The sequence below is a fragment of the Solenopsis invicta genome, chromosome 8 (assembly GCF_016802725.1).
Source record: "Solenopsis invicta isolate M01_SB chromosome 8, UNIL_Sinv_3.0, whole genome shotgun sequence".
NCBI lineage: Eukaryota > Metazoa > Arthropoda > Insecta > Hymenoptera > Formicidae > Solenopsis > Solenopsis invicta.
Window position 1 is genome coordinate 16,932,838 of NC_052671.1, and position 72,089 is coordinate 17,004,926.

General features: G+C 35.3%; 1 protein-coding gene across 2 annotated transcripts; it reads right to left on the reverse strand.

The window, feature by feature from the left end:
* Nucleotides 1–3,471: 3,471 nt before the first annotated feature.
* On the reverse strand, nucleotides 3,472–48,119 carry LOC105202319 (fatty acid synthase). Of its 2 annotated transcripts, XM_039452668.1 has the most exons (16): nucleotides 47,813–48,119; nucleotides 28,103–28,353; nucleotides 27,772–28,003; nucleotides 26,943–27,361; nucleotides 17,486–17,776; nucleotides 16,719–16,923; nucleotides 16,472–16,632; nucleotides 14,959–15,279; nucleotides 14,313–14,812; nucleotides 10,206–10,510; nucleotides 8,264–8,674; nucleotides 6,005–7,023; nucleotides 5,611–5,858; nucleotides 4,848–5,541; nucleotides 3,905–4,736; nucleotides 3,472–3,761 (listed from the first exon to the last, which is right to left on the reverse strand). In XM_039452668.1, exons 1-16 carry the CDS (start codon nucleotides 47,976–47,978, stop codon nucleotides 3,523–3,525), a joined length of 6,294 nt encoding a protein of 2,097 aa, XP_039308602.1. In that variant the 5' UTR covers nucleotides 47,979–48,119; the 3' UTR covers nucleotides 3,472–3,522. The 2 variants fall into 2 exon arrangements, with proteins under 2 accessions (XP_039308602.1, XP_039308603.1); XM_039452669.1 differs by lacking the exons at nucleotides 26,943–27,361; nucleotides 27,772–28,003; nucleotides 28,103–28,353; nucleotides 47,813–48,119 and adding an exon at nucleotides 18,163–18,284.
* Nucleotides 48,120–72,089: the final 23,970 nt, after the last annotated feature.

A 72,089-nucleotide genomic window follows, 5' to 3' on the forward strand; every position in this document is an offset into this window, starting at 1 on the left:
CTGCACCACTACACTACTGCACTGAACTATTGCACTTTTCTTACAAAAAAATTCACGGGCTAGGAATTGTAATCCATGTGATTATTGTAATCCCGCACAAAAATACTACATTCGATGGACCACATGCGTATGGTTATTATAATACGAATATTACGGAGGCCAACTTATTACAGTAATAGGGTCAACTTACTACATTATACTACAATAAGCTTTTGTTATTAATCTCACCATATTGGAATTTAGGATGCAGCGCTGATACAAGTCTAATTTCGCATTCTCACTCATTGTCAGTGACCACATAGTTTGAATAGTTTTTTGTAGTATTTAGTTTTACGAGTATTCAATATATATGAGCAGCAAATTTTCCTCAAAGGTTAGTAAATAATTTATCATACTAATAGGTATAAGTTAGATTTTTCCGTGTATCTAATAAAAGTATTGTTAAAATTACATAAATCAAATTTTGAATATTATTATATTTGTTTTATAAATATTAGTCGTATCCTAATTGTTTCTATTAGTCCGCGTATGATTTAAACATTAATTTATAGAGATCTTATATATCATTCTTCCTTCCCTGCTGAAAATGTTCTATTAAAATTATTAGAAAGCTCTGTTCGGTCTAATAAGATTGAATGTGTTTTTGAACTTGCATTTTTTAATAAAACATAATACCTTTTAAATCAATTGTATAGTACAGTGCGTTGCATTACTCGCCAGATTGCTTTGAAATATGATTCAATTGCGAATACCGATTTTAGGCCCTTATTCAGAGTCATAAATAATTTTTGATCTTTGATTGAAAGAAAAATATGAATAAATCTGCAATTAATTACATTTTTGATCGAAGATTGAAAATTATTTACGACTATGAATACCGGTAAATTTGAGATTTTTGAATAGTTCATAGAGATTCAAAATTAAATAAGATTTGATACAAATCCGTACTTTTTCAAAAATCTCGAAAATCACGAATTATATATTGACTTACAAAATAATAATTTATGATCTCATTTTTTTCGTTAATAAGTAACACACTACAATTATGTTATTAAAGTGAGATATGTCTTACTAAGTTTAAACATAATTTAAATATATTTTATTAGTTTTATATTAAACATATATTTAAAGGGCTATAGAACTTTGAATTAAAAAATAAGGTTTTTTAAAATTAAAATTTAAACCTTTTATTTAACCTTTTTATTTAACCCTTTAACTATACATATACATATACGTTTACTCTGAATGACATATACAGGGGAAAGTAGGGTTATTGTACGCACTGGGTAATTGTACGCTTCGTGGTTTGGCACCTTCCCGATGAATAAAACTTATATCACGACGATATTTGTAGGCTGAAGGCATTTTTTAAATATATAACCATACGTTATATCATTTAAAAACGTAGTTAATTTAAAAAATAAGAAAAAGTAAAATCATGATTTTTCTTGCGATTTTGGCGTTCAGAAAATAAGGCAATAAGTCTGTATTTTTACTTTATTCGTTTAATTTTGTTATACCTAACAAAAGTACGTTTTTTCCTGCGTTCTTTGAGCTATTGTTTATTAAATTTAATTAAATAGTCATCCAGTAATTGTTTATTTATCAAATCAAGTCCGCCGTCGATAATTTTACGCATCCATCTTGAAAGGCGTGAGACCACGTGAGATCAACTATAGTGCCACTAGTACAGTGTAGTGCAGTGTAGTGTAGTTAAAAGAATGGGCTATAACCTCATTTTTCCTCCGCGTCCATTTATCCAACCGCACGTACAATTACCCAAGGCCCGAGAAATTTTTTCGTTTAACCACTTGCTTCTTTTTGCTGAATATAGCATTATCAAATAAAAAATTGTTCAATATGACAATACATAATGATAAAAAAATGTTTAAAGTTTCTATTTCTGTACTCGTATCGATTTCAACTTTAAAAATCACTTCACTGCGATAAATTTCCCTTAGGTGCGTGCAATTTACCTACTTTCCCCTACATACATTCATACATATTGTTGTGCCCGTTCGGCCGAGCTTGAGAAGATCTATCGATCAGACAGAAGAAGTGCGGCTGGCTTTTGTTCTGTTCTGTTTTGGGACGCGGAGCTGTCAAGCGATGTTTTAAAATAATTCCGCTACAAATTAATTGTACATAGTGATCTAATTAAAGTCAGTGTTCTTTTTTATAAAAGAGTGCCTGGTTATTTCGTGTTGTGCGTTCGCGCCTTTCTCCGCGAGAGTTTTGCGTGCTCGTTTCGTCGAGTACAACATTTTGGAGGCTCGTCCGATTTCGGACCACGAAATGGACATCTCGGAAGATTTTATGGCAGTGACTCTTGCGAGAGCGGAGGAACGTCCTCTTCGTAAGAGAATGCGTCTCCATACACCTGCGAAATCTCGACTCTCCACCAAAGCAAATTCTCTTCGGGCGGTCGCCGTGGAATTGCGTCAATTTCGTGCTGAGAGACAAAAGCAGCGGCAACGTGAGGACGAAATGCAGGCTCTGCTCCAGAAGCGCGACAAGAGACTTCAGCGTCTAGAGGAGCGGCTACAACACTTTTCAGGCCAGTCGTTACCTTTTTCTGTTCGTCTTCCAACCGCGGAAATTCCTCGGGATTCCGGAAACGCGGATCAATTTTAAATTAAAACCAGATATTTTCGACGGGAGTCTTCCGCTACAGGAATATTTTACACAATTTGAATTGATTGCGCAAGCGAGTAACTGGGAAGATTCTATAAAAGCGGTCGCGTTAGCCTCGAGTTTGCGGTGGAAAGCGCGTTCAGTTTTAGACGGAATAACGGAATTAGAAAATTTAAGTTATGGAGAAATTAAATCAAAGCTCGAATTACGTTTTGGAGAAGGTCATTTGTTTCAAACTTTTTACGCTCAATTTATAAATCGTGAACAAAAATTTGGAAAAAATTTTGCTTCGTTGGGAACCGAATTAGAACGACTTGCGCGTTTAGCTTATCCAGAGTGTTCTCAGGAAATGCGCGACAAGATTGCTTGTCAATTTATTATCGCAGTCTTTGATGGATTTTTGAGACGCACTCTCCAATTTGAGGGAATTACTTCCTTGCATTCTGTAATTGAAAGGGCGAAAGCAATTAAAACTATTCAAGAACACAGTTTTTCTCAGAAAGGGGAAAATAAAGAAGTAGGGAATGTTTAGGTTTTATAATTTAAAATAGAAAATGTGGGATAGAGTTACGATTTTAGGTTTAGGATTTCTTTTTTTATATATATTTTATATATATATATATATATATGTATATATGTAACGGGCACAATTTCGAAAAAAAATCCTAAACCTAAAATCGTAACTCTCTCCCACATCTTCTATTTTAAATTATATATATATGTATATGTATATGTAGTGAGGGTTCCAATAGCGCACATCCCAATAGCTGAACCAATCATCTTGACTTATCTAATCCAACCTACGGAAAATCTCTAGGCATCTGCCATTGTGAGTGGTTTGTGTGCTATCGGGATGTGCGCTATCGGAACCCGCCGGTACATGTATATCTACATATACATATGTTTTTCTGCATCAAGATTTTTTTTATCTTGCTTGTCATCGTCACTAAAGTTTGTATTGGACATCTTATTGAGTTTTGCAAAAGTAAGATTTCGTATCTCTTGCGCAGTGAGAAAAATGTCAAAAACTCGTTCCAGGATTTGCATGATTTCCACGGTCGTCATAGAATTCATACCTAATTCGGCCAAAGTTGTATTTTGACTTACAATTTTCATATTTTTTATACCTGTAATATAAACAAATTATTTTAAATTATAATGTAAAACTTGTATTATTTGTAATTGGTAATGAACTTTTAACTTTAAATCATAAACTAGTTTGATTTGGAAGATGTAGTTTGTATAGGCAGTCAAACAAATATAGACCTACCTAAAATACTGGCGATAGTATTTATTGGACTTCCATATCCAGAAAATCCCACTTCCTTTTCAGCTACCACCATGCTGCTCACAACCGGACGATTTTGAAGTAAAAACTTATCAAGTTCATCGAGACAGGAAGATATCTTTTGTTGTAAAATACCATTGATGATCAGTTCCTTATCATCCTCCTGCAGGTCTGCGACAAGACCCACGTCACCTACAACTCCCCACTGAATTGCCAATCCGGGTAATCCTTCTTCCGCCCTTTTTTCACACACTCTCTCCATGACGGAGTTTGCCATATTATAGTTAGTTTGTCCAGCGTTTCCTTTGCCGCAGGAAACGGAAGAGAACACTACAAAGTGTCGCAGTTTAGGGCAGAATTTTCTCGAAAGTTTGTCCAAAATTTGCGTTGCATGAGCCTTCGATTGAAAGGACTCAGCAAATGTCTCCGCCGTTTGATTCTTTAGAATACCATCTTTCAGTACTACAGCTAGATTGTATATCGCGTCCACAGGTGCTTCTCTTTCCGCGGTTCGCAAAAAATATTCGCAATCCTTGGGGTCAGCGACATCGATATTCTTGATGATTAGCACGTTTACGCCATATTTTTTCCACAGTCGCATCTTCATACGTTGGTAACCATTTTTTATTCCAGTACGAGAAATCAAAATGATGTTTCTGGCACCTCGATGTATTAGCCAATCGGTTAACTCCAAACCAAATCCACCCAGACCTCCTACTATAATGTAACTTTTGTCTTTCAGACAATAATAGCGACGATATGCAATAATAGGCTCGTCAGTAGGTTTACTCTTATCTTGGATATTTATAACAATCTGTGAACGTATTTATATATGAAGAATGGATACTATATGTGCATTGCTTACGTTATTATTAAAGAGAATAATTTTTTATGCTTCTATATTAGTCAAATTAATCAAATATACCTTGCCCATGTGTTTTCCACTTGCCATGTATCTAAAAGCTTGTTCAATTTCTGTTTTCAAAAAAATTTTTGCTTGAATTGGTTTAATGGTCCCATTTTTCAGATCATGGGTTATCATTTTAGACAATAGCGACTTATATTTATGATCGCTAGTACACATTTTATCAAATAGAATTGCATGAAAGCTAATACCTTTCTTAAATGCAAATATACTTAAAGGATTATTAGACAAAAGATCGAATTTGCCAATTTCTAGAAAACGACCGTTTTGTGCCAAACAACGAACGGATGCGATTAACTTTTCTTCGGCCAATGAATTCAACACGATGTCGACACCGCGACCGTTCGTTTGCCGCATTATCATCTGTTCGAAACTAGTATCTCGAGAATTACCAATATGATCATCCAAAATAGTAGGAAATATTTTCTTAATAAAGTTATGTTTGTCATTCGTCCCTACAGTAGTAAACACCTCGCATTCTTCCTTGAGAGCAAGTTGAATAGCTGCTTGTCCAACGCCACCAGTACCAGAATGTATAAGGATTTTATTGCCTTTCTTCATTTTGCCATAAATGTATAATGCCAAGTAGGCTGTGCTGTAAATGCATGGGACTGTCGCAGCCTCTTCGAATGTCCATGCGTCGGGTATTTTCCAACACAAATCTTTCTCTTTTACAACAATGTTTGCTATACAACTAAAATAATAATTTTAATTTATGATATTACACAACACACACAGAATTATATTTTAAAGCATTATTTACTCATTGTCACGACTAAGTCCCATTACACGATTTCCATTGTCATCGAATCCGACGTATTCCAAACCAAGATGAATATGTTGAAATAATCGTCCTCGTGAATCCGCCTCATTAGATTTTAATTTACCGGTGGCCAGCATTACGTCTTTGAAATTGAGAGGTGCATAAACAACACGTATTTGAGTCTCACGATGAAATTCGGCGGGAACATTGTTTTCTGTCCATTGAAATGTACTCAAATCACCACGTACCTGCAAAAATCATCAGCATCTTTATTCATTATATAAAAAAACAATATTTTAAAATAATTACTTTGGTATTGTATTTAGAATATAAAAATGCATAATATTATACATTTAACAGATTGCCAATAAACTTCGATCATATTTGTTTATACCATTTGGCAAATGTTAGCAGAAGGTACAAGTTTCGCTTCCGGTCGTGGCAGTCGTAAATGTCTGTACGATCCCCAGGTACTGTTAGATCGTAATACATTAATAGTCATATCTTTTTGCAACTGCTGCACATAAAAAGGATCTTGAAGAGAAAATTTAGAAGCATCTTTATCTTGAATAAGTACACCCCTAACAAGTTCTCCATCTGGTTCTTTCCTCAAACAGTTAATAAAACCCAACAAACCACATTCAAAATCTCCCTCTCCAACAAGTATTATTCTACTCTTCTTATCATTCTCACTGTTCACAAGCAGCTTTAAATTATCCAACCAGTTAAAGTTATCGTTATTTATGTAAACAACTATTTTTTTTTCTGTCTTAACTTCCTTCTTCATAAGAACAATCATTTCTTCATTAGTCCGTTTTTCAAGAATAACATTTAATTTGTACTGTTGCTGATATTTGCTATAATCATGTACGTTGCATTTTTCACGCGTCAATAGATAACCATTTTCTCTCAGGAATGGCAAAAGTCGTTCTAAAGAAGTTTTTTGTTTAGTTAGAAGATTAAATCCGGCAACTATTAAGACTTTGTCATTTACACATGGTTTATTTAAATCGTCGATTAAAATGTTTTCCGATAAATTTGCTGGACTGAAACGACCGGGTGTTGTTAACAGAGTGATATTCGCTTGTATTAATGGTATGTCATTAAAAGCTTCAAGCAACGTCGAAGATGAGAGATGTTCTAGTGCAACTTCATCAACATCTTCTATTAACTCTATAGCTTTCACTTTAGTAATTTGATGATCTTCCAATATAAGTTGCGCCGATATTCGAATTGCTTCATTTAAAGAAATCTTTGCGCGATCATGATGCGCTACAAATATGTGTTCCTCAATAACAGCTTCTTGGACTAATTTTCGGCTAGAGACTTGAGTGGCTTTAAGGCCTCGAATCTCTATTCCGCCAGATATAATCGTGTCGATCTCTCTATGTACTCGTATTGGTAATAAGGCATCTAAAATAATTCTCCTTATCATAAAATTTTCTTTACACATTGGTTATGTATCAAAACAGACTATTACTTATAAGGGGACGTTACTCATTCTGGGATTTCAAACCCAATTTTTTTAGTTATTTTGGAGATAAAAGAAAAGATACGTGTCTCGGCGTTTGATTGAATAGGCCTTAGTTTTGGAATAATAAATTTGTGAAAATTGGCAATTTGGTATACACTCGACAACAAAATAAGGGATCACCTGTTCTGAAAAGTAAGCATAATTTAAGAGATTGTAACCTTGTCAAAAATAATCGTAAAGAAATTTAAAAAAATGCATTTTAAAACTTGAAATTTCTAGTTTTGAGATTGATAAGTCAGTAAAGGATTTACAGATTATTTACAAAGTTACGAGGATTTAAATGGGGATGCGTCAAATCTCAAAATTTTTTGCAAACTTTACAAAGTTCCACGACGCAAAATAAAAATTGCATACAAATCCGGTTTACAGCATTCGAAAGCGTGGATCTTTACTTTTAATTTGCATACTTGCTGAGCGTTGTACGATTTTTTTCCACTGAGTTATTCAACATTGAAGCAAAAAAGGCCGTTATTGCTTCAGTGTTGTCTAATTCAGTAATAAAATCGTATAACGTTCAACAAGTACACAAATTAACGGTAAAAATTCACGCTTTTAAACGTTGTAAACCGCATTTGCGTGCAATTTTTATTTCGTGTCGTGGAGCTTTTAAAGTTTGTAAAAAATTTTGAGATTTGCCACATCGTCATTTGAATCCGCGTAACTTCGTAAACAATCTGTAATTCATTTAATAACTTATCAATCTTAAAACTAGAGATTTCAAGCTTTAAAAGGCTTTTTATAACATTTTATTTTTGACAAAGTTACACTCTCTTCAGTTACGCTTATTTTTCGGAGTCAAAATAGGTGATTCCTTATTTTTGCTGTCGTGTGCGTGTGCGTGCGCGCGCACACACACACACACACATACACACACACAACTGCATTGATTAGAAGTACACTTACTGGAAAAATTCAGATGGCGCGCCGCGATGCGTTTTGGATGTAGCCAATTTTGACAAATTTATTACTCTGAAACTAAGATCTATATTCAATCAAACGCCGGGACACGTATATTTTTTTTATTCATCTCCAGAATAATTAAAAAAAATTTGGGTCGAAATCCCAGAGTGAGTCACCTAGCCCTCCTCTTGTTAATAACTGAAAAATGTTTATCTTTACTTTCATTTGTTGTAGCGTTCTCGACATCTTTATTGTTCTGTAACTTCCAAGCATGAAGCTTGGGATTAATTATCAGTTTTTGTATACTTGTAGGGACATACAAATTTCTATCATCACTTCCTATAATATGCATTTGTAGCATTGTATCCATAAATGTTGTCCAATTACTTTTCCAAGCAACATGTCCTTTGTTTCCTGTAATAGATGCGCTATGTAATCCACGAAACAAGCCGCTATACTGATAACCGCGCAATTTTAACTTTTTGTAGATATCTGTAGCAGTCATATGTTCTTCTTCGTTATTATCCGACAATATATCTGTCGACGTCATTTTCTCTTCAGGATTTGATGTTTCGTATACTGTACCTGTCACTACAACACTTTCTCTTTCGGTGATTTCAAACCTTCCATCTGTAACATTTTTATGTATTTGACACATTATTATATGTAGCCTGTCTTTCAATATCATACTATTTTAAAAATTCACGCTTAAGAAAATTTGTTTTATAAGAAAAAATTTTTTTGTTTACGTTAATCATTCAAATAGTCCCTAACAGACATTTAATTGATTCTTAGAAACAATTTTATAGAAATCTTATATGTTCTTAGAAACAATGTATAGAAGAGAAGAGGCTAATATGGCATCCATTTTCATTTTAGTGAATAACTTTGTTTATAATTAATATTTTCTATTGAAATTTGAACGATTACATACGTTAGAGTATTGTTTAACAGATTCTGGACTCATAGTAATGAAATATTTATTATTTAGGACGTAATTTATAAAAATATAATGCACTGCATAATCGGTGGAAGAAAAAAGTGCTTGTAATATGCTTATCCATAAAAATAACTTTTTAAAAACTGGTTTAGTTTAAAAGAAACACGGTACCTTGTGACAAAGTTATATATTTTTAATTTTCTATTGTTTAGAATTTTTTTAATTTAGAATTTTTCTGCATTCAGAAACTTTAGAAATACCATTAGAAATTTTCTTAAAAATTTTGTTTTATCCCTGTTTAACGTTAAACAATAAGCATAATGATGTCTCTAATGTTTCTAAACACCGCTCTTTAGAATGACAATCGATTTATTGAAGAAATATTTCGATATAAAAATTTTGCTTAAAAAGCCATATTAACAAAATTCCATGTTGTTATTTTAACTTTGTATAATTCGAAATGTATACGGCCGAATAAAAAGTTAAATAACAAAAAGACACTCAAGTGTACCTTCGTGTGATAATACACTCAAATGTAAGAATAATGAGGAAGTGTATATAATTAAAGGTTAAAAGTGTACCTTAAAAATGTTTAGAAGTGTTCAAAAGTATTAATACCATATAATAATTGTCAGTCATTATGTATTGGCATATTAGCATCACTAAAAAATGGCGGGCTACTAAACGAATAACTCCATAAGCAATTGTTAGAATACGTCACCTAGTAACGGAAAAATAGGGGTAGCTATATTGTTAACAGTAGTCATAATACCCTCTTCTTCTCTATTGAAATATTTTTGGTAACCAAGAATTTATTTGTAAAAATAAATATATACTTTAAAAGAGAAGTAAGAAATAAGTAAGATGAAGAAAAATTTTTGTTTCTAAAGAGTACTTACATTTCTTGTAATAAAGAAAACATTTCTTACGAAAAATATTTAAATTCATGTTATAAATTAAATAAAAATTTTTACGTATTTTAAACTTAAAGTAATGGGATTTATTATTTACTATTTTAATAAATTGATTTTTTACTAACACGTAATTATGTTTTTGTTTCAATAAAACATTTTTTAAATAAATTGTTGGCTTTTAGCATAATATTGTATATTGTAGGAGCAAAAAGTATTTATTTTTAAAGTATTTCTTTTTCGATTTAGAAATTATTATTTTAAGTAGATATTATTTAAAACAAATAAACTCTTGTCCGTGCATTAATACCTTTCTGTATCGTAATTGTTAAGTTTGTAGGTTTATCTTTCAATAAATGTGTAGCACGAATAAAGCTTATATCTTGGAATATTATCGGCATTGTTACATATGTTTTCCTTTTCATCATGCCGATAGTTTGCCAAACGAGTTCAATATAACCGGTTGCTGGTAGCAAATTCCTACCATCTATTACATGTCCTTTCATAAAATTGTAGTCCTCTTCGTCGAGCACGATTTCAATGTATCTTTCTCTGGATTTAATGAACTTTTGCGTTTGATATTCTGGTGTAAACCAGGCTTCGGAATGATCCCATCTAATGTCATATTAAATATGTAATTATATGTATAGTTTAAGCTTCCACTTTTTGATGAACTTGACCTTGACATATATTGTCAAGTCATGACCCTGTCTAATCTTCAGCAGGTTTCAGACTGCTCTCATTGTTCGTTAAAATTATTAACAAATACAGTTGACAATGTAAATGTGTATTTCTTAGCAAAGCGAGATCCACCTGGAGGATGGAGGAAGGGAATGAAGCAGAGGAAGGGATGAGCTGGACCTCGCTTCGAGTGGAAATTCGAAAAACCCATGTTGAACAGGACAATTATAGAACTTGTTCTTCTCTGTAAGCAGAGAGATATGCAATGGACCTCATTTCGCATTGTAAGGTATTGTAAAAAGTTTCCGCTCTTTTTACGGAAAGAAAGAAAATCCGGAAGGTGCAAACTAAATCAATCCAATTTTTGTTGCGATTGACTATATACCATTTGACCAAATTGTCATTTTGGTCTAAAAACGTGAACAGTATCAACGTAATCAATCGCGACAAAATTTTGGAATAGATTAAATATCTTCCGGTTAGGTATATACCTATTACCTTTTGCTCTTCTGCAGAGAGAATGGAAACCCTGCATATTCACAGTACTTTGCAATGCGAAATCGGATTCAGCCTTTCATGGCTTACGGAACGATTACGAGGTTCATGCATGTATATTCCACATAGGTTTAACACTTTTTATGCGACAATCTGATCAATTACAACGTATTTCATTATGATGAAAGTTCGATTCTGGTTGTATCAGTACAAAATAACCCTTTTTTTTTAAAAAAAAAGGTTAAAAAAACGCCAAGTATGTGTGTGTGTGTGTGTGTGTGTGTGTGTGTGTGTGTGTAGCCCTTAAATCTTAATTTTTTTTCTACAAAATACAAGTGTTACTATCTTTGTATCCTCATTGAAGAATTTTCCTATTTTAACCCACGTGGTACTTTCTTTAATTTCTATACAAAACCCAAGTACTATCGCTGTATTATTATTGAAAAATTTTCCTATTTCAATCCAACCTAAATATATTTTTCCAAAAAAATGTATGAAATCTTTAAATTGCCAATTATAAAGAGAATGATGTACTGTTGAGAATATTGATGTATGTACTGTTTGAAATAACTGCTGTATTACTTTTAACAAGTAAAATCCAAGTGATAGTATCTTTATTTTTTTTTTAATAAAGCCTAAGTGGTATCTATAATTTGAAATATATCATGAAACACATAAATTTTTAATTTTAAACACCTTTGAGTTAATTAAAAGTATCTCAGATTAGCCTTGTTACATAAGTATATTTTTTAATAGGAATGATAATGACATAATTTTTGTTTGAAAGTATGATTCTTTAGCTTTAAAACGCCAACCTGTAAAATCTTTGAAAGTGTTTTGTTACAAAAATAAAATTTATTTTTACAATGTGGATTTTTAGATATCTAAAAATACTTTACATTCTCCTTGTTACATAATTACTTTTTCAAGGGAATGATAAAGCCATAATTTTTTTTAGTGTGACTCGCTTCAAAACGCCGTATTTTAAAGTCCTTAAAAGTTTTTTGTTGCGAAAATATGATTTTTTAAAGAAAAAGTGAATTTTTGAATAATTTTTTATTTTTGCTTTATAGCTTCACAATAAATTATTTTTTGGCAAGGCCAAGTATGCAGTTACATTTCCAAGGTTCTGATATTAACCCTTAAACACACCGTTCCTGTAAAATACGGAAACACATTTTTGGGTCTGGGAGACTTTTTCAACATTGAGAAGCTATATCTTTGATTACAATCAATATTTTTCTACGATTTTTTTTAAACGAAAGTTCAAAATCTCAGGAGTGTGACTGCACAATCGGCATTACCGAAAAATAATTTATTGTGAAGTTATAAAAGAAAAACCATTAAGCAAAAATGAGAAATTGGTCAAAAATCCACTTTTCCTTCAAAAAATCATATTTTTGCAACAAAAAACATTTAAAGACTTTCAAATATGGCGTTTTAAAGCTTCAGAGTCACACTTTCAAAATAAAATTTGGCAAAATCATTCCTTTTAGAAAGTATAATTATGTAACATGGAGAATATGAGGTATTTTTGAGCATCTAAAAATCTACTTTAAAAAAAAAATTATATCTTTGCAACAAAAAACTTTGAAGAACTTTACAATACGGCGTTTTCAAGCAAAAGATTCATACTTTCAAAAAAAATTATATCATTGTCATTTCTTTTAAAAAATGTACTTATGTAACAAGGCAAATATGAGGTATTTTTGATTAAATTGTGTCTAAAATTGAAAATTGATTTGTTTCATGATATACTTCGGAAAAACTCTTTTTTCTACAGCATTTTATAGTATTCCAACTTTATAGTATTCCAACTTTTATAGTATACCAACTTTAGACAAAGTACATGCAAGTAACATTCGCAAACCGACCTGTTCGAACGTATTTTGTCCAGCTTTTTTTATGTAAAATACTCACAAAAAAGGTTTCACTTACACACTATATAGGTCACATTGACTCTAACAAAACTTTGCTGCCGTGTTGTTCGAATTCTAGTTGACCAAAGAAGTTGATTAACCATATCAATCGAAAGAGATTTCAAACTTTTTTTACGTCTTGGTCCGAACCTCTTATCTCATTCAGTCTTTACATAGCAAGCGTTCACAACTTCATATGGGGTCTCTCAGACCCACTTACGTGTTTAAGGGTTAAGGTTATCTGAATGTATACTATCTTGAGAATACACCTCTAAATTTTTGTTGAATTATTTCAAAAATTAAAAATTTTATGAATATTTTTATAAAAAAGTCAAATTTTGCAGTTTTTTCTATTAAAATTTTTTTCATTATGTTAAATTCTAATTAAAAAAAAGTTATTGGATGATAAAGAACAGATCTCAAGGTATGTCCAGTAAAATTTTTGCGACAAAATATCAAAAAGCTGGCAAATGGCGACTGATTTTGTGCAGGAGGGTTTAGTGTACCCCCATGTGACTATTATGTTATTATTTGGTAGTGTGATCAATACGAATTAAGTTTAGGCAATAATGCGGACTCTTAAATTCAGATAAGCGCCATTTTGCAATAAATGCGAATTTTAAAAATTGGCTACGACAGATTAGATTTAACTATATATTTTAAGAATATAATTTATTTTTGTGTTTCAAATAAACCATATAGGTTCTACAGCAGCTAACACACTTAATGCCAAAGGCGATATTTCTTTAATTTTTTAATAAAAAATCATATTTTATTAACAAAACTATATGTAAAACATTAGTACAAATCCCGATTTGCTACCTCTAATACGTTTGGAGAAAAAAATTCATGAATATAGAGTTATTTTTGTTGCCTCTAGGAATATGTGTGTACACCTATGGTCATCGATTTTGTCCCTGGAGAAATCTTACAAATTAAAAAGTCGCCATCTTTTCTACATACCCATAATTTATGATTAACGTAACGATTAGACCTTATTGATCGTTACGTTAATCATGAACTGTGAGTATGTAGGAAGATAGTAACTTCTCAGTTTGTGAACTTTTCTCAGAGACAGAATCAATGACGTGGGTGTACCCCCTTAAAAAAAAATTATTAAAAAATATTGATTCAAATCAAAGTTACTCTCAAAGTCACTCAGACAAAAAAATGTGTTTACGTATTTTACGGGATCGGTGTGTTTAAGGATTAAATTTTATAATATAATTATAATATAATATAATTATTAATAATATACTGCATATATGTATATTTGTTCTTATAACCAATATCTACATTGTAGTTACGATAAGAACTTATACCTGATTGATGGAGAGATCATAGGAGTTCCTCGACTAACTGGAAATTCCACTGGTGGATATAAATTTGCGACTTGCAATTGTAAACCGTAGTTATAAAGCTTTCCAATTCCTTGTAATATTACTTTGATATTTTGTTCATTGCATCGATTCAATACAATCTTCTTCACTTTCGGATGTAAGGAATTTTTCAAAACGTGTTGCAAAACACTGTCTGGTGCAATTTCAATAGTCACAGCGTTGGTTGGAATTAGATGCGTGGTTTGTTCAAAAAGAACGGTATTTAATATACTACGCGTATGATACTCTGCTGACGACAAGTTTGATTCTGAAGTATACCGTTCGTTACAAGGTACAGAAGAGCTGATCCACTTTGAACTCCGTTTCTTTGGCCGTGCTATTACTTTATTCAAATACAGCAAAAGTTGAGATTTCACGGATACGAGATAAGAACTGTGGTACGGTACGTTGCAGTAAATCTCTTTCACGTGAATATTATTAAACTGATAATATAAAAATAAAATTTATCAGAGATGCAGGTGAGATAAATTAAATTTAAATTTTTAAGGATTTAATATTTTGAAAATTATTAAGTTTTATTATTCACTTATGCAATACTAGTTATGCAGTACTATTTATTTATTTTTACCTGTAATTTTTTCGTAAATTCTTGTATGGATTCTGTAGGTCCACACACAACGCTGCTGTTATCGCTATTACGACATACTACTTCAATATCTGTTGGACAAATATGTTTTAGACTATCGTAATTAAGTTGACTGACAAGTGCCATAGAGCTATGAATTATGTTTCCTTCGATACATGCCAAACCAATAAAGTATGCACATAAAATGGTTTGTTCAATGGTGAGACATTTATCCGCGTACGCGCAACCGAGTTCGCCAGCAGAATGACCAATTATGTAACTCGGGGTAATTCCCAAGGACGTTAGGACATCTACTAATCCAATCTACAAATTCATACGAATAATTTTGTAACGAGGCACTATACGAGGTATGTTCGAAAAGTAATGAGACTGATTTTTTTGTAACCATAAATTTTATTTTTTTAAACATCTAGGTTGTCCCCTTCGAAATAGTTCCCTTGGGTAGTTACACAGCGACGGAGGTGTTGTTTCCAGTATTCGTAGCAGTTCTGGAAAGCTTCTGGTGGAATACTTTTTAGGTGGTCGGTTATGCTCTTCTGGATATTATCCAAAGTACCAAAGTGACGCCCTTTCAAATGGTTTTTGAGTTGGGGGAAAGAAAAGAAGTCACAGGGACTGAGATCCGGCGAATAGGGGGGCTGAGGGATCACAGGAATGCTATTTTTTGTCAAAAATTCATTGATGGAGATTACCGTATGACAAGGCGCATTGTCGTAGTGCAGCATTCAAGTGCGTGCAATGCTTGGTTGCAAATGTACGATCCTTTTCCTGAGTCTTTCAAGGACTTCCCGATAAAAAGTTTGATGAACAGTTTGTCCTGGAGCCACAAATTCTTTGTGGACAATCCCTCAACTTTGGATAATATCCAGAAGATAATATCCAGAATATCGATGAGTTGAAAGATATTCCAGCAGAAGCCTTTCAGAACTGCTATGAAGACTGAAAACAACACCTCCGTCGCTGTGTAATTGCTCAAGGAAACTATTTTGAAGTGAACAGCCTTGACGTGTAGAAAAAAAATAAAACTCATGGTTATGAAAAAATCAGTCTCATTACTGTTTTAACATACTTCATACTTTGAAAATTCATTATTGAAAAGACCTTAAAATATATAGAAAAGTATCTAATAATATGATAATTCTAACATATATGCATAGAGAAAAATATTTTTTAAAAATTAGTATTCCTATTTATTTGATGAAATTTATTTTTTTGAAACAATATGTTCTTATACAAAATATTATTTGTTTGAATAAAAATGCTGTTTCAAATCTATTATTTGATAAAAATAACATTATTAGTTTTTTTTATTAATTCAAATATTGATTTGTTGAAATCATTCCAAATAAATTTGTTGGGTTACAATAAGATTTGTGAAGTCCAAAAAAATTGTTTTTTCTGTACAGGAAGTAGAAAAGTACACGACAAAAAAATTTTATATTAATGTTTTACAATTAAATATAATAAATAATTTTTTGTTATCAAAATTTTTTACCTGAATAGCAACGATACCAACAAACATGTATAACGTGTTTTTGCATATTTTTTCATCTGTCTTTGATAAAATGTCTGTGACATTTACACCGTATGGTTTCAAAATTATATCGCACTGTTTTATTGTATTTGCGAAAACGTGAAATTTTAGTAAGTTCCGACCTATTTTAATTAAAAAATTTAAATTTAAACATGTTATTCCATTACATTAATGTTTTTGTAAAGAACACATGATGTATCAGATATACCCATTCCTGGCCATTGCGATCCCAGAGCAGAAAATATAAACCAAACTGGTCTTTTCATACTTTCACAATTTCGAATTTCCATCATTGAATCTTGTTGCAAAGCGTTCAGTATAGTAAATCCTCTCCATGGATGACCGTCTATACCGTCTGCATAGACATCGTGCAGCAAACGGACATATTCTATATCTATCGGATTGCTAGCAACCTATATTCCAAAATAATAAAACAAAGCATTGTTGAAAAAATTGTGCTAAAAAAATTATCTGAAACATCACTAAAATCAATTTTCTGAAATTATTCAACGTGTTGGAACATTTAAACACATTTTCAGCAATATTTTAGCACAATTTATTTTAGCATAGTTTTGGCATAATTTTAATATGAAAATAGTCATAAAAATTCAAAGTTATCAAACTTAAATGTAATAAAACTGTTAGAATTATCTTATTTTCTTTCACTTTGGAGTCTTATTTTAGAGATTCACTTAAAAAAATCTTTTAATGAAATGGAAGCATCTTCTTACAAAAAATACTCTTATCAAAACAAGAATAAAAAATCACGTAGTGTTACACTTTTTATACTATTTTTTGTTATTTTTTTATGTATGAGAAGTATAAAAATACAGAAATGCTGTAAAATACCACTTTCAGAAAAATTTTAGCGAAATTTCAGTAAAATTTTTCCACTAAAGAGTGTATGTTGCAAAAAATAATAATTAATGTCTAGTTATTCAAAATGATAAAATTTCTTTTGAAATGTTTACTAACGTCGTTTAGAAACAACTTCACCGATTCTTTAGTGCGTCCAGATAATATCACAAGTCTAGGTAAGTCATCTGTTGCTCCATCGTTAACCTTCTGTTTGGGATTCCACTTTAACAACATATGAGCATTTGCTCCCCCGAAACCGAAAGAATTAATACCTATAAAACCATGTTTAAGTGGAATTGGTTCTTCGACGACACAAACAGTCCCATTTATTAAGGCATCTATATCTTTTCGTGGTGATGTGTAATTGATATTTGATGGAACAATACCAGTTTCGAATGCTATTAATACCTTAAAGAATCAATAACATAATCAATAACAAATAATTTTAAATTTAAATTATTTTAGGACATGTCAATTTCGTCATCTTGCCCCCATATGCGGGTAAAATGACTTTTAATACCGAGCAAGGTGAAAAACAATCAAATAAGTTAAAAATGTACTCTTATGAATAAAAGAAATTTATTATATAATAATATAATAATCTTATACTATTTTAATATTATAACTTAGATAAAGAAAAACGTAAATAAAACAAAAAATATTTATGTAATCTACAAAAATAAAATTTTTAAAATTGTGAAATGCATTACGATACATTATATTGCAATTAAAATTGCGTTATATATATTTGGAATGCTGTTAAGAGCGAAAAGACTAATGCACAAATTCAATACCTTGCCTATGCACAACTTTCGTCATATTACCTCCAGTTGCCGTGTTTATTTATCTATAAAATATAAAATATTGCAATACAAAAATTAAAAAAATATAAATATTTTGTACGTTTTTAGTTATATAATATTGTGATTTTATAGAGAAAATAAAAATATTTGTTATAAATGTAATATAAATATGTTATTTCTTATGAACGAACATTAAAAAGTTACGGATACTCAATCAGCACGTAATAATTTTTAAGTGTTTTTTAAATATTTGTTTAATATTAATTATTGATAATACAATTCATTAAAACAATAATATTTATTAAACATTTATTAAATATTTATTTAACATTAATTAAATAATGATTTAGCAAAAATATTAAATTAATATAAAATTATTTAACGTTTATTTAACGTTTATATATTATTTAATGTTTATTTAATATTTATGTTACATTGATAATTTATTTGTAATAATGATTTTAAAAAACCATTAATTTAACGTTTACTTAACATTAATTTAATATTTATTTTTGTTGGCGAAACTTGATCACGCTCTACGATCAGACTTCACACGAGGAGTCGTCTTAACGATCCAACGCGCATATTACGCTGCGCAGGCACTTTCACTCTCCGTCCGTCTCGTGCGTCGCTCCCGCCTTCTTTTACTATTCACGCGTTGTATCGAGCTTCCGGATTAAACGAGTGATTAATCCCATTCTACAGAGTGATTCTTTCATTCCCTCCGCCATGTTCCCTGTCGTAACTCTAATAGGTTATGGGCCCAGGAGCACCGCGATAATCGTAACAGTAAAATTAAGAGATTCAGCGAAGCATAACCTCTTCGACCATGAATATCGGTGGCGTGACACGAATCGAGAGCCTCGGAAAGGACAACTATGATACATGGAAGCTTCACATGGAAGCTCTCCTCATCAAGAACGACGCGTGGTCGTACGCGAACGGCGAATCCGCCAAGCCCGAAGCCGTGGCCGGCGATCCCGCATCGGAAGCCGCACGGAAAGTGTGGGAGAGAGGCGACGCGAAGGCGAAGTCCGACATCATCCTTGCAATCGGCAGTTCTGAGCTGAAGCAGATCAAAGGCTGCACCACCGCACGCGATGTTTGGCTAAAATTGGAGACTACATACCAATCGAGAGGACCCGCCAGGAAAGCAACGCTGCTTAAGCAATTAATGCTTCATCGTATGGAGGAAGGTGGCGACGTCCGCGAGCATATAAACAAATTTTTCGACGCAGTAGACAAGCTGCAGGACATGCAGGTAGATATACATCCCGACGTCCTCGCGACAATGCTCTTATACAGTCTACCGTCGAGTTTCGACAATTTTCGATGCGCAATCGAAGCTCGCGATGAATTGCACCGGATACTCTACGCATTAAAATCGTAGAAGAGAACGAAGCACGAAAGAGCGAGACACATAGTTCTGGCGCCAAGGCAATGTACGTAAACAAAAATAGGAATCGAGCACGCAGAAACAAAGCGTTCAAACCTAAAGACAGTACACAAGGTGACGACCAAAAGACAGATAAGCCTCGCTGTAGTAAATGCGATAAAATAGGTCACAGAGCCGCGGAGTGTCGTTCGAAGACCCTCAAGAGTCAATCGGCCAAAAATGCAGAGGAAGAAGTGTCATTACGCGTCGACGTTGCGTTACAGACCGACGCGATCAAATCGCGCCAAGCCTGGTGCCTAGACAGCGGCGCGACCGCTCATCTGTGCAGCGATTTAAACACTTTCCACGAAGTTAATCTCTCTCGACCCGGAAAATTAAATCTGGCAAACAGCACTTCAACCGAAACGACAGCCGAGGGCAAAGTGAAGTTCACAGCCGACGTACACGGCGACAACAAAATCATTTCTCTAAGGAAGACGTTGCACGTTCCGGATTTACGCACTAACCTGATGTCGGTAAGCAAAATAACAGACAACGGTTTTAAAGTGATTTTTACGAAGGAAAACGCAACAATAATTGACAGAGACGAAAATATTAAGTTGATCGCAGAAAGAGTTGGCGGCTTGTATTTCGTGCGTGAATCTGGTCAGAATAATTCGAAACCTAGCTGCGCGTTATCGTCGTCAGAAAAACTTTCAGCCGTCGAGCTGTGGCATCGCAGACTTGGCCATCTGAACGTGAGAGACCTCATCAAGGCACAGCAACAAGGAACCATCAACGGCGTGAAGTTCAACACCATCACTAAGGACATTACTTGCAAAACCTGCCTCGAAGGAAAGATGACCCGCACACCATTCCCTAAGAAATCCAGTAGAGTCTCGAAGCTCCTCGACATCATTCACTCGGACGTTTGCGGTCCCATGCGGACCGAATCAATAGGGAAAGCGAAATACTTCATCGAGTTCATCGACGACCGTTCAAGATGGAGCGAAGTTCGTTTCTTGCGACACAAAAATGAAGCCCTTCAGGCAACCAAAGGATTTATCGTACTCGCAGAAAGACAAACAGGTAAAAAGGTTAAATCTTTTCAGTCCGATAACGGTTTGGAATTTACAGGCAAAGATTTCGACAAGTTCCTAAAGGACAACGGCATCACCAGACGACTTACCGTTCCGTACAATCCCGAACAGAACGGGATCGCGGAACGACGAAACCGTACTCTTCTGGATATGGCCAGATGCTTGCTCGCACAGTCGGGCTTGCCACCTAAATTTTGGGCCGAAGCGGTCAACACCGCCAACTACATCCGGAATCGATGCCCATCTAAAAGTCTCGATGGCTTAACGCCATATCAACTGTGGACCGGAGACGTTCCCAACGTCGAGCACTTCAGGGAATTCGGATGTCGAGTCCTCTGTTTAAACACAGAACCAGGCCGAGGGAAGTTGGATTGACGCTGCAAAGAAGGCATCTTCCTAGGTTATTCTACCGAGTCTAAAGGATTCAGAGTATGGCTAACCGACGAAAACAAGGTTATCATATCACGTGACGTCAAATTCATCGAGGATGATAAATCACCCCCCCAGGATCTCGACCGATCGTCAAACGACAATCCCGAAGAGAGACCAGCGAATGCGACAAACACGGAATCTGAATCCATCAACGTTGAATTATATCCCCACATCGAGGAATTACCCGATGAAGACAACTACAACGATGAAATCGCGCCCGAATTACCGCAGTCTTCATCGAGGGGGAGAGGAAGACCAAAAGTCTTGAGAACAGAACAAAGAGGAAGACCTCGCAAAGTTTATCAGTCTGCCAATACCCACGTCGGTTACGCTGAAGAAGAAATAATCGCCTTAGCATCTGAAGTACCAATGAAACAGGCTCTGGCGAGCCCGGAAGCTGAGGAATGGCACGACGCCATGGTAACCGAAATCAAATCTATAATACAAAACGGAACGTGGCAACTCATTGACCGTCCAAAGAACTCCACTACTGTAGGAAGTCGCATTGTTCTAAGGAACAAATTCAATTCGGATGGTTCTCTTTGCAGACGCAAGGCCCGCCTAGTCGCTCAAGGATTTAGCCAGCAGCCTGGATTACATTTCGGCGAAGTATTTGCACCCGTAGCCCGTCAAGGAACGATACGGTTGATCACTGCACTATCAGTTCACCTAGGCATGAAAATGCATCACTTTGACATAACGACCGCCTACCTAAATGGCGACTTAGACGAACAGATTCTCATGGAACCTCCTAAGCAACTAGCCAAAATTCTAAGGACTATTTCGGAGGAGGAAGACGATCGAAATCTGGCGAATAAAGCAAATCAAATTCTCCTAGACCTGCAAAAAGGAGACAAAGTATGCCTCTTGAAGAAGTCACTATATGGTCTCCGTCAGGCCGGAAGAAACTGGCACACCAAGTTGGACAGCACACTCAAGAAGTTCGGCGCCACTCCCTCTGACGCAGACCCTTGCCTCTACACACGTGGAAAAGGGGAAGACTTCATCGCCATCGTGATTTACGTCGACGACATTTTAGTCGCTTCTCGTAACTCCAAGATCATTACGAAATTTCGCGATATGATCACCGAACACTTCGATGTGAAGGATCTCGGCGAAGTGGGCTACTGTCTCAACATAGAATTCATCGTTAGCAAAAAGGAGGCTACCATGCATCAACGAGGTTACATCGATGACATTTTAAAACGATTCGGGATGACCGATTGCAATCCCATCAGCACACCGATCGACTCCAGCGTGAAACTCACCAAGAATTCGGATCCTGACGAAGAAGAAACAAATCTTCCTTACCGAGAGCTGTTGGCGCTCTTACTTACCTGGCCGTAACAACACGTCCCGACATAAGCTACGCTATTAGCTACCTAGGGCAATTTAATAATTGCTACGGCCAAGAACACTGGACTGCTGCGAAACGGGTCCTTCATATCTCAAAGGATCCAGAGAACTTGGATTAGTCTATCGAAGGGACTCCAAGCCCATCGAAGGTTTCGTGGACGCTGATTGGGGCAGCTGCCCTGAAGATCGACGATCATACACCGGTTACTTGTTCAAGCTGTCCGGCAGTCCCATATCCTGGGATTCCAGAAAACAACCCACGGTAGCCCTTTCGTCTACCGAGGCGGAGTACATGGGACTGACCGAATGCGCCAAAGAGGCCATTTATTTACGCAAATTCTTGCAACAACTCGGATTCTCCGAACTCGGAAACGTTACCGTATTCAACGACAATTTGGGGGCGTTGAAGCTGGCTCAGAATCCCCACTCCAGGAGCAAGCACATTGACATGCGTCATCACTTCATCCGTGATACTCTCAACCAAGGTCTGTTGAAGGTGGCCCACGCCTCTACCGTCGACATGCCTGCCGACATGTTAACCAAAGGTCTTCCCAGACCAAAGCACGTGAGATGTTTGGAGATTTCTGGACTCGAGCGAGTTCCCTCGAAGACTCACTGATCATCGATCGAGGGGAGGTGTTGGCGAAACTTGATCACGCTCTACGATCAGACTTCACACGAGGAGTCGTCCTAACGATCCAACGCGCATGCTACGCTGCGCAGGCACTTTCACTCTCCGTCCGTCTCGTGCGTCGCTCCTGCCTTCTTTTACTATTCACGCGTTGTATCGAGCTTCCGGATTAAACGAGTGATTAATCCCATTCTACAGAGTGATTCTTTCATTCCCTCCGCCACGTTCCCTGTCGTAACTCTAATAATTTTACATTAAGTTTTTATTTGAAACAATTTTAAAGACATTAATTTAACATTTATTGAACATTAATTTAATATTTATTTAATATTTATGTTCAGAACCAAATGTATTTAATCGCAAATTTTATTATATATATTGTATTTTAGCATATCGCATAAATTTTCAAAACTGATAACTGTTTGATTGAAAATTATAATTCTGTTCCTCGCAATAATTATTAAGGCAATATTGACACTGATACTTGTAAATATCTTTGAAGTTGTCTTTCATCTCTATTTGTCTCCCGTCACGGTCAAATCCGAGGATTCTGTTATTCTTTTCACGAGCATCTCTGCCCGTTAATTTGCTCATCTCCGAAGCAAACAAGTTTCGCGCCAAGGCGCGCGCGAAGGAGAGTCAACGAACATCGATATTTTCCAAACACCGAATTGAACGGTACGCGCTCGTTCGTTCAAATCGGTAACTCCCATCAGGAGGGCCGCTTGGCCAATAATCTTCATTTCGGGAACAATTCGCTCCTCCCGACTCTCCTTCGCGGAGCACCGTTTTTCCAGGGTTCGTGCTATCGTTCGAGACCCCGACGCCTCAGAAGCGAGAGAAACGCGATCGATTCAAATTCCCTTTTGCAAAAGTGACCGCGCGAACGGAATCAGACTTCTCTATATCGATACCGAACATTGTAGTGCTCTCGATCCGAGTTATCAGTGACAGTAGAAACTTTGTGACAAGTGATAATAAACACTTTGTGAGAACCGACAAAACTGTACATTTAGTGCATCCTTGATCACCTCCTGTCGTCCGTTCCTGCACTCGAGCGCCACACCTCTCGGTTATCTCCTGTTCGCGTATGTCGTCGTCGCTCTCTCGCGCTTTCTCTTTCCTCGTCGTTCGCGGTATTGCTGTCTTTCAACGCTCTCAACGCTCGCTAGCAGTATCGCGCGAATTCAAAATTCACAGCTCCCGCGTTCTTTCTCTGAGAAAAACCGGCTTCCAGTGCTCGTTCGTCAAATCTTAAATCACCGAAACTGAGTTCACTGAACAATTTATTTTATTATTTTTAAATAAACGTTTTTTAAACGTCTATTTAATATTGTTTAAGTATTAATTTTTAGGAATTTGTTGCAAAAATGATTTTAGTAAACATTTTTTAAACATTTATTTAATATTTATTTAATGTTTATTTAATATGTATTAATTATTTTACTTATTTTTTGTCTGTATAAAATTATGTTTATTTATTATTTATTTAACATTTAAGCTATTTATTTTTTAATTATTATTAATATTAAAATTCGTTTAAAAAATGTTTCAATAAATCTGTGAAATCAGTAAAAAATTAACTTAATTACATATATTTATATAAATAATAAGCTTTAAGTATATATATTTTGTCTTTTCGATAACATACATTGACCTGATCTATGAGTGATGTACATATATTAGCATAAAGTGTTTACAAATCATCCCGAAGGATCAGTTCGCAGTGATCATAGAAGCAACGTTCATCGGGTTCGCGACTTGGATAGATGACCGCGTAAAAATTTTCGAAAAAAATTCCAAGATAAACCTCAATGTTACAAAAAAATGTTTTTTATATAAAAAGAAGCATGAATCCATTCATTTTAATGTTTTCAAAAAATTTTTTTATTGCAAAAGGTTTTAAAATGTTTTTTTTTAAATATTGTTTTGCTCATTTATGCTGCGTTAGAAAACCTTTTCTTTAACGTTTAATAAATATTTTCTTTAAATAGTATACTATGTGTTGCTCGTGTATTCATAAATTTTAGTGTCTGTTTTTGACACTAAAATTTTCTTTAAATGTTTAAAAATATTTGTATAATATTTAAAAAACATTTTTTATTGTTAAAATAAACATTTTAACCATTATTGTTAACGTTTTTATTAATGTTTTTAAAAATGTTTTCTTAATGTTTTTAAAAACATTTTTAAAATATTGTGTGTTGATTGGGTAGGTACTTCCAGAACACATTTCTTATTATATTATCTATTCTTATGGACAAATTGAAATTAAACCCTCGCAGATTATTTGTTACCATTTAAAATTTTTAATAAATTAAGCATCGGTTCGTTATTTGTTATTAACTTGAAAATATTAACAATTCGTCATCTTACCCACTTTGTCATCTTACCCTCCCTCTCTCCTACTTCTTGACGCCAAGTGACGCCGTAGGTTAGGTGTGTTTTATACAATAAGAGGTGAAAATTAACCGCGTGTCACCAATGTCCCAGTTGAACAAATAAAGTTTTATTTTTTCCTTGTTAGTAAATCATGATTTTTTTTATTTTTACTCTGAATTTTAATAATTAAAAAGTTATTTTTATTATAATATTTTATTATAGAGATTCTAACCAAATTAAGATTAGTACTGTTCTGGACAGTGAAATTTCTGGATACATGATAACAGTAATATCGGTAACGTAAATCCAGATACCGGATATCCAATATTTTAATTTTCCAGAAGCCGGATATTTGTTTAACAGAAACATTTTTATAAACCGGAAGATTCATGAGTTTATCAAAATTTAGGAATATTTGAAACAATGAAGATATTATCGAAAAACATTAAAATTTTAACAATTCCTGTAGGAATTGGTATGATTGAATCTGTCGATGTCGTTGGATTCAAAATTTGAAAAAAACTTTATCAAATATTTTTTGTTAGTTAATTTATGCTATAATTACAATGTAAATTTTTAGCGTATTTGATTTGTTAACTAGACCCGATTCCCAGTCAATGGTTGTTCTTTTTAACTACAAAAGAAGAGATAATTTGTGCAAAAAATGCATCTAAAAAAAAACACCATCGACTCGAAGTCAGGTCGAACTAGTAAATCGAATACTCTGTTACATTTACGAAATAATGTTATCAAACTTCAATCACATATTCATAATCAGTTAACTTCTCGATTTATAAAATTGTTTATGTATTTGTGGTATATATAAAATTGTATATAAGAGGAACCATTTAAATTTAACAATCTTACAGATTATTGTTTTAAAAATTATGAAATTACATGTGCATTATGCAATAATACATCACCCTGGTGAAAGTATTGGAAAGATTCGAATACAGATTTCGGATAAGAGTGGATTCAGACGGATAGAAAAAAAGAGAAAAAAAGAAAAATAGAACAAAATATAATTAGAAAGTTTTTTCTGATTGTTATCGGATTATTCATTCCAATTAAAACTCGAGTACGGCACGGATTTAGGATTGAAACGAGTTTCGAGTCAATAATTGCTAAATTGTATTCTAAAAAGTTGAAAGAGAGTGTACCAGAATTTTTTTTAGATTTTTTAGAGCTCAAAAACACTTTTAAAAACTATTACCAGTGATTTAACTAAACTAGGAAAGAAGCAAAGAAAAATGTTGGATCACGAAGGGTTAATGAACCTTTCTAGATAGTAAGCAGATTATAATTCATCATCATTTTAACGCTAAAATGATAAAAAATTGCATCAGCTTGTTATCTTAATTCTTGTTCAAATAATTTGTCAAACAATTTTCATTTAAATATATTTGCTTCTATTTGTGTATTTGATTTTTTGTGAATAAGTATAATGAAAATAAACTTGAAATTAGTAAATAAAAGCGGAAATTACATGCTTTACCTTAGCGATCTGAGTAAAACCACTCGCAGATTCAGCATGACCAAGATTGGATTTGACAGAACCAATCATTAATGGAGTTTCTCTATTTTTACACAAAACGTTCTGGAGTGCACTGACTTCCTGAGGATCGCCAACTTTGGTAGCTGTACCATGTGCTTCAATGTAATCCAAAAATGATTTCCGTATTCCGCATTCATCGTACAATTCCGTTAGTAAAATACTTTGCATATGCGACGACGGATATGTTATTCCTTCTTCTTTATAGCCATCACTGTTCAATTTAATATGTGGACATATGGCGTAAATCCTTTTCGCATTTTTCGCCTTTTGAAGGTATGCCACTGCCATTGTTTCACTACGTGTATATCCGTTTGCCATGATGTCGAAAGGTCTGCAGTGACCGTCAGATGACAGAACACCTCAAAAATATAAAATATATAATCATGTTTTAATTTATATTGAATTAATTTATATATAGACAATAATAAATCTTCAGAAAATTTGCGCCCCCCCCCCTCCGCCGTATTGAAACAAAATATAAATTCAGATTTCTGTATAAATAAATTTCTGTATAATTTTTTCCTAAATATGAAATCGATTATGAATAAACGCAATTTATCTATAAGTTTACCATGGAAAATTAAAATACCATTTGTCTTAAAAGATAATTTTATTTTAGCAAAATCTTATTGCAAATGTTTTCATCGAAGTTACAGAGCTTGATGAAAATTGAATAAATTTATTTTTGAATGCTATAAGAAAAACGTAATTCTTTAATTTTTATGCATTTTTTTACATGTATTAGAAAAACAGTTAATTTGAAAAATACCTAGATGTGAAAAATGCAGGTTTATCATAGCATGAAAACATAAATTTGAACTTCCAACTATCACATCTTCGCATGTACCAGACATGATATAATCATACCCAACGGCTAGGGCAGAAAGACTCGAACTGCATGCTGAATCGATTGTATGTGATGGTCCTTCCAAATCCAAATGGGATGAAAGAATATTTGCTAATGTAGATTTGCAACATCCAATAACATTCTGGCCGCGTAGCTAATTATAACAATTCATCATTATGCAACTTTTTGTACACAAATAATAAATTCAATGATTTTTTCCTAGTATATTTTTAATAAGTAATAATTTTTTTACCTGATGAGTCTGATATAGAAATTTTTCTTGCGTATCTAAAAAAGATACTGCTATTATTACAGCAGTATTTTTTCCTTTTAATTGTTTTGGATTAATCCCCGCATCGATAATTGCTTCATAAGCATGTTCCAATAATAATCTCGCCTCAGACGCAAGTAAATGTGCTTGCTCGAAAGAAAATCCAAAAAAGTCCGCATCAAATTTTTCCACATTATTAATTGTTCCCATAAATTTTAGTATTTCCGGATTCTCTAATAAAAGATCGATAAATTTACCTTGACTATTTACCTTTTTATATAAAATTTAAGATTCTTCTTTAACATAAATTTATAATTAAAGTAGAAAAAGAGATTGTGAGATAGGTCATTGTCATGATGGTATGTCATATTTCATGTATTATATAATTCGTGTTACATTTAGTAGCAATTGTTACATTTAGTAGCAAAAATAATTTATTAGTCTTTTTGGACGTTGTAGGATGGTTACTGAATATCAGGAGTGGGTTGTATTTAAATTAAAAGCAATTGAAATACGCAGCTATTTAAAATAAAATAGAATAAAACAAATATTTTATATTTTTTATATAAAATAAGCGATTTCTTTTTTCCTATTTTGAAAGAAAAATAAAAAAATTATTTAATTCTAAATAAGTATTATGAATATGTTTTTACTATTGATTAATTTTAATTAGGGTAAATATATTGAATAGAGGAGGCAGCCCCAATGACCTTGATCTTGACATATGTTGTCAAGGTCATGACCTTGAGTAACGTCCAACAAGTTTTAGCCGTCACTCGCCTTCGTTAAAAAGTTATAATCATAAAAGCTTATGAAAATTATAATGAATTTACGGCTTTCCACGTGGGACAAGGTCTATGTTATTGTAACTATGGGTATAGAGAACGCGTCGGGTAGAGAACGAGGGGCTCCGCCCCTCCTCCTGCACCCCCCTGCACCCCCCTGCACCTCCCTCTTTTTTTTAATTTAACCTAACTTAACACTATTTTAGTTGCAATTTGTAAGTTATAATTATATTAGATTTCGAATTATGGGTTGGGTTAGGAAATATAAAACTTTCCACCTTCTTCTTTAAAAAAAGGGGGAAGCCGAAAAGGAACAGTGGGGAGGGGGGACCCTCACAGCGCCGGCTAGATCGGACAGAGGGCTGTACCCTCTCCACTGTTGAGGAGGTACACCCATGGAATTTGATTCTGTCCATGGGGAAATTTTCTAAATTGAGAAGTCACCACTTTCTACTTACTCGCAGTTTATGATTAATGTAACGACTAGATTTTATTGGTCATTACATTAATCATAAACTGTAAGTATGTAGAAAGATAGCGACTTCTTAGTTTGGAAAATTTTCCCATGGACAGAATCAAATTCCATAGGTGTACCCCCAGCGTGTTTGATTCTGTCTATGGGGAAATTTTCCAAACTGAGCAGTCACCACTTTCTACATACTCTCAGTTTATGATTAAAGAAACGATTAGAGTTTATTGGTCGTTACGTTAATCATGAACTGTAAGTATGTAGAAAAATAGCAACTTCTCAGTTTAGAACATTTCCCAATGGACAGAATCAAACACGCTGGGTGTACACCTTGGGCGGAATCAGTGGCGGAATAGTTGCCCGGCTGACCTGTCCGGGGCTTGGGATGCGGGAGTGCGAACCTAGGGCAGAGCACTCCCTGATCATCCCAGTTCGAGCGACTGAGGCTTGACTTCGGTCGAGTCTCGGTCGCTAATTCGGAGGGGAGTCTCCGCTCTCGGGCGGAGACTCGTTTAGGCTAGGACGGATCGCGGTGCATGTTAGTACGATCCCGTGAACTGTCCCGAGCCCAGACGCCGGAAAAAGTTGGGTTTTAGTGGGTATGCCGACCAAGTCTAGGTTGGAAAGTCCCACATACTCCGCGTCCTGTCCCCACAGGCGCAGGGACCAATAAAGGTGTTTTCCAACTATAAAAAAAAAAGGAAATATAAAACTTAAAAATGGTATCAGAAACGGGAAATACAGTAAAATTTCAAAAAACTTACAAACTTTTTATGATTATAACTTTTTATTGAAGGGCATGCGACTGCTAAACTTGTTGGACATTACTCAGGGTTATGACCTTGACAAAAAAGTCAAGGTCATCGGGGCTGCCTCTCCTATTCGATATATTTACCTTAATTAGATTTGGCTTTATTAAAAATAAAAACAAAAATCAATATTTAAATAAAAAAGAATTTAATGATTGTATAAATTTTAACGCAAAATCATAAATATGCTATATTTTAGGAATCCTTATTTTAAATTACAATGAGTATCAAAACAAAACAAATTACGTATAGAATTTATTCTTATTCTTAACAACAAAGATTAAGTTTAATCTTACAAGGAAAGGCACGGGAGTGTTCCTTCTGATTTTGGTTTAGTACAGATCAAAATAAAAAAACAAGTATTTTTTATATACGTGCCCGTTTTCATTTTTAAATTTGGTTTATAACTGTTCTTTCTGTAATCCGGTAGCCGTATAGCCATTACCGTCTGTAAAAAGACAGTTTATAATAGCCGGTACGGCCGCGATAACATCTATTTTAAAAGAACTCATTACTTTCTTTTAGAAAGTGATAAAAACTAATTTCGTTTTTCTTATAGTTGACATTGCACCACATAACAATATGTAATATTTTATTTTATTTTATTTTATTATTTTCCATTGTAATAAGTACACTTTGCTTCAAAGTGTCTGACTAGCAATGGTTCTAACAATTACCACCAGGAGCGCCACAGGAAAATTGTTGCATCGCCAATAGAAGATGACAAAAACATTTTAAGGCTATAGATTTGAATTCATAGACGTTTCTTAAATCTCAGATATATCTCAAATCTGTCTTTGTCTTGCTTGTTACGTTACCGCAAGACAAAATTGTATTTGAGATCTGAGAAACGTCTATGAATCATTCGAACCATAGTCTGTGAAAATATGATAGGGGAGATGGGGGACAATAGTAGAGGAGAAGAGGGTTACATGCGAGGTGTGTAATAGGCATAGGGCTCCTGTAAGTGGAAGTGTTTAGCTAATAGTAAGAAAAAAAAATGAAATGATCCTCACTGTCCTTGTCTAATGTTGTGCGCGCGCATCGAGCTGAGTGGCCCTGAGTGAGGAGGTATGGTGTACTTTGTTTCAAATTCTCCCTACTTGACTGCAAAAATCAACAACGCATGCGCGATTAAACAAGGATGATGGGGATTATCTAGTTTCCTGTTTCTTTCTATTAGCTTACGCATTTGTGGCTGGCTCTTCCCCTCTATAGTATAATCTCTTTAGTTACATGGCACCCATTTTCATTTTATTGAATAACTTTGTTTATAATTGTAAGCGTCGTAGTATTAAGTTTGACATGTCGGTTCGGCTACCCGATACATACATAGTTGACGAGCCATTAGGCAGAGCGCGTTCAGAATGTGTATCGCGTAAGGCACTAGATACGTAGGTATTCTCATCCGCCATTTTGGTTCCTACTAGATGTGCAGGCAACATGGTTTATACTGTGATTTCCGTGTGTACTCTGCAGTAAAGTTGAAAATTATTAATTATTTTGGAAAAATACATGTATTTTTCCGATTTGACAATTGCCTATATTAAGCGCATTAATATAAATCTCGTTTTTATTACAAAACAATTCTTTGCTGCGATCACTTTCTGCTTTTTCTTCTGACATTGTTAGGTTAGGAAACGGGTAACAGCTCGCTGTGTAACACTATATTTTGAAATAATGCGTACGATTTTGCAAGTCCGGACGTGTGAACGTGTAGGCAAGTGTCTTGTTGGCAAAATACATGTATTTTTCCGATATTTAACGGTGAAATAATCAATAATTTCCAACTTTACTGCATACGTAATAGTAAGCAAGAAGATGCCTTGCTGTGTTGCATTACATTGCAGCAATAGATTAGAAAATGATTGGAAATTATTCCGGTTCCCGATGGGTAATTGAAAAGCAAAATATCTGCAAAATATACGGCGTGGAAATAGTTGGATACCAACTGAGGTTTCACGCTTGTGTAAAATAAATTTTTACCTTTTATTATTTTAACATCTGTGAATGTGCGAATGTGAATTCGCAATGAAATATGTAATTTTGTTTTACAGAAACATTTTGAAGATTCAAAATTTGAAAATCATCGATCTGATGGTTGGGAAAAATTGAAACCAAATGCCATTCCGACCTTATTTGACGTACTAAATTCGCCACCCATGATTAATCCACCGTGAAAATTACTATATAAAGTATAAAAAGGTGTAATATAATAAAAAAAATTGTACTCGTAAAATTTATATTAAAATATTATAGAAATTAGCAAATGCGGAATATAAAAAGAGGGAACAGTTTGAATTTAATCTCGTACCAGAGCCAGAACTCATACCAGCAATTCCAGACAACAAGGTACTTTAACTCATTTCATAAGAATTATATTTTATAAAAACTCATTTTATTAATTATATTTATTAGCAGACAGACGAGCTATTACGACTGATACAAGAAAATGAAAAATTGCTGAGGCAAGAGCAAGTAAATGATAATTTGCACAAATCATTATTGATAGAGAACAAGAAATTGCGGGACCAAATAGACGAAATCGATAAATCATTCAATATATCACCGCGGCGCTAAGGATAACTGGGAAAGGAGCGTTCGCGATTTCCGTTTTCTGCGCGAATATAACGACGCGAGTTGTTTGTTTCCGGTTTCTTCTTCCTTCTTCTTCCTCGAGCAGCAACACGCATCCTGGCCGTGTGCAAGTTTTCCGATATTCGTCACTTTTTTCAAATTGCTGTCGCAACGCTGGACTCACGCGAGTGACAGTTTGAGTGATCGAGTCGATCGACAGTGCGTTTTCGCGAGTGAGAAAGAAACCGGAGCAAACTCGCGTGCTCCAAGCCGGCTTGCGTCCGCCGTCGGTTGCGTGATCACGCAGCAACGTGCTGCGAACTCACTCGAAGAAATTCTCCGGTTGACGAGAATTAAAGATTCTCCGGTTGGTGAGAATTAAAGATTCTCCGGTTGGCGAGAATCGAACAAGTGTGACTCTCACAAACACGCCCTTCGCGATCTCACGCGTGGTAGAAATTTGTGCATGAGATCTCCGGTGGCGAGATCTCTCCGCGCCATAGCGATCTACGGTGGCGAGATTTCTGTGAGCGCGCCATTACCACGTGGCGCAAAACTGTATCGAAGTTAACGATCATCCCACTCGGGTAATCATTCTTTGTAATTGTGATAATATGTGAATATATTTGACTGTTTGACACCCGTGAGTTCTCCTAGCAATTATTTCACCGATCTTCTGCGCCCCGTAATCGTCGCGATCCTTATTGTCTCGTGCGAGACGAGCACCAGCGCCTACTTTGTCCGTCTCCTTTATCCATTATCTCTCTATTCCAAAAAAAACTAAGTGCCGCGATCTACGATTGAGCGCGTACACATATATAAATGTAAACTATAAATTTTGATAATATGATAAGCTTTAATATTAGGAGTACAAATTGAAAACCGCCGTTTTCCAGTAGATGGCGCCAGCGGTAAATGCTGGCGCCAAACGTTAGATCAAAAATTTTAAATGTAAGGTTGGGCATCTGGCAACAATTCCTTATCATTGCAGTTGTAAATTTTTATCGGCGTTATATATTTTTTTGTGATCGAAAATGTCGAAATTTGTGCCCAATAAGCGTCATTTGCGGGAAGTTTTGCTTTTTGCCTTCAATTCGAAAAAATCTGCGGCTGAGGCGCTTCGAATGATTGTAAAAACTTATGGTGAGGCTTCCATTACTGAAAGAACGTGTCGAGAATGGTTCCAACGCTTCAAAAGTGGTGATTTCGGCGTAGAAGACAAGGAGCGTCCAGGACAGGTGAAAAAGTTTGAAGACGCACAATTGGAAACATTACTGAATGAAGATTCATCTCAAACGCAACAGGAACTTGCAGATTCATTGGGCGTGACTCAACAAGCTATTTCACATCGTTTGAAAACCATGGGAATGATCCAAAAGCATGGACACTGGGTGCCATGTATACGAATTAAAGCCGAGAGACGTCGAACGGCGTTTTTTCGCGTGCGAACAGCTGCTCCAACGGCAAAAACGGAAGGGTTTTCTGCATCGTATTGTAACCGGCGATGAAAAGTGGATCCATTATGATAATCCAAAGCGAAAAAAATCGTGGGGCTACCGCGGCCATGCATCAACATCGACGGCCAAGCCAAACATCCATGGCTCGAAGCTCATGCTGTGTATTTGGTGGGACCAGCTCGGCGTGATTTATTATGAGCTGTTGCAACCGGGTGAAATCATCACAGGAGCTCGCTACCGAACACAACTAATGCGTTTGAGCCGAGCATTGCAGGAAAAACGGCCACAATACGAGCAAAGACACGAAAAAGTGATGTTGCTGCACGACAACGCTTGGCCACATGTTGCACAGGTCGTTAAAACCTATCTGGAAACATTGAAATGGGACGTCTTACCTCATCCGCCGTATTCTCCTGACATCGCCCCTTCAGATTACCACTTGTTCCGATCAATGGTGCATGGCCTGGCTGAGCAGCACTTCCATTATTACAAAGAGGCCAAAAACTGGGTCAATCCGTGGATTGCCGCAAAAGACGAGCAGTTTTTTCGACGCGGGATTCGTATGCTGCCCGAAAGGTGGGAGAAAGTAGTGGCCAGCGATGGACAATACTTTCAAGAATAAGTATGTAACCATTTCTCAACAATCAATCCTCAAATTTTGACAAAAAACGGCGATTTTCAATTTGTACTCCTAATATATAGTATATAGCTTTTTAATAAAATATATTATTTGTTAATATTTAATATTTTATTATATATAATATTTAAATTATATTACACGTCTCGTTCTCGATGATGAAGAAATGTAGTAATGCTTGTCATGACTAACTTCACAATGTTTAGAGTATAAGAAAAAAGAAAATTACTTTAGATTGGCGCCAACGGCCCCATGGTGGCGCCAGCGGCTTTGCGGCGCTTCCTGTTCTCGCTCGCTCTCGCTCTCTCCCGTCATATTGTTTTGTTGTGCAGAACTTCGCACATCTAAGAGTATAAATATCGCTTATAAATTAACAATAAAAGAGTTTTGCTTTCCTTCCACGATGGGAAGTGAAAAGAAGAGAAAGCACTCACGTTCCAGATCAAAAGATCGTCACAGGAACCGTGACAGATCGGATGAGAGGTTGCAGAAAATGCAAATTCAACTGGATAACCTAACAAGCCAGTTACAAATCCTAAGTCAGGCACAAATACCAACACACCAGGAAATCAGGGGTACGTTGGAGGTTATAAAAATTTCCACACGAATTTTATAACCCCCCCTTTTTCTTGTACTCATAACCTTGTTTTGAACTTTCCACACGAAAGTCAAAACTGTCAGGTCCACACGACTCTGACGGGGAAAAATAGTTGCGAAGAAAGTCAATAAGAATAAAATATTCTCGCACTATCCACAATAAGTGGTGCCCCTCTTTACATTCTCACAAACATCTACCCGATTCTGGCAAGGCAAAAAAAAAAAAAAATTGCGAATAATTCAACAAGAATAAAATATTTTCGCACTACGCACAATAAGTGGCGCCTTGTTTATCTCTTTCACGAATAAGTAAGTAATCTCTTTTCAGGTGAAGAAAAAGAAGGTAACAAAGAGAACGTGCCTAACCTAGCTAATAAAGCGATCGAACTCGATGCTGACACACCAACACCGAATGATATATCAATGGTTCCCAAAGAGATGTTGGACATCTTAGGAGAAGATCCCAGCAGCACAAAGGAAATAACAGTTGATTTCCATCCTGAATTAAAAATCAGATGGGAAAAATGGCTACGAGAGGGTTTTCCAGACGACGATAAGAAGCCTCTAGAAAAATATCCTCGTAAAGGAGAATTGCTTGTAGAAGCTCCCAAGGTTAATCTAGAGATTGTTCCAGTAATGACAGATATTGCTAAGAAACGAGACGGACATGTCATTGACACTCAAAATACAGTGGGCTCGGCATTGTCAGCCCTAGGGGCTGCAATCTCAATGATTCTGAACGAACCAGAGGACGGAATTGACTCGGAAACTCTCATAACTTACCTCTGTGATGCTGGTAAACTAATGACGGATGTTTTCCATAAACACTCTGTCGCTAGAAGATCCTTTATCCCACCGCTATTAAGCAAATCAGTAAAACCAACGATTGACGCTACAAAACCAGACGAATGGCTCTATGGAACCAAGTTCGCTGAACAAGTTAAGGAGGCAAAAACTATTGAAAAAGCGTGCACTAACATCAAAGCTCCCGACAAGTCTTCCAAAATCTTTGATAAAAAACCTAAGTATCAGGAAAACTTCAAAACCCCACCTGCAAAATACAAGCAGGTGGGTCAGTATCAGAGACGTCCAACAATAAGGTTCAGATCAAGGAATACACAGTCCAATCAGAGAACATTGAAGACTTCGAGTCGCTCAAAGAGTCAGACGTCGACAAAGAAATAGCTGAGGTAAAGCCAGTCGCAGGTCGCCTTAAATTATTTATAAATAATTGGCATGAAGTAACTACTGATGAACACACAATTCAATGGCTGCAAGGGTATAAAATCCCCTTCAAAAAACTTCCCAAACAAGATAATCCTCCAAAAGAACCCAGCTGGTCGACAGAAGAATCTCTTAAAATTAAGACCGAACTTAAAAAATTATTATCCATGCAAGCAGTCGAAGAGTGTAAAGACCGTGATGGACAATTCATCTCATCATATTTCCTAGTTCCAAAACCTGATGGGTCCAACAGATTTATTATTAATTTAAAAAACTTAAATAAATTTATTACTCCACCACATTTTAAATTGGAAGATATACGCTCTGCAAAAGCTCTATTAAGTCAAGGAGACTACATGGCCTCAGTGGATTTGAAAGATGCGTATTATTTGTTACCAGTACACGAAGAGTTTCGCAAATACTTACGCTTTAGATTCCAAAACAAATTATTTCAATTTACATGCCTACCCTTTGGGTTATGTACTAGTCCTTATGTTTACACAAAAATTATGAAACCGGTAATGAATAAATTAAGAACATTAGGAATGCTATGTATAATTTACATTGACGATTTACTTTTCATTAAAAACTCGTCTGTCCTGTGCTCAGATGATGTACAGATAGCAATAAAACTGTTGGAACATTTAGGTTTTGTGATAAATTACAAAAAGAGTTCTCTAATACCCAGTCAAAAACGCAAGTATTTAGGCTTTATAATAAATTCTGTAGACTACACACTAGAATTAACAGAGAAGAAAAAGTCACAAATAATTAAGTTATGTAAAACTTTCGAAGAAGGAAAATACTTTAAAATCAGGGAGTTTGCTAAATTATTAGGTGTTCTAACAGCAGCAGTTCCTGCAGTAGCCTATGGATCAATTCACTGTAAAAGACTAGAACGGCAAAAATTTCTAGCTTTAATTATTAATAATAACAGCTACGAAGGAAAGATATTTATTAACAAAAAGATGAGGGAAGATTTAAACTGGTGGCAAAATAAAACTGTAATAGGAAAGAATCCTATTAGATTAAATCAATTTCAAATTGAGTTATCATCAGATGCATCTTTGACTGGGTGGGGAGCTCATTGTAGAGGTATGAGCGCTCATGGCCCTGGTCCAACGAGGAAAGAAAATTTAGTATTAATTACCTAGAGTTATTAGCAGCCTTTCTGGCATTGAAGTGTTTCGTAGAAGATTACTCCAATTGCGAAATTTTAATAAGAATAGACAACACATCCGCAATAGCATACATAAATAAAGCGGGTGGAATCCAATTTCCACACTTAAGCGAATTATCGCGAAAGATTTGGAAATGGTGCGAAGATAGGAATCTATTTTTGCTTCTTACATCCCTTCAAAAGAAAACATTGAAGCGGATTATGCATCACGTATCGTTAACATTGACACAGAATGGGAGTTGAATCACAAGGTGTTTAAGAAAATTCTTAAAAAATTTGGTCCATTCTCAATTGATTTATTTGCCTCGAGACTAAATAAGAAATGCAAAAGATTTTGCTCAAGATTTCCTAACCCAGAGGTTACAGTAGTAGATGCTTTTACAATGTCATGGGCAAATGAAAGATTCTATGCTTTTCCTCCCTTCGCAGTTATTTCTAAAACGTTACGAAAGATAATTTTAGACAAAGCAAAAGGTGTTGTGGTTGTACCCAGATGGCCAGCTCAAATTGGTACCCTCTATTTATGTCATTGCAAGTGGCTCCACCTTTAATATTTAATCCAGACGAGAATCTCTTATTATCTCCTTGCAGGGAGGTAAAACACCCACTTGCGTCCAAACTTTCACTGATGGTAGGGAGCTTATCAGGACAGCGTTTATAAGAAAAGGAATTGACGAAGACTCAGCTGAGATTATGATCAATTCTATCACCGAATCTACTCTTAAACAATACCAAGGTCCCTTGAAACTATGGAGGAATTTTGCAGTACAAAATCAGGTGAACGTGTACAACGCAAAAACACCTGACATTATAAAATTTCTAACAACGAGATTTAACAATGGGGCCAGTTATAGCGCCTTAAATACTGCCCGATCAGCTATTGCCCTTGTTTCTTCCCGAGACATTCACAAGGATGGCCTCATTTCACGATTTTTGAAAGGTACATTCAAAAAGAGACCCACTAAACCAAGGAATAATACTACCTGGGATATATCGTCAGTTCTTACGTATATGGAGAATCTGCATCCCTTAAGTCAACTCAAACTCAGGGAAGCAACGGAAAAAGTTGCCACACTTCTAGCCTTAACCACAGCTCATATATTGCAGACGTTATCATTGATAAACGTGGATAATATCGTATTTTTGGAATCAGGAATAACCATTAAGATACCAGACTTAATAAAAACATCGAAACCAAGTACCTCTCAACCTGAGCTGATTTTACCCTTCTTTAAAGAAAAACCGAGCCTTTGTGTAGCTTCGGCCATTTTAGATTACTTAAAAATTACAAAAGACTTCAGAACAAGGAAAAATAAAAAATTGTTAATTTCGACGATTAAACCATATAAAGATGCATCAGCTCAGACGATAGGTCACTGGATTAAGTCCTTGTTAAATAAAGCGGGTATAGACACGAAAATATTCACAGCGTACAGTGAATATACACAAGACATGCGGCTGTATCTGCAGCATTTAGAAATAAGATAAATATAGACACGATCAGACGTACAGCAGGTTGGTCTGCGCGATCACAAATGTTCGCAAAATTTTATAACAAACCTATTCTCCCTCCAAATGATAAGTTTGCACGCTCAATACTAGAGAACTAAACAAATAAATAAAGGAGTGAGTTATCTTTCAACTCTGAAAATCTACATTTCTTCATCATCGAGAACGAGACGTGTAATATAATTGACCGATCGAACGAGCCCGCCGAAGACGGGCGAAGTTCGATCTTAATTATATGAAACGTCTCGTTCGAAGATGATAATTTCCCACCCCTTTTCTTATCACCCCCCCCAAAAAAAAAATTCTTGTTTTTTCCCATTATCATCGACCAAGATAACGTCACTCTATCCAAGACCTCTAAACAATATGACGGGAGAGAGAGAGAGCGAGCGAGAACAGGAAGCGCCGCAAAGCCGCTGGCGCCACCATGGGGCCGTTGGCGCCAATCTAAAGTCCTTTTCTTTTTTCTTATACTCTAAACATTGTGAAGTTAGTCATGACAAGCATTACTACATTTCTTCATCATCGAGAACGAGACTTAATATGCTATTTAATGGCCATTTTATTTGTAAGGAAAATTCTACTCAAAATATAAAAAAATAATAACGTATATTATATCGAGTAAAATTTTTTTTGGAAAAAACGTTTTGGAACGTAAATTTAAAATATAAAAAAAGTAATTATACATTCAGTAGCAAGGTATATATATTTGATTTACAGAATCATATCTGTTTACATGATTCTGTGAATCAAATACATGTATACATTAAAATTTGATTTAATTATAATTTATGAAATCCTGTAATTTTGTATTGAAATAGATTTAACAAGTGAGTGCTGGCACCACCGCTAGGCGGCCACGCCGCGGGAGATCTTCTCGTGAGTCGAAAGCGGCCACAGGCGTTATATCTAGGCGCCACTGCGGCCGACTCCTTACCTCATAATTTTAGTAAGACTTTTAGGAGCTGCTCATTGTAACCTCGAGACGAGTACTCGCTCTCATTTTTTTAAATGTGACGTGTGTGAAACGCTGTTTCACATAAATTTTTATAATTTTTACATGTAAATAACAATTTGTATTGTTATTTAATCTTGTACAAAAATTAAATATTTAATTCAAATTTAATCTTTTTTTAATCCTTTTTAACGAAAAGGGCACAAGAAATATTTTTTTGTAAATTAAACATTTATTACGTTTTACATTAATGTATTCTGTTTTAATAAATCTATCTGAGTTTCGATTTTCAATCTGTCTTAACACCGTATTTTTGGTGCAGAAATCTCAATCGATTTGGATTATTTTTTTTTTAATCGGGTATAATCGCACATTTTCGGCAGAGTTAATACTACTTTTACTAACAAATATTATTTTTTACTAAATAAAGTCTTAATCGCGCAATATAAAATAATGTCTAAACAACGTCCATAAAAGTTCTTTTTATGTCCTGCCAAGACGTCCTAATGACGTCCATTTGGCGTCCAAAAGCGGTACATTGTACGTCCGAAGAACGTCTCCTAAACGTCTACAAGACACAATTAGTATGTCACTGGACGTCGAGACATGTCAGACCGCGACGTCCATTAGACGTCCAAAAGACGTCCTTGTGTTGCGTGAGTTCCAGTGAGAACCGAGAATAGAATTTTTATTTTTTTTCTCCTTTCAGCGTTAAATACAAGGTCGCACCTAAAATTGTCGTTTTCTTTCATTTTTTTCATTTCTAATTGCAATGTTATATTAATACATATAATTTTGAAATCTTGCGGCCTAGCTCCTGCTTTTTAAACGCACACGTACATTTATTTAAAGAGTTTATTAATAAACTAATTTACTACAGAATAGTATAAAAATTTGACAACTGTAGTATTTGTAGTACAGTAACTACATGTATGTGATCCGTTATATGTAATCATTTTGGGCGGAATTACAGTAATCACATGGATTACAATATCCAGCCAGTGATTTTTTTTTTGTAAGGGTGACTGTTTGGAAATTTCCAAAAAACATTCCCGAGATTTTTTTTGCAAAAAATGTTTTATAAAATTTTATAAAAATATTGTTTTGTTCATTGGAATTATGTAGTGTAATAATATTTATATTTTGAAAAAATTCATAACATTGCAATGTTACTGGGATGTTTCAATGCAATATTTCAAAAAGCGGACATCTTAATATTGCTGCAATCTTCCAGCAATGTTGCAGCAATGTGTTGTAATCAATATGCAATATACAATGTTTCAATGAAATCATTTTGTAATGTTCCTGCAATCTCTCTGTACTGTATGGGCTGAAATAAGCATGTATAGAGACCGGTCCAGCATCGTCTTAAGGCATCCGGTCTTATACATGTTTATTTTTGTGCAAAGATAATTCTTAATTGGCTTTAGAAATTGCAAAATCCTTTTACACAATTAAAGTAGTGACAAAGACACACTTCGCTAGCTATAATTTAATACAAAAAACAAAAATTAATTAAAACATAGTTCAATTATCGATTTCTGCAGCTGACTCGTGACAACATATAAAAATTTTAGACATTGTGTGTATGAAATAAGTAACTAACGAAGTGTGAATTAAATCAAAGAACAATAAGGTGCTTGCAGAATAATCTTAGAAGCTTTAGTATAAAAGACCCATTAAACAAAGAACATTAAATAAACGTTTTAAAACATTGATTTCTTGTGACTTTTATCAACGTTCTTATATAATATTGTGTACATGTTTTCAAAACATTATCTAATAATGTGATAATTCTGAATATTTAAAAAACGTTTCAATAATGTTACAAGTATTTTTTTAACGGTTTTATATAATGTTATAAAAATGGTTTTAAAACATTACCTAAATAATATGATATTTTCAAATATTTAAGAAACATTTTAATAATACTATTCCAAATGTTTTTTTAACGTTCTTATATAATATTGCGTTAAATGTTTTTGAATCTTTGCTTTGCAATGAAATAACCATGCTTAATCATCAATAAAATCGCGGTTGATTGCTTTTAATAACGTCGGATAAATGCATGCTGTGCGATAGTAAAGTGTTTTTTTCCCTGATAAAAAACCAATTGAAAACGATAGAAAGTGCCAGAAACCTGATTCAAAAACAATAGAATTCCGTCAAAACGAAATGAATGCTATTGTTTTTGAATCAGGTTTCTGGCACTTTCTATCGTTTTCTATCGGTTTTTTTTTATCAGGGTGAACAGATTTTAGTTGCCGAAAAATTGTTCAACAGTGTTTGATAGCAAGAAATTTATTAATAAATTCAGTCGGCTATTTATTATCATCGGGTAAACGTGTATGATAATATAAAATACATTATGTTTCATCTTTTTTATATATATTCACCTAACCTAATCTATAGTTACACACACGTATTAGTATAAAGTGATCACAAATCATCATGAGGGATCCAGTTCGCAGCAGTCGCAGAAGTCAAGTAATGTTCACCGCAATCACGACTTGGATGGGTGTCCACTTGGAAATTTTCAAGAGAAATTCCTGAGATTTTTTTGCAAAAAATGTTTTAAAAATGTTACGAAAATAATGTTTTGCATTGAAATTATCTGGTGTAACCATATTAATATTTACATTTCAGAGAAATATTTACATTGAATATTTACATTAAATATTGTTGAGATGTTAATATAATATTAGTGTGCTGTATGGGTAATGTTATATATCAAACATTATCAAAATGTTAAAAGAACGTTAGCAAAATGTTAATTATAATTGTTATTTCAACGTTATAGAAACCTCTAAATCAATGTCAAAGTTTGTTCATAGTGATGTTCATAGTGATGGTGATACAACGTTAAATACAACATATTTAGAAACGTTATGTTATTATTGTAATAACATCACAGAAATGTTTGTTTGCTTACTGGGGATATAAATGTATAAAAAATTGTTTATGTAATTTTCATGTGCATTAGTGCGAAGAACAGAAATTGGGTTCATTGTAGTTCAGAGATCTTGCATTAGAGCCGCTAAAATCAAAAAAACAAGGACAGATGAGTGCGTTTGACAAAGTGCGCTAGTCTATTCCCCTTACTCTTCGCCTCACACACGACCAACAGTCGAAGAAAAATCTACAGCAATCTGCAGTATGGACGTCGAGTGAGTTCCACTGTCAGTCCAGCATCGCCTTAAGTGTAATAAATAAACGATATTGTAATCAGCAGTTAAACAGACTTTAATATCTACGGCACTAATACCAGGCTAGGCTGATATATGCTCTATTATAATAATTGATTTTTATTTTAAGAAAGTTTATGTAGCTGAATTATAAGTTATTACATGTTTAATAACAATGAAACTAATTGCGAGGACTTTTTGTATTACAAATAAGTATTTAAAAAATGGGCACGAATCAGCGCGATAATTAATGCGTCTTTTCTTATTATTTATTACATATATCTTTTACTTTTAAATAAATTTTTCTAATCTATTTTGTATTTTAAATAAATTTCCAATCTACATTCATCAAAATTAAAACATCAATTTTTAATCCCCAAAATAGGCAAAATTCAAGAATGTAATTTTGTAAAAAATGATCATAACAAAATGTTCAAAAAAGCATTTTATATCTGCAAAGTTCTCTAATTTTAAGATTGGTAATTCATTAAGGGGGGAAATACTCGTACATTTAGAAGGCTAGAAAAGGCAATTTTCAAGAATTTTTTAAATTAAAGCTATTTAATTGTTTCAAAATTGTTTCAAAATTTAGTATATTTGTTATTCTAACTTTTTAACACTTAAGTAATTTTTTGTTAAAAAATATATAAAAAATATATAAAAATATATAAAAAATGTAGCGTTGCAAACAAAAGAGGTAGTGAGTTGTCAATCGGTGTACAACCTAGCTCCTGTTGTATTGATCTGACGTAAACAGAAAAATTTTTTTAAGTTAATAACATGTGTACGCTCTATTTGACGTACGGAAATGGGGAAAAAATGAAAATTTAAAAAATGGCGCATGTTTGAAGTAAAATTTGAATTTTTCACTAAATCCTTGTTAAATTGTGTAGTAAAAAAATTACTTTTTGTTTATAATTTTCTTTTTATTTTATATAAAATAAATGGTAAATGTATAGGTAAGATGTGTGTAAAATTTGAAGAGAATTGGTTAAATAGTATTTGAACAATCTTGTATACCAATATTGAAAATGATGTTTCGAGAAAAACGTGTTTAAAGTTGCGGCGCGCTATGATGTCGCGCGAAGATGAATCATGTTTATAGGCTTTAACTTCAAAAATATTTGGAATTTTGCTCTAAAATTTCGAGCACATATTCTTGAGATGTTCTACTTTTATTTTGTGAAATAAAATAATTTCACATTTTTTTTAAGGTTTTAAATGTATTTTCCCCTTTAAACGACTTACTGATTAATTTACAAAGTTACACAGATGCATATGAGGATGCGTCAAATCTCAAAATTTTTACAAATTTTGCAAAATTCCGTATAACCTAAAATAAAAATTGCACACAAATGCGTTTACAGCATTCGAAAGCGTGAATCTTCATCTTTAACTTGCGTACTTGTTGAGCGTTGTACAATTTGTATTCAATGAGTTATTCAACATTAGAGTGTAAGTACAAAGGCTCAATAATTTTTTATTTTCCATATTTAAAAATACCTTTTACTTGTTGTTAGTATATTACATCGTCCCCCATCATAATCGAATCCATTTATCGTCCATTCTTCAGAAAATTATATATTATATTCATTTTATGGTACTAGATAAACTTTTAGCTATAGATATGATTAGTAGAACTATAGTTAACAAAGTGTTTATAAGAATTATGTCATGTGAATAAAACATATTTTATTACTTTGACTTTACATAGCTAAGAATGGACGTGATTTTTTTTCTTTACATCATATATTCCTAATAATATATATTGATATAAACATATACTTAAAAAAATAGCAAACGGATATTAAGAAAAGAATGGAACGTTTGAAGCAACCAATGAATGTAAGAAAATGAGTGGTTAATTAATGAGGTAAACAGAGTTTTCTTATTAGTATGTAAATTGAAAGAGAGGTAATATAAAATAAAATAAGATAATACGAATAAATGTAATAGAATTTTTGACTGCAGTAAAATATAAAGATTGTAATGGAGAAAGGTAAGGAAAAGACAAGAGAATAGAGGACAAATTACAGAGATCTATAAAATTTAAGGGCTATCTTGTGCTTTAAACCTTAGAAGATGTTTCTAGGATTTTGATGCGCTAAAAACGACATTGTCCGCTACATTGTCCGTTTTTTTCCATCACCTTCCACTTTCTAAATAATCGCAAAAACAATTTTTTCGAACTTGATTTTTTATGAATTCTTTTCTGGTTAAAGAAAAAAATGATAGAGAGGTCAATTTTACGATATTTTACACAAAAATGTTCCCATGATATTGAAAATATTTTTTCGCAACTTATAAAAATGTTTTATGCAAACCGTAAACAAAAAAACTTTAACAAAATCTTGAAAAATAGTTAAAAAATGATAAATTTCGAAATATTACATTTATCCTTATAATCTTTCATCTTATTATCATGTCTCTTTTAATTTACATATTAATAAAAAAACTCGGTTTATTTCATTATTTAATCTCTCATCTTCTTACACTCATTAGTTGCTTAATCGTTCATCGTTTTCCTTCTTGCTAATTTCATGATAAGTAATTACCAAAATCTTACCTTACTGTGACATACTCTCTTTACTAGACTCCCACTATATTTTTCGTCACATTTTTATTTATTTGTAATCTTTATTTATAATTTATAACACCGCGATCATTCTATTATTGTTTCGTTTATTCTTTTTAAACTTTTTTTTGTTTTTCTTTTCTTTTTTGCTCAATGCAAATTACCTTGTCAAAATGACGTCGATATGCCGTCAATTGATGAGAGATAAAATGTCAAAATGAGTTATTAAAATGACTGTAATACGTTCGATACCCCATGACGATGATCTTGACTGTCGTTTTAACCCTTTGTGGCCTTTTTTTAGTGAATATAAGTTTGTAAAACTAATACCCGGAGATTTTAGGATCACTGAATACGAATCGGTGTTAAAAATACAAAATTCAGAATGGAGAGAGTTCAATATGATAAACGGAATTTTCTAAATCAGCTAAATTTGCTTGAGGGGCGGCTATATAGACCTCGAGCTGTAAGCAAGATTTAAAGTTTAAAGAACAGAAATATATTTTTGTTTTGCTGAGTGATTAACGCTTCGCCAGTCAAAATCTTTAGATGACAACACGTGACTGTATAGTTTTTATGAATTTCCATAAAAAAATTTCTTTTTCCGTATATGTATAAGCGCAATTTTATTAATTTTTTTTACATAAACTGGTCCAATATTGTGTTTTATGTAATAATATACAATTTGCAATTATTTTATAAAATTAGAAAAAATTCGGTAATTAAAAATTTTGCCCGTTTCCCTTAGCTGATACACGGAAAGAAGAAAAGTCACAGCAAGATAGACACGTGTTCTTCTGACTTTTAAATATTGCTTACACTCTATATTCATTGCTGAGATACACTGTTCTCCTTCCATTTCTATAAGTTTTATGTTTGAAACTTATTACTTAAGAGTTTTGAAGGTTGCTAATTAAGAATATGCCAAAAATACAAAATTAAAAATGAATCCAATATAGTAAATAAAATTTTCGAAATTAACGGAGTTTGCTTTAAATTTTAAAAATTATATTTGCAATATTTATTAGCCATATAATATCTAACAATTCAAATTTTATATTTTTAAAATTGGTACAGAAACCTTGAAAGTAACAACTTTTAAGCGAATTCAATCAATTTTAATAATTTTGTTCGCCATTTTGACATTAGATTTGTAATGAGCGACCTCAAAAATTTGAAATAGTAATTTGCTAAAATTTTGCAAACAAATTTAATCACTAAAAACGACAATTTTTTGGTGTGTACTAATAATTATTCACTAAAATTATTTATTTAAAATATGACTTTAAAAGTCGATTTATTAGTTATAGGAAACCTTTAACAATTCAGCAAAAATAATAAAAAATTTGTAAAGAAAGGGATTTATTAATTAAAGGAGTATATATGATAGGTGTAGTTTCAGAACCACAGAGTCATTTTGATGTCAGTTTAATGTCATATTAAATAATTATTTTGTATGGATATAAATGCAAGATTAATATCCATTTGTTTTACTGTAGACTAAAATTGATCTTCATTTAATTATTCTATTTTTTTTTAATTGTTAGAATTAGAAAAAGAATAGAAGTAATTCGATGTTAAAATTAATCTATTATACTTTGGAACATTAATCTTGAATTGGTGTCTCCTCAAGATAAACTTACGTTTGGAACACTTTACACAATTTCAGAAGTGATATATTCTAACAGACATAAACATTTAAAACTATATAATACTATATATGAATTATTTACTTATTTTCCATCGACCATGGTCTTCTCTAACAAGATCCACTTTATTAAATAGATTTTTTCGAAACTGATGCATATTATCTGAATTTGGAAATCTACCAGCAATACCAGATATAACAATCTCCTCGCCAGAATTGTTCCTTAACTTACATGCTTTCTTATCATCCATGATTTTAATTATTTATGTGGATATTCTAGAAAAATTTTATGCGTACTTTGTGTACTTATATTTTTGTGCAGTTTTATTTTTTTATACTGTACTTGGTTTTAATATCACTATCTGTATAATATCACTATGATATCGTTTAAATTACAATTGAAAAGTGACACTGACTTTCTCAACGACGAGCTGCTTTTATACATTGTAAGTGTTACGTTGGTAGGCTTACAACATGTAAGTTGGTAATGTGAGAATGTAAGAGAAGTTAAGTTGGTACGGGAAGAGCGCCGGTTTTTGTTTGGGAACGTTGGATAACGGACAGGAAAAAGAAGGAAGCACGCGTGCGAGATGCATGGAAGCAGATCGGCGATTTTGAGAAAATTAAAGAAAAGTGATGTTAAACATTCATTCAGTGTCCTTGATTTTTCAACAATATCGAGTTCAAATGTAACGCGCCCACATAACAAAAATTGATCCCAGGGATATTCTGCGGATGTATGTCAAGGGATTTCTAATATCCTGAGGATGTGCTTAGATAAACTTAGGTCCTAAGGATATCCTGTGGATGTTTGAACGTTCGCTATGTAGAGCCCTAGGATATCGTAAGTCAGATATCTTCAGGATGTCTTTGGATAATCAAATTTGATCCTGAAGATGTCCAATGGATGTTTTAAAATAACTTTTAGGACTTTCTAATTCTATAAATTTTTCCAAAATATTCATATAAATATTATTACAACACATAATTCCAATAAACAAAATAATATTTTTGTAACGTTTTAAAAAACATTTTTCGTAAAAAAAAATCTAGCATCTAAAATAACTTCTGTTATTTATTCAAATAAAAATGCAACTAGAAATACATGCCAATATAATACAATAATTAAATTAAATATGAAAAAATTGTTATTAAAAAACATTTAAAATCATTTTGAAATATTGTTTGCTTATTGGGATGTCGAGGTTTTTTCATCCATGGACTTATTTTGTCTATCGATAATATTTATGTTTCTCAATAGTACTGTGTTTAAGATAAAAATTTGGAACTTTAAAATCAAAAGAGCAAAAGCACAAATAATTAATATATGCTATTCAGAAACTTAAGTATTTACATATAGCTGAATGGAATAATCCCGCAGATGAAAAAATCATATGGGTTATCAAAATCATACGCGTTTGACATGTTTATAATCAAGAAAACAAACCTTTTAGGGACGTCCTAAGGACGTCCATGAAATGTTATAACGCTCTAAACCCATCTTATTCACGTCCCTGGACATTCAGAACGGATTTAGGATCGTCTTGAGGACGTTTTGTACTGTTAAGGTTTGTATATTATTAGTAATTAAAAAAATTTATTTCTCAGATTAGAATAAGGTATACTATGAATTTTAATGGCAATTATAAATGTCCTAAGGACATCCTATGGATGATTTTGCATTTTGGATCAAAATAGGATCAATCCAATGAAAATAAGATATCCTAAGGAGATTCATTGCTATGTGGGCGTGTTTATTAAATTATTAAAATGTAGCCTAATAAGAATACTGCTTGATTATTACTGTCATCACATGATATACATAATGTATTTTACTGTTGAAAAAAGTATTTCTTCGCTATACTTTTTTTCATAGTAAAAAACATTTTGTATTTACGTTAAAACCGATCCTTGTTATTTTTCCGAGATTCTGTTGTCTGAAATTTCAAGCCAGCACTCTCACATGAGGACGCATCTGTATGTGCTTCAGAGTTAAGCATTAATCATTTAAAAAACATTTGATTAAGTAATTTAATTAAAATAATGTAGTTATAATGTAATTGTGATTTCATTTATTTCAATTAAAATACAATTAATGATTGGAAAATAGGCTAATGAGAGTCAGCGTGGGTTAAAGAGAGCAATCACAAATACCCCATTATTGAATCATTTATTCAATTATTGCGTACGCATTTGGACTTGAAACCGTGAGCACGTGTTGGTGTGAAACGAGTAACGTTTGAGTGCTTACTTTGTCAAGAGAAATTAATTTCTATAGACAAAACTTATCTAAAGCTTCATTAGTCGTCATCACCCCGAATGGGGATTCATAAGTACATACCGTCGTAACTAAAATAATTTTTCGACATCTAAAATAATCATTTAACAATTATATAGTAAAGTGCCATATCTTGCGACACGACAACGAGAAAATATAGTCTTAATTAAAATAATTTTTTGACATTCAAAATAATTATACGACGGTTATACAGTTAAGTGTCATCTCTTGCAACACTATAATGGTTAAACATGCCACCACGGATTTGTCAAACCGTTCGCAACTTGAATATTTCCTGTTTTCGATGACTGATGACGGCTTCTATTTCTATTGCCTTTACTATTTTTTGTTGCACAGAAGATGATTCCAAAGCGAGTCGAAACGTTTGTTTTGTAATTTTTAATTGAATAAGTGATTCAATATCGGAACTTATAATTCAGCGCTCTTTGACCTGCGCTGACACATTAACCTGTTTTCCAATCATTAATTGTATTTAAATTTTGAAAATCCGTTATAACAAATTAATTGTTTATTACAATTACTTATAATTATAATTATACACTGTGATTATATTGTAATTATAAATTATATAATTGCAATTACTTTTAATTTTAATTATATTTTAATTATAAATAATTGTGATTATTGTACAATTTACAGAGGAAAGTATTAAAAATGTAAGAACATTTAATTATTCAGAAAAAGCTAAATTGTCAGTTTTATTGACTGAACCTTAACTTATATACATATTTACAATACATACGATAAATTTTTAGTATTGACGGCAGTATTAATTGCCTAACCAGACGAGAAATGTGTTGATGTAATTTCCCGGTATAAAATATGTTTAAAGATTAAATATACTTTGTTGTCTTCTGATATGCCGTAATTTACATATATCAAATATTTCTATTACGATACAAATTGAACAAGAATGCCTTCTACGGTCGCAGCTAGGTCTTCGTGCTTATATTGTTTGTGTGATTTTAATTTCTGTTGCGTTTATAAAGTTTATTTCTATAAACGAATATTGCTATAATTGTGATTTTTGGAACTGATATTATATAAGAATTCTTCATGATAATACTTTTATTATATTTATATGAATTTGAATATATAATATTTTTGAATAATTATATCATATTTTTTAATAACTAAACTTTTTTAAGGGAATACTTAAATTCGTGCTCTACCGATTAAATGCGATTTTTTTTCAACACGCTATTTTCCTGATCATATTTGTAAATTAAAATTTTTTTTTTCCATAATTAAAGTATGTGCACAAATAATGTATTAGGCCGGTTGACTTTACGCTGAGAACAAAAAATTGTTAAAAAATATTTAAATTTATTTTACCTATTCTTAACCCATTAGCTGCCACGACCCCTATTTGGGAATTTTGGAATTTTACACCACTCGTTGCCAAAAATATATTTGGTACGCCTGACAGTTTAGTTTCAAAATTTCAAAAATTTCATTCAAAAATTTCAAAAAAAGTTTTGTCAGTTAATGGGTTAAGAGAATGCTCTACTGAATTATCGACACATTACAGTGTTCATTAATTTTTGAATTAGCTCTACAGATCGGGTGACACCCATTTGGACACAGTTTGATTGGACACCAACCAATCAATTTGATTTATCTAATTCAATCAACGGAAAAACTCTAGGCATCGGCCGCTGTGAGTAGTAAAGTGCTATGGGTCCCGTGTGCGGGGATTTGCCCTTACACATCACAAAATCCTTTTGAAGAATAAAAGTACGCATCAAAACAAAGTTTGGAGTGGTAAATTTTACGAGAAAATTGAACAAAAAGTTAGAAATTTATTTATTTTTGGCTTATGAATCTGTCAACCAAGATTAACTTTTGTCATTTACTGACGTTCTGTAGCTTGTATGTATTGTTACGACCGGAAAGGTTGGTTTGTTCTTTCGCACTCGCGCATTTTGGCCGCACTTGCGCACACAAGAAATAAAGACAGACTTTAAGGGATAATGGTGTTTTAATTAAACATGTCAGTATACATTCAAAATCGAAGACTAAAGATAAATACAGCAGACGACGATCGTCATCCCTGTAACGATACATTCACCGGACCGTCTATATCAGGCATAAAATGAGACCAGCCTGGACTTCAGAAAACTCTAACAAACAACACTGACTGTGTGTCATTCCATTCAAAAACCTAACAAAAAAGTTTAAACAGCTGTACGTGTATACTAAAATTTCGCTTAGAGCAGGTAAACGATGGCAAAGAGAGCAGTGATTGTGCTCAACAATAGTTGATAGGTCTTTTCGTAGATGGCGAAATAATCGAAAAACAAAGATAGATCTATGCGTTGGACAAAGAGCGATAGCCTGGTCTCGCTCGAAAATACCATAATCTGCAGTATCGACATCATGGGAAGTTCTTTGGTAACTTTAGCATCCTCTTATAGCGTTTTTCATTGGGAAAACTAGTGCGCACTGAGTGTGCACTCGCCGCTGGCAATTGGACGTTTCGGTTCGCGCGATGACGGTGCCAATGGAAACGCCCAATTACCTGCAGCAAGTGCACATTCAGTGCGCACTAGTTTTCCCAATGAAAAACGCTATTAATCTAATATGTCTACAGTTAGTCTACAGCTGTCAACGTGTGTTAATATTTGACACATATAAAAATTTTGCACAAAACAAAAATGATCTGAAATATAGATTACATATGATAAAACAACATGGTGTTCTTACAATTAGTAGAGGTGCAACGAATAGTATATTTGGCACTTAACCGAATACCAAACTTTCGGCAAAAGGCATAAGCCAAATAGTCGAATAATCGCCACTGATAAAAACAATAATACAAGTAAAAAAAGTAAAAAAGTAAAAGTTTAATTTTAACAGAATTTGAGGCGTATTTAAAAATTGGATGTATGTCACAATATGACAATCCCTTTACATGGTGAGTAGAAAATAAAAATAAATTACCACATTACAAAGCTTGCGACGATTTACCTTTCTGCCCTCGGGAGCAGTGTTTCTCAAAAGCATGTAATGTGTATAAAGAAAAAAAATAGACTGTTCCCTTCCAATGCAGAGACACTTGTTTTTTTGCATCATAATTTGTCGCTTCTTAATTTTAATTACAATGATTAATTTTAAAATTAAAAAGTAAAAATTAATGAATATTTAATTTGAATACTATTAACATTCTATTCAAAAAATTATTCTTAAATATTTATATTAAAAAAAATTTTGTTAAAAAAAATTGAACTTTTATTTCTAGATGAAAAAATAATTGTAATAAGTAAATTTTATCTGAAAAAGTGTCTTGCATCGATACTCGATTTTTCAATGTTTAATGTTGTCGCTTTTCCTATGTGCTAAATGATTCTTGTTCAGCGCTTACTTTGTGAATGCTGTTATCATGAAGGTCGTATATTTTGACTATGTGTATTGACTGAATAGTGTAACATAAAATTTGTAATTTGTATAAAAAATTATGTAATAAAAGCTTTGTAGCGGGCGTTTGTTTTGTCTAGTCTTTACAAAATTTATATAAAACTTTTTAGTATCGAATAATTCCGATCAAAATTTATTTCGAACAGTTTTATAATATCCAAGATAGTCATTCAATTAAATTTCAATGAATTCGCTGAAATTGTTTTTTTATAATCTGGAGGGGATTCATCTTCAAAAAATATTTTTGTTAAAACAAGAGTGAAAAATCACACAATGCTACACTTTTTATTTTGTTCTAAGATTTCTTAATTTCAGATACTTATATTTTGCATACTAAAACTTCTAGGATCATTCTGCAAGCGTCGTATTGATCTTTCATTGAATTTATATTTCCCTGACTATTTATTTCATACAATGTCCATAACTTTTATATGGGGCACATGTTGTCACCAGTCGGCTGCAGAAACCAGTAATTTAACTACAAGTTTTTAATCTACTTTTGTTTTTTATATTAAATTATAGTTAGCAAAATATTCTTTTGTCATTATTTTAATTATGGAGAAGGATTTTTAGATCTGTAAAACCAATTACGAGATATGAGTGTCCAAAAATAAGCACGTATAGAGACCGGTCCAGCATTGTCTTAAGAATAAATTAAATTTCTATTCTTTTCATTTCTTCAATTTATCGCTCTCTTATCGAATTCAGCCATTTGATGACTCTATAAGCATAATACTGCATGAACATAAGTATAAGATATAAACTCATTACTTTGTTACGTCAGTAGTCCTTTTTATAAAATTTTTTCTAATTAATATATATTTACTCGGTTAGATGAACGTGGCAGAGTTTTATTTCTCGTAGTTAAAAAAACAGATAAAACAAAAGGCCCAGAATTAAATCAATAGTTTTACAATGTTGCAATCTTGCAAATTAAAACATTTCTACAATGTTTCTGTAATCTTTATAACGATGTACTTCCGCATTGTTCCCTTTGGGGCCGCGAACTGCCCCCCTGTCTGGCCGAACACTCGCCGGACACTCAATGGACAGGCAAACAGGCGCTGCGCGCCAATAATACACATACGCGCGTTTGAATAACTTAAGCCTGATCTACAATATGCTTTTTGCTTTCCATTTCTTGCTTTTTGCCTTTTGCTTTCTTATCTCTTCGCGCACTGTTTTACCGACAATCATGTTTTTTGTCACGTGTTTCTTGTCTTTTCTGAAGTTTGTCACATTTTATCTCGGACAACAAAGACAAAGAAACATGTTGGTTAGGTTAAATACAACCACGGTATCGTGACGAATCGAACATAGTCTGATAAAAAATATGTCTGATAAAGAAAATGAAGCTGAGATACAAGTAAACGAAGCTTTTGGCGAATTGTTTGCCAATTTTGTGCAGAAAAATACTTACCTTTTATGCATGACAATGTCTCTCGGCTTCGTGTGACAAAAATACAAAAAGCAAGGAAACAAAAAGCAGAAAGCACAAGACAAAAAGCAGAAAAGACAAGACAAAACGCAAAGAGCACATTGTAGATCAGGCTTTATTAGCGAACGCGTCGTTACCGTACGAACTTCGCGCGCACGCGCTTTGAGCCGCACGTTCTTGGAACAACGAAGAGAAATACATGCGAGCGAGAACGCAACACCGAACCGATCTCGAAGCAGCGGAAATGCTGTATTCCGAGGAGTGCCAAACTCAACCCGAGCATTTTCGACTCTCCGAAATCGGAGTGTATAAGAGGAACGATTTCGCAGAGAGAACGATTCTTTCCTGGTCCAGCCTCCGAACCAGAACAGAGAAATCCGTGCGGTAGAGCGAGCTCTGCCACCACCGAAAGATCTCGGCGATTTCTAATTACGCTTCTTTTCTAGACATTTGAGGAATCCGTGTGGTAGAGTGAGTTCTGCCACTGTCGAGGGATCTCGACGATTCCGCCGCTTTTCAGTATAAAGAGAGCCCAGTTATCGCGGTGGAGCGAGCTCCGTCATGGCCGAGCGATCTCGGCACTGGCCATCTCTTACTCCACTTTGGAGTCCGCGACGACAACTGTCACTCAGGGGGTAGAGAAATCTCTGTCTCCATTGAGAGATCTCGAGACAGCCGTCGTCACCGTATCAATGAGTTTCCCTACTAAGGGAATTCCGCGTGCCACCTGTTGCGAGTCGCGAAACAGAATTCTAAGAAGCGATCTCAGAATTAATTAACCCGGCAATCTCTCTTAGAGCCCTGGCTTTCCTGAGCTCATCCGTACTCAGACAAACACAGGTTGTTACATCTCTCTATGCTGAATGAATTGTACATGAAAACGCAAAAACGCAAACCGTCGTGGAAGTATAAAGAATAATGTATGTCGATATATGTACATACATAAATATTACGAATGTTATTTTACTATTGTTTAATCTGTCCTTATTTATACTTTATAATTATCTCCATATAATTAACCTCAATGATGTGAAAAGTTTACAGGAAGTAGAATAGACGAGTTTTTCCAGAATTATGTTTAACATTTGACACTTCGACGAGACTTATTCTAGAAATGTATTATTCATATTTGAATATCAAGGCGCTTTTAGAAAAAAGTTCAAATTATTCATATATATTCAAATGATGTGTAATATTGACAATAATTAATGATAAAAGAGACCGGGACTATTCGAAGCATTTTTTTTTCTTTTGCGTCTTTTAAGTCTTGTATTCATTAAAAAAATGTTGGACAGTTTAAAAGATTGAACCTTTCCCTTTACAATGCCCTTATAAATATTAGGTTGTTGGAAAAGTCATGACGTATTTTTTCTATGTTTTTCAAAGGTCATTTATTTGTATTAAAAACAAAGATCAATTAATGATATATTGCCCGTTTTGTTCCATCTTTTGCTAACTTTTAATAAGCTTTATAATTTCTCGTTCATAGAGGGATTTGTCTATTGGCGAAAAACAGAACAAGGGACTGATTAAGAGGCCGTCCATATATTACGTAAGCATAATTGGGGGAGGGGGGGGGTCAGGCAAATACTGACATGGGGGGAAGGGGGTCATACACATTCTTACGTAAGATTTTTTATGTATGTTCCCGGCGTGTAACTCCAGATATTGAAGATGAGAAGGCGTCTCGAGGTGCCTCTTTCTCGCATATTGATTTAACATTTGTAAATTATAGCAAAATTTAAAAGTTTAAGCGTTAAGTAACGTTTAAAAATTACGTTGAACAAATAAAGACCGCTTAATTAGCAAACTCTAACTTAAATATAACTACTTAATCAAACTATTAACAAATATATTTTTGTCTTGCTTTCTTTAATCAGTCTTTTATAATAGCATCACAGTCAATATTGTTCATATTTTTGTTCTCTATGTATAGCAAAGAAAGCGTTGGAGAAAGAAAGAACTAGTCTGGTTTGCCCCACAGTCGATCTTCATAAGTAATTTTTTATCCGTTTTAATGTGGAAAACGATCTCTCTGCAGAGGCATTAGATAACGGCTTATTAAATAAATTTCCAGTAAAGTAATGATATTAGGAAATGTTAACTTAACACTTTGCGTTTGCTCTAATTTTTTATAAACATTTTTCAAGTTTTGGGTCGGGCCCTCGCAGCGACTAGGCTTTGAGGCGTGCGCCTCATATGCCTCATGTATAATCCACCACTGGTTTCCATGTTCATTTGTTCAAATAAAATACGCAGCTTCATGCGCGATCATGTCCGCAGATTGTGAGCTCTATTTTGTTTCTAAGTTCATTTGTTCATACGCGACAAATACGTGGATCCATACGCGGATCGTTCTTTGTCACTGCCGAGTTCTCGCGGAAAGTTCGTCTATAACGAGTGTTGATCTACACCAGTCATTCGCGCTACTGTTTAATTATTTTAGAGGTGTATTAAACTTCAAGATCTTTATATTAATATAGAAATGCATACTTCTAAGCGGAGTGAACAGTTCGGTACGCTGTTTAAAGCGTATAGAAAAAGATATCTTGACAAAACAGGAGACTTTTGTCAAAAAGAAGTGACGAAGATATGGAAGGATGCAAAAAATGCAAATAAGTGTGAAGCCGAGTTCGATAAGTGTATCTCGGCTTTGATCACAAATTATGAAGAGCATATAACAAAACAAAAAGCACGTAATATATTATCGTTTTTTCAAAAGGTAAGTATTGAAGCTCTTTTTCCAAAAATAATCCGCAATAGTTACAGTGACATTTTTTTCTGTAATTGTAGTAAAAGATATGAAGCTGAAAAAAATGTGGACTGGAATAAATTACTTTATGTGGGATTTAAGAATTTTTTATCAGTTAAAAATATGTTTTTTCGGTGTTAACATTATAAAAATTTCTTTAGCCTTTATGATGTTAGTTATCTAAATGTATCTATACCGATTTCATACAAAATAAAAATGAGTTGTCAAGGTTCGATCTGATTTTTGATCTTAGATCTATCAAAATTTTAAGGTGATTTAAAAATTATCTCTTAAGGGGATGCTAAAGTGACCGGCGAACTCAATCGAGGTCGGTCTAGACTCTAATGGTCCTGCGACATCTGCGGCCCTCCGTGGAACTAAATGCGACATCTGCGGATCTCTGCAGAACTAAAAATGATAAATATCGATAATACCAACATTTTTATCGATATTTATCAGATAAGCGTCATTTCTCTTCTATTTTCACATGAGCTCTATTAGACAGATACTCTATTTCTTTTTGTTACATAACAAAAAGAGAAGAGAAGAAGTACAATGAAGTACAGTGTTTTATAAAAATTATATGCGTATGATAAACATTTATAGTATTGTGTCGTAATTAGCAAGTTCAAACGCCTCCGATATTTGGTTATAACTATTTACAGCACAATGTACAGCTGTAGCATTTTGTTATAACAAGCCACTACACGATAAATGCACGTAGCAAAAAATTAGAAAGTCAGCACACAATAAATGCATCTGACATTTGGTTATAACTATCCACAGCACGATTTACAGCTGTGGCATTTTGTTATAACAAGCCAGCTCACAAAATGCCTCTGGCAATAATCAAAAATTGTTTATAACTATCCACAGCACGATTTACAGCTGTGGCATTTTGTTATAACAAGCCAGCTCACAAAACGCCTCTGGCAGTAATCAAAATTTGTTTATAACTATCCACAGCACGATTTACAGCTGTGGCATTTTGTTATAACAAGCCAGCTCACAAAACGCCTCTGGCAAGACGTGTCAAGTTGGGCATGTAGCTCTATAGTAAAATGCGTGGCTTATACGCCGAAAGTTTCTAGGTTCAATCCCTGAAGACAATTTTTTTTTTTGTAAATCTAGTATTAAAAAAAATAAAGAAATAAAAAAATGTTGTTCTGTTATTAATGAAATTGAAATTGGACACAAAACATGTGTAAAAATTGTAACACTTATTTTTATGTTCAAACACTCATTGTTAATTTTCATGGCAAATACATTTTTCGTGTTTTTGAACAATTTTAATTCAATTGATAATAAAAAAGCATTTTTAAATTTCCTAATATTTTTTTTTAATGACGAACTTAGTGTTAAATAATTAAAAATAGTTTAAAAAATATACGTTACATAACAATTTTAAAAAATCATACTAACTTTTATATAATTCTACATACATTATAAATAATTGTATTTACGGATGTATCAAAAATAATGTTTTTTACAATTACTCATATATATATATTTGAAGAATGTGAAATGAAATCATAGATTTTGTAAAAATTGTAAAAAAAAAATTATTCTTTATACATATGTACATATAATTATTTATAATGTACGTAGAATTATATAAAAGTTAGTGGGATTTTTTAAAATTGTTACATGTATTTTTTAAACTATTTTTAAATATTTAACACTAAGTAAGTCATTATGAAAAAATATTAGAAAATTAAAAAATGCTCTTCCATTACCAATCGAATTAAAATTTAAAGAGCACGAAAGATGTATTTGCCATGAAAATTTACAATGAGTGTTTGAACGTCAAAAGAAGTGTTACAATTTTTACATATGTTCTGTGTCCAATTTCCATTTAATTAATAAAAAAAGCATTTTTAATTTCTTTATTTTTTTCAATACTAAATTGTAATATATTTCATACTGCAATATTCTTACAATGGTAATTTTGAAAGAATTAAGCATTTTTGAAAACATATATATGGATTATATGCATAAGTGTTTCATCCATAACGCAGCTATATTTTTTTCAATTTTTTTCTAATTTTGTAAATATATCATGATATAAAATTGATATATATTGTCATAGGTTTGTCAAAATACTATTTTAAAATTACATCGGCAGTTATCAATACTTTACAAAAGGTCAATACTTTTACATCTATTTTTCTAAATGTACCTACATAATTGCTGAATAAAATTGTTATGCAAGATTTTATTGTCATATAATATAATAAATGTTGTCCTATCGAGATTTTCCTACTAATAAATGTAATATATGTAATATATGTAATATATATATATATATATATATATATATATATATATACATATATTACATATATTACTTTTATATATATATATATATATATATAAAAGTAAAAAACGTATATAGAATACACGTCGCATGCGCGCGCGCGCGTTGCAACTCTGATCCGCGACACGAAAATCTAAAATCGTCTCGCTAAGCTGTGCAGTGTTGCCGGCTTGTGCAGTGTTGCCGGCTTGTAAAGAGAGAAATCAAAAACGCTCGAGACAGAAGAGGATAGGTCGAGAAGAATAAACTGCTTGAGAAAGAAAAAGACAGTAGAGCTCCTCACGCATCTTTCTTACTTGACGCTGGGTCGAGAGAGAAAGCATGATGTGACGTAGACTTATGACAACTGCGGTGTCCTCGCCGTTACGGATGTCGATCGAGTACATGTGTATTGGTCGACGATAGTTAGCGTGCACGGAGCGCCGTTCTAGGCGCTTTGTTACATCCTATTAGGGTTTTTCTACTAAAAAATATTCTCGTTTTTGTTGGCGATGGAACAAAAATTTTGCAATATTGCGGGAACTCGGCGATCCCTGATCAAAAATTTAATGATTATGTAGTATTCATTCATAAATTTACTACATACAGCAAAACCATAGAACTGGCTATTTAGGCATTCACGAGAAAATAATAAAATATTTCTAGCACCTATAGTAACATTACGGAAGAAGAATTACTAATTAGCTGCATAGCATGCGTGGAAAAACGTTGACTACTCAAGCAGAACAAGGAGTCATCACGACATCAAAATGATGTCAAAGTGACTACATAATGATCATTAAAAGTCACTTTTCAATCAATTACGTTAATCATTTTAATGTCATTTTGACACAATTGTATCAAATTAGTATGACATAAAAATTATTTTTACAACTTATATATATAACAATTTTTAAAAAATATTAGTAAGTTTATAAATGCTCTTTTATTATCAATTCAATTCAATTTTCTCAAGAATACAAAAGATATAGTCGCCATGAAAATTGACAATGAGAAACGTCAAAAAAAAGTGTTAAAATTGTGACATATTTTTTGTGTCCAAATTCAAGTTAATATAATTGTAGAGAAGCATGTTTGAATTTATAAATTTTTTTTTAATACTACACTTTACAAAAGAAAATCTCGTTCCGAGGAATCGAACCTGAAACCTTCAGCATAACAGTCAAGAATCATGAACATCCAGCAAGAGAGGTCCGTTTACAATTCTTCTTCCGTAATAATACTATAGCTGCTGAAAGTATTTTATCATTTTCTCAATAATGCTCGAATAGTCGGTTATACACATGTGTAATAATAATAATAATAATGCATCTGTATTGAAAATATTTATTCATAAAATAAAAATATTTACTCATCAAATATTTACTCATCAAAATCGATAGAAATAAAAACTATGTATAAATGAGTTTCTTTTGGCAATAAATGTAATAAAGCTGATATCTTTTTAGGCACACAAGCCTGAAAAGATATAAGCTTAGATTCAATCTAATCGGTCGATAAACAGATCGATTCCTTCGTCCTGTGGGCTATTGCAGTAGCCCGGGAAATATATCAGGTCGTAATTAATATGGTACGCGACAGTGTTGTTAACCGGATTGACGGTATATTTTAAACAACATAAAGTAGTTATACAGCGAGGATTACAGGATGATGTAATATAACTAAAGACGCACGATTATACCGACACGCGGGCATGTGTGTGTGCACATGCATGTAACTCGACGACGTACACCCAAGGACTTTGATTCTGTCCATGGGGAAATTTTTCAAACTGAAAAGTCGCTATCTTTCTGCATACTTACAGTTCATGATTAACGTAACGACCAATAAGCTCTAATCGTTTCATTAATCATGAACTGCAAGAATGTAGAAAGTGGTGACTTCTCAGTTTGGAAAATTCCCATGGGAATCAAAGTCCGGTACAGACCGAATTCACGCAGCCTGCTCGGCAGAACCCGGCTTCGACCATAGACTACGAATAGCGTAGAGGGAACTCGCCGGTCGCCACACACTCCCCTCCGAGTGTAAACGAAAGGATTACATGTGTTTCGGAGAAAATGCTAACTACGTTTAACAATATAGTTGGAAATTAAATTAACCTACTAATATTGAAAACTAATGCTAGACTTAAGAGCTACGCTGACAATATAGACTTAAAAACTAACGCTGAGAAACGCTAGGAATACAAAATGAGTTACAAAGAATACCAAGTAATAGTTATTTACTAAGGTCGAAACGTACTTTCTTTTTTTGCGGCGGGTAAGTTTTAACTTGTTTAGGGCGCGATTCGGACAACACAGGGTGTTCGTCATTATTCATTGACGAGGAAGTAGGAACGTCTGGGGGAGACGACCTGTTAATATCCTCCAGAAGAAAATGCGCCGGTTTTAAACGCTCCGTGGAAACATTAATTGGTCGGTTATTGACATTTAACGTAAATACTTTATCGGAATCGCGTTTAATGATCCTGAAGGGACCAGAGTACGGTCGCTCGAGAGGTTTTTTAACCGCGTCGGTGCGAAGGAATACGTGAGAGCACGCGTTAAGTTCCTTAAAGAAAAATGCACGTTTTTTGTGATGATGAGTTACAGGTACGGGTTTAATTTGGCGCATGAATTCGCGAAAATCGCTAATGAAAATTTGCGGATCAGGGATAAAATCATCCTGTAGAAAAAATTCTCCAGGGACGCGAAGCACGGTGCCGTATACGAATTCGGCTGGAGAAGCCATGGTGTCTAAGCGAACGTGGGTACGTAATCCGAGAAGCACGGTTGGGAGGGTATTGACCCAATTTTCCGTACCGTGGCACATTAATGCTGCCTTTAACGAGCGGTGCCAGCGCTCTATCATCCCATTTGACGCGGGATGGTAAGCAGTTGTGCGAACGCGTTTACAGCCTACGAACGAGAGTAAAGCCGCGAAAAGCTGTGACCTGATCGGTAGTCAGAGTTTGCGGTGCGCTAAACCGTGTGATCCAATGATCATGAAAGGCTTTAGTCACTGTTTTGGCCGAGATATCGGCTAAAGGAATTGCTTCCGGCCAACGCGAAAATCTGTCGATCAGTGTCAAACAATATCTATAACCGTTATTTAACGGTAAGGGACCAATAATGTCCATATGGACGTGGTCGAAACGCCCATCAGGAGCGGTAAAATGAGAAGGTATCTGTCTAACGTGGCGGGATACCTTTGATTGCTGACAGTCGATACAGTTATTTGCCCATAAGGCGACATCGCGATGCAGGTTAGGCCAAATATATCGTTGACGAATTATACGATCAGTGACTTTTGCGCTAGGATGCGCGGGATTATAAAACAGATCGAATATCTGCTTCCGAAGAGATACTGGAATATAGGGGCGAATGGCTTCCCCTGATAATTCACAGTAGAGCTCGGAATTTGATGAACCCCAGACAAATTTTTTAAGTTTAAGAGAAGACTTATCGGAAGCTAACAAGTGTTTAAGCTCCTCGTCTTCTTTCTGCCGAGAGGCGAGATCATTAAGCTCAAATTCGGTTGGTAGGCGGAGCGCCTCAATGCGTGACAGACTGTCAGCAACCAAATTATCGGGACCTGGAAGATACCCAATATCGGTAGAGAACTGAGCGATGAATGATAATTGTCGTAACTGCCTAGGTGAGGCTTTGTCAGAGCGTTGTTTAAACGCATAAACCAGAGGTTTATGATCCGTTAGGATATGGAAATTGCGACCTTCAAGGAAGTGTCGAAAGAATTTAATGGATTCGTAGATCGCGGTTAACTCGCGATCATATGCGCTGTAGTTTTTTTGGGATGGGGTAAACTTCTTGGAAAAGAAAGACAAAGGTCTCCAAGAATCCGAGAACTTTTGTTCGAGAACAGTTCCCATTGAGAAGTTAGAAGCATCCGTAACTATGCGCGTTTCAGAATCATTGGACGGATGGGCTAATAAGGCCGCGTTAGCTAAGCTAGATTTTGCTTTAACAAACGCGTCTTCGGCATCACGTGTCCATGGAATTTCGCGTTTATCATTTTTGCGCGAATCTGTCAAAAAGGAATGAAGCGGAGCTTGTATGCGAGCTGCCTGTTTTAAACTGTGCCTATAAAAATTAAGGGCGCCTAGGAATCGTCGGAGATCGGCGATTGTACGAGGTTTAGGCCAATTTTGTATGGCAGCAACGCGTTCGGGAATTGGTTTGATACCGTCCCGACTAACTATGTGGCCTAAGAAGGTAACCTCTTGTGCACCGAGAGTGCATTTAGTTGGGTTAATGAATAAACCGTATTTTTTAAGTCTTTGAAAGACGATACGCAGATGATTCTTATGCTCCTCCTCTGAAGAGGATGCAATAAGAATGTCATCGATGTATACAAAGACGAAATCTAGATCCTGAAGAGCGCGATGTATGTAACGCTGAAACGATTGAGCGGCGTTACGTAACCCGAAAGTCATGTAGACAAATTCGAATAAGCCGAAAGGGATAATGACGGCCGTTTTGGGCACGTCATCTTTAGCCACCGGAATTTGGTGGTACGCTTTATAGAGATCTAGGACCGAAAAAACGGTTTTCCCTGCCAGATTGGCAGTGAAATCATGCAGATGAGGTATCGGATACTTATCCGGAATAGTTATCGCGTTGAGACGACGATAATCACCGCAAATACGCCATTCGCCGTTCTTTTTACGGACTAAGTGTATGGGACTAGCCCAGGAGCTATTCGAAGGCCTACAAATGCCTAAACTCATAAGCCGCTTGAATTCGGCTTTTGTCGCCGTTAATTTGTCAGGCGCTAAACGACGAGGACGTTCGGCCACGGGCGGGCCTGAGGTCGCGATATAATGTTCGACATCACGAGTTCCTGAAGGAATCATTTGATCCACTCCCGTTATTTCCGGAAACTCTGAGAGGATGTTCGCGAATTTAGATCCGCGATTTACTGAAAAAATTTTAGTATTTGATACCACTCGAATTTCGCCGACGGCGGAAAGTTTGGTTTTCGAGTCAATAAGCCGGCGCTTGTGTAAATCTACTACTAGTTGATAGAACTTTAAACAATCTGCGCCAATAATGGCGTGCGGAACGGCAGCAACGCGGAAATTCCACGAGATAGGTCGCCGAAGACCCAGGTCTAATGTAAGGCGACGCTCGCCGAAGGTATCAATTACTGTGTTATTGGCCGCGAATAATTTGTGCTCGGTCGGCTGTTTAATATCGCGAGGTGTTGCGGGAAGAGTAGAAATCTCCGCGCCCGTGTCTACAAGGAATTGACGACCGGTAATGCGATCTTGTATATGAAGACGGTTTTGAGACGCCCCGTATTTCCCGACCGTCTCTGTGCGAGGAGGGGGTTTTAGTTTTCCGTCGCGTTCCTCTCCACGAACAGGGCTTGCGACAAGATGTCGCTTTTTCTCCATACTTACGATGGATGAAGCAAAGTCCTGACTGTTTGTCAGTTTTTTTAGCGTCGCTCAGAGGACCGGGAGAACGACCTCGAGACGAAGATCGCCTGCGACGCGATTTAAATACCTCCTTGTTTAATGCGGCGAGCTGTTTTGAAATTGAGTTTAATTTCTTGTCAATATCTGACGGGGATACCATGTCTTTTTGTTTAGACGCGGATGCGACAAAAGGTACCACGGAGGTGTTAGGATTGTTAATTTCCGTTATTCTATCCGCAATTTCCGCTAATTTTTGCAGACCCTGCTCATTTATTGCCGCTAGGATCGCTCTATGAGAGTCAGGAAGCTGCTCGATAAATAGAGACCGAAGAACTTGTGGACTGCATTGTCCATTGTTAAGGTTTTTCATTCGGTTTAATAAATGTGAGGGTTTTTGATCCCCTAAGACTTGACCTTTCAATAGGGTCCGCAAGCGCGACTCGGGAGAAATTGCATAAACGGATAGAATACGCTCTTTGAGGCTATCAAATAAATTATCGATCGGAGGATCGGCTTTGAGTAAATCCGCGATATGCGCGATTACATCGCTGTCAAGGCCGGTGAGGAGATAATCCGCCTTGGTTCGGTCAACGGTAATTGCCGCGACTCGTAATGACGCCTCTACTTGGAGAATCCACGCCTCGGGTTCGCTTTTCCAAAACGGCGGGATCTTAGGAGCGCGATAAGCTTCAATGCGCGGCGGTTCGTCAGTCATGATGACGACGGTATGAGTCGAGTAACAAAAACGACTGTTACAACCAGAACGCAAAAACTGGCGTAACAACAAGCGCCCAACCGCGCGAACAGTTATTGAAGACAGCGCACTATTGAAATATGACTAGACAGAGCGTACGCGACAGAGACGCGAAACGACCGCTAAATCATTGAGTTACCACTAGTGCGTAACGTTGAGTTAAGTCGCCGGCAACACGACGATGTTGCTATTCGATGTGTTCAGAGGCACCTCGAAACAAAATGACTTCACAAAAGGACGTGAGAAGTTGGTACGCAATAGTAATGGTACTGGCGTAACGTTACGATGCGAATGACGCCACGATAGAAACGCATATATTCTGTGCGAATACTAAAGCGACGTAGCTAGACGCTTAACGGAAAGTCGGCTTGCGAAATTTTAATATCTGCCATAAATAGGCGTACGAAACGAGCAAGAAAATTACAATGTCGTTGAGCGGTAGCCGCTGTTCGAAATGCACCAATGGCGTGCGAACATGATACAGCGCTGTTGCTACGCGCGAAGATTCTCGATTTGAAATGCCGGGTCAAACGCTTGATGCGGACGCGTACGCTGGCACAGGCAAATAAGAGAGATAGTACGTTACGAGGACGAAGGTCTCGGTGATCCTGCAGAGACGGAATGCACCGTCGAGATCTGCGATGAGCTGCGAAGATCGTTGATGACCTGATGTACGCCTCAATGTCGGATGATGCGTCGCAAAATACTGCGTAACGCCACGACGGTTGCAGGGAGCTGCAACGGGCTGCGATGAGCTGCGAATAGTCGCAATATGCTGCGCAGTGCCACTGAAGAAGACGTAGCTAGCCGATGCGTCAGGAACAGCCTCGCCGGGGATGCGAAATCCGTCGAACAGGCCGCCCGTTGAAACGCGATGGCTGGAAAGTTTTCGTCGAATTGCGTGTCTTTTTAGCGACGTCGCCCAATGGCGTGTCGTTGCACGAATGGCTTTGCCGGCCGGCACGAAGGCATTTCCCTTTTCAGGAAAATCTGCGTCGTTCGCCAAGAATGCTGAGCGAGGAGGTTCTGGAACAGAGAAAAATGCCGTCGCGTGTCCCCCGGGAAGCCGGTTGACTACGCATGGGCCTTGACGAGACAATTTCTCGAAGCGCGCATCGAAACGACCTATCACGTCGGGGTCACCAATGTGGACTATTACGGGGTGCGCACGATTGGACACCGCACGATTGGACACCACCACTCACAGCAGCCGATGCCTAGAGTTTTTCCGTTGGTTTGGTTAGATAAGTCAAGATGATTGGTTGGTGTCCAATCGTGCTGTGTCCAAAAGAGTGTCACCCGACTATTACAGTAGCCCGGGAAATATATCAGGTCGTAATTAATATGGTACGCGACAGTGTTGTTAACCGGATTGACGATATATTTTAAACAACATAAAGTAGTTATACAGCGAGGATTACAGGATGATGTAATATAACTAAAGACGCACGATTATACCGACACGCGGGCATGTATGTGTGCACATGCATGTAACTCGACGACGTACAGAGCTCGAATGCTCACGCAGCGCTGCTCGGCAGAACCCGGCTTCGACCATAGACTACGAATAGCGTAGAGGGAACTCGCCGGTCGCCACAGTCCTGTAGGCTCCGGCTGATAATGTACCGTCCGGTATTACCGACTGATATAACGAAAGGCAAGTTAGTTACGTTTAGTAACTCACGAGGTCAAGGCGTGCTTCTTCAACAGACTCACTTGTGGCTCGACCCTGGTTGTAACAAGTTCAAAAATACACTCGTCGTTAATTACAATTATTCTCGTGTGCTAATTACTACCTCCTCTAATCCTGAACACTGTGGGCATTCAGAGAGGAGAAGACGGCTGCATTTGAGCCCACATTGGTGACCCCGACGTGATCAACGTCAACTGACGACGACGAAATTCGTCAAGCAAAAAGACGAAAAGAGGCACACTGAGCATCATTTCGAGAAACGTCTTGAAGTCTCGAGCATTCCGTACGAAGCCGAAGAGACCGGTTGACCTTACACAACTACGGGTATCCTGAGTCCCCTGAAAGATTACAACAAGCGTGTTCGAGCCCAGCGGCAAGTAAAAACCACCGCATAACCACGTCTGCGAAACTTTCAAAGAAGCAGACATATTGTCTTCTGGAAAGCGGCCATATTTTCTCCTTGCGGACGAATTCGGAAAGCGGCCATATTTTCTTCCTGCGGACAAATTCGGAAAGCGGCCATATTTTCTTCCGGCGGACGAATTCGGAAAGCGGCCATATTTTCTTCTTGCGGACGAATCCGGGAAGCGGCCATATTTTCTTCCTGCCGACAAAATTGGAAGGGGGCCATCTTTTCTTCCTCCTTGCGAAACCATCGCAGAACCTCAGCTACTTGTCCCGCCCGTCAACGATTCATCCTCTCAAGGCATCAAGACAGCAGGCAGACAGCTGGCTGGACAAATCCTTCGAACAACGACTCACACCGTAAGTCCGTTCCAAATCAAATAACGGGCGAACCGCAGAAAAGAGCTAATTCATTTCTCATTCGAATGTAATCTGTGCGCGTACCATTACACCAGTTATTTCGGATGTAAACATCGCTCTCGCCGTTGTTATAGCTCGTGTATTAATCTTGCCGTCAATCTAACTCGCATCATAATACCATTCTAATCGTCGTTAACGCATGTGCGTATACTATTAATAGAATAAGAAACATTCGTCGCGTATAGTTAGTAATCAAACCATTACGTCATGTCGGACACGGAACAACCAGACGGCCCCTCAGGCAACCCTCAGGTTAGCACTTACCGTGTACCTAAAATTCCGCCCTTTTGGCGCAATAACCCGGAGACTTGGTTTATGCAAGTAGAAGCAACATTTCGAATTTCGAATTGCAAAACCGATCGTACCAAGGCAGATTATCTCATCAGTGCATTAGACAGCGAGATCGTGGATCAAATCGGAGATTTAATTTCCGAAAACCCTCCTTCTACGGGTTATTACCAGTCACTCAAAGACAGAATTTTATCAATATTTTCGGTTTCACCTGAAGCACGTTTGCGACAATTACTAAAAGGCCAGACACTCGGTGACCGAAAACCCTCGCAATTATTAAATCACATGCGAACATTGAACAGTAATCAATGCAACGCAACAGTTTTAAAATCTCTTTTCCTTGAACAATTGCCTGAGTCACAGCGAGCTATTTTAGTAGCCATGAACGAACCGGATCTCCAGAAAGTCGCCGAAATCGCGGACAAAATCGCCGATATAAGCAGCCCCGAAGTGGCAATAGCTCCCATACGCGCTAGTTCTAGTACAACCAAAACGCGTCACGGTGATACAAACCCTCAGTCGAACGTTGACAAACAAATGGCAGAAATTATTAAACGCCTTACGTCCTTAGAAAATAAGATAGCGAAGCTAAAGCTAAGACGTTCTATTTCGCGATCCCGCTCTAAATCCAAACAACGTGACTCGCAAGATCCTGACGCTAAGTCAGGTTACTGTTTCATTCATCAGAAATACGGTAAAAAAGCAACCTCTTGTAGGAAACCATGTTCATGGAAAGACGACCAAAAATCGGAAAACTAAATTCACCTTCTCGGTTAGAGGCGGCCGACCAAGGTGGATTCTCGCATAATCGCCTCCATATTCGCGATCGAAAAACCGGTCATCGTTTCCTCGTCGACACAGGCGCAGAAATTTCAGTTTTAGCCGCCTCCACAGCGCAAAAAAAGACTCCTTCAGAGCTCAAATTATTTGCTGCTAACAATACACGCATCGACACGTTCGGCGAGCGACGCCTCACGCTAGACCTTGGACTTCGTCGGGCGATTTCATGGAATTTTTGTTTAGCTGCCGTTCCGTGTTCAATCATCGGTGCAGATCTCTTAAAATATTATAAGTTAGATGTTAGTCTCAGTAAGCGGCGCCTTACGGATAGCACTACCAAATTGTTTGTCACAGGAAGTATTAATACTGTTCCGAACTTACGTCTCTCTACGGTAGATCATTCAAATGATTTTGCCAATATTCTCACCGAATTCCGGGAAATCACAGGCGTTCCTCAAGAGGCCACCCGAAAAACGAGTGATGTCGAGCATCACATTCTTACAAATGGCCCGCCCACCGCAGAGCGTCCCCGACGTCTGGCGCCAGATAAATTAAAGGCTGCCAAAGCGGAATTCAGACGCCTCATGGAGTTAGGGATTTGTCGTCCTTCGAGCAGCCCTTGGGCCAGTCCCATCCACTTAGTTCGTAAAAAATCAGGCGAATGGCGCGTATGTGGCGATTATCGTCGTCTTAACGCCATGACAATCCCAGACAAGTATCCAGTGCCTCACCTGCACGATTTTTCCACGAATCTCCAGGGAAAAAAGATTTTTTCTTCACTCGATCTCTTACGAGCATACCACCAAATTCCCGTCGCAGAAAATGACATACCAAAGACTGCAGTCATCACTCCCTTCGGCCTATTCGAATATGTTTCAATGACTTTCGGCCTCAGAAACGCTGCTCAGACGTTCCAACGATACATGCATCGCGCACTCAAAGATCTCGATTTTGTCTTCATATATATAGATGACATTCTTATCGCTTCCTCTTCAATAGAAGAGCATAAGGAACATCTTCGTACAGTATTCCGTAGACTACGAGAATTCGGATTGTTTATTAACCCAGCTAAGTGCGTTTTCGGCGTAGAGGAAATAACCTTCTTAGGCCATCTTATTAACTCTCAAGGTTTCAAACCTACTTCAGAAAAAGTTGCTGCCATTCAAAATTTTCCTAAGCCAAGCACAGTTGTCGAACTTCGACGGTTTCTAGGTACCCTAAATTTTTATAGACGCAGTCTCCCGCATGCTGCGAGCGTACAAGCTCCACTTCACGTCTACTTGCAGGATTCACGCAAAAATGATAAGAGAGAGATAGCATGGACAATGGAAGCGGAAACCGCGTTTGTCAAGGCCAAGCAAGACCTGGCAAATGCGGCTTTATTAGCTCACCCGTCCGAGACCGCGGAAACGCGCATAGTCACAGACGCTTCCGACATCGCAATGGGAGCAGTTTTAGAACAGAGATTATCCAGTTCATGGAAACCTCTTGCCTTTTTTTCGCGTAAATTTACCTCAACTCAATGCAAATATAGCGCGTATGATCGCGAATTAACAGCAATTTACGAAGCGATCAAGTTTTTCAGACACTTTCTGGAAGGTCGTTCGTTCAAGGTTTTTACCGACCACAAACCACTAATCTATGCGTTCAAACAGCATTCGGATAAAGCCTCTCCTAGGCAGTTGAGGCAATTATCTTTCATCGCGCAATTCACTACAAATTTTGAATACCTACCTGGCGCGGATAACGTCGTAGCAGACAATCTATCGCGTATATCAGCCTTGCAACTACCCGTGGACATTGAGTTAGTTGAACTAGCCGAGCAACAGTCGTCAGACGACGAACTAAAACACTTACTTAACTCAAAAGAGTGCTCACTTAAATTTAAAAAATTTCTTTGGGGAACCCCCCATACAGAACTATATTGCGAAATGTCAGGTGAATCCATACGCCCATATATACCAAAGCCACTAAGGAAACGAGTTTTTGATTTGTTCCACGGTCCCGCTCATCCCAGCGCTAAGGTCACGGATCAAATAATCCGTCAAAGATATATTTGGCCTAATCTTCATCGCGATGTAGCCGAATGGGCGCGAGCATGTACGGACTCCCAACAATGTAAAGTCACACGACATATTAAGCGAACTCCCGCCCATTTTACCTCCCCTGACGCGCGCTTCGAACATGTCCATATGGACATCATAGGTCCTTTACCTTTATGTCAAGGCTACCGATATTGTTTAACGCTTATTGACCGTTTTTCGCGCTGGCCGGAAGCCATTCCACTACGTGACACATCAGCCCGAACAATCGCTCAAGCGTTTTATGACAATTGGATCGCACGATTTGGCGCACCACGAATTCTCACAACGGACCA

Excerpts from the sequence above, each read along its gene's own strand:
- LOC105202319 (XM_039452668.1), bottom strand. The coding sequence starts at position 47,978 with ATGGATGATAAGAAAGCATGTAAGTTAAGGAACAATTCTGGCGAGGAG. Across the intron at positions 28,004-28,102 it reads TTCTATATCAGACTCATCAG|CTACGCGGCCAGAATGTTAT; the intron begins GTAAAAAAATTA and ends TGTTATAATTAG. Across the intron at positions 7,024-8,263 it reads GAACGCTACAACAAATGAAA|ATGCCTTATTACCAATACGA; the intron begins GTAAAGATAAAC and ends GAATTATTTTAG.